General features: G+C 46.4%; 2 protein-coding genes, 1 long non-coding RNA gene, 1 other non-coding gene and 1 pseudogene across 5 annotated transcripts; 2 read left to right on the plus strand and 3 right to left on the minus strand.

The window, feature by feature from the left end:
- Positions 1-21,568: 21,568 nt before the first annotated feature.
- LOC109775044 (uncharacterized) lies at positions 21,569-28,803 on the plus strand. Its single transcript, XR_012201758.1, has 3 exons — positions 21,569-21,975; positions 24,136-24,320; positions 28,540-28,803. It is a non-coding gene; the product is annotated as an uncharacterized lncRNA (long non-coding RNA).
- A 1,497-nt stretch (positions 28,804-30,300) lies between these two features.
- Positions 30,301-36,940, minus strand: LOC109775042 (uncharacterized; annotated as a pseudogene).
- Positions 36,941-45,336: 8,396 nt separating this feature from the next.
- Positions 45,337-52,088, minus strand: LOC109775041 (transcription factor TGA2.1). Of its 2 annotated transcripts, none has more exons than XM_020333797.4 (10): positions 51,759-52,088; positions 51,281-51,334; positions 51,022-51,169; positions 48,842-48,928; positions 48,694-48,753; positions 46,864-46,941; positions 46,722-46,773; positions 46,317-46,588; positions 45,975-46,223; positions 45,337-45,847 (listed from the first exon to the last, which is right to left on the minus strand). In XM_020333797.4, the coding sequence occupies exons 3-10, from the start codon at positions 51,085-51,087 to the stop codon at positions 45,701-45,703; spliced, it is 1,011 nt and encodes a 336-aa protein (XP_020189386.1). In that variant the 5' UTR covers positions 51,088-51,169; positions 51,281-51,334; positions 51,759-52,088; the 3' UTR covers positions 45,337-45,700. The 2 variants fall into 2 exon arrangements, with proteins under 2 accessions (XP_020189386.1, XP_020189387.1); XM_020333798.4 differs by having other exon boundaries at positions 51,267-51,334; positions 51,759-52,057.
- Positions 52,089-53,654: 1,566 nt separating this feature from the next.
- TRNAA-CGC (transfer RNA alanine (anticodon CGC)) lies at positions 53,655-53,727 on the plus strand. Its single transcript has one exon. It is a non-coding gene; the product is annotated as a tRNA-Ala (tRNA).
- Positions 53,728-53,973: 246 nt separating this feature from the next.
- Positions 53,974-57,498, minus strand: LOC109775577 (rhodanese-like/PpiC domain-containing protein 12, chloroplastic). The gene is made up of 8 exons (XM_020334306.4): positions 57,141-57,498; positions 56,841-56,963; positions 56,342-56,433; positions 55,596-55,696; positions 55,405-55,515; positions 54,622-54,730; positions 54,412-54,462; positions 53,974-54,315 (listed from the first exon to the last, which is right to left on the minus strand). Exons 1-8 carry the CDS (start codon positions 57,370-57,372, stop codon positions 54,235-54,237), a joined length of 900 nt encoding a protein of 299 aa, XP_020189895.1. The 5' UTR covers positions 57,373-57,498; the 3' UTR covers positions 53,974-54,234.
- Between the last annotated feature and the right edge of the window lie 14,591 nt (positions 57,499-72,089).

Here is a 72,089-nt window from a genome sequence, read left to right on the forward strand (position 1 = left end):
AGAAGAGGGCAGCCAACATGCATGCTCAGCACCGCTCTGCATGACTGAGTGGCACACCGCCGATCCCCCGGCGGTCTGCCCGACTGAACTAAAGAAGTTCAGTCGGTTTACTGAAGAAAAATGCAGTTAGACGTAGCACTTTGAACTAGTAGTTAAATTATATTTTTATGTAATTTTGGACTACCGGTGATGTTAGCTATATGATATTTAGTATGTAAGTTTGAACTACCTATGAATCTATGATGCAACTTGTCTTATTTAAACTGTTTTAACAACCAGTTACCACATATGAATCTACACATCACCTATTTTTGGCAACCTGTGGAAGCTAGGACCCATTTTTGGACACATTTTGTCTTTGTCTGAATATTGGCAACATCTATGTGTGTAAATGAAGAGCACACTACTAGGGAAAACCCTAGTAGTAGCGCGGGTTTTGAGGCTATCAGTAGGGTGGGTAGCCGCGCTACCAGTACGGCGCTACAGCTAATTGTTAGTAGTAGCGTGGTATGTACCCGTGCTACCTCTTGAGCATGAGTTGGTTTTCCCTTGAAGAGGAAAGGGTGATGCAGCAAAGTATCGTAAGTATTTCCCTCAGTTTTTGAGAACCAAGGTATCAATTTAGTAGGAGACTACATGCAAGTCCCTCGTACCTACACAAACAATCAAGAACCTTGCAACCAACGCGATAAAGGGGTTGTCAATCCCTTCACGGCCACTTGCAAAAGTGAGATCTGATAAAGATAATAAGATAAATATTTTTGGTATTTTTGTTGTATAGATTGGAAAATAAAGATTGCAAAAATAAATGGCGGCAGAAATAACAAGTTGACGGGAGATTAATATGATGGAAAATAGACCCGGGGGCCATAGGTTGCACTAGTGGCTTCTCTCAGGATAGCAAATTCTACGGTGGGTGAACAAATTATGGTCGAGCAATTGATAGAAAAGCAGATAGTTTTTTTTGACTGGGCAGATAGTTATGAGAATATCTAGGCATGATCATGTATATAGGCATCACGTCCGCGACAAGTATACCGAAACGATTCTGCATCTACTACCATTACTCCACACATCGACCGCTATCCAGCATGCATCTAGAGTATTAAGTTCATAAGAACAGAGTAACGCATTAAGCAAGATGACATGATGTAGAAGGATAAACTCAAGCAATATGATATAAACCCCATCTTTTTATCCTCGATGGCAACGATACAATACGTGCCTTGCTACCCCTGCTGTCACTGGGAAAGGACACCGCAAGATTGAACCCAAAGCTAAGCACTTCTCCCATTGCAAGAAAGATCAATCTAGTAGGCCAAATGTGGCACCCCGGCTCAGAGAAACCGGAACGCCCCATATTCCAGCCCAGAGATCGAGGAAAAGTCTCTGGAATACAGCACTGTTTGACATAGAACAAATCAACTCCTATTACAAGAATAATAATACAAGGGTCTGATGTTACAAAGAAGCACATTAGCACGGCGACACTATGCCTGCGATACTACACTTGCTCTATGCTAGCAGCGAAACAACTCATAGCAGCGGAACAACGACGAAGGTGGTGAACTCCACGCCGCAGGGACTCTGGCTGGGACACGATCTAGCTCGCACGAACGGACACCTCGACAAACAATCAAGCAATCATGGCATCACCTGCAATCTGGCATGACACGCCAGGTCAGTACATTGAATGTACTTGCATGCTCACAACAACCATAAACATCAAGGCAAGACAATAACATAGCATTAAGCAGGTTAATTAAATTAACATCTACCATGATACGACAGCAACTACTAAGCATGGTATGAAACTGATACAATACTGATAAATCACCATCTCAGATCTCCATAACCATATCTCTCTTGGCTAACCGGCCAAGTAATATACCATCTCGATCACCTCGTGATCAAAACCAAACGGTGATCATTCCGGCGATCACAACCATGACCAACACTTGGTCTCAAACGGTGATCTTTCCGGCGATCACTACCATGAACAACACTTGGTCTCCAACATCATCATCAACATCCTGCCAATCGGTACTGCTCAAAATATATAAATTACCTATAAATCATTCCGTCATGTGAGTGTTGATCGAACGGTGTGACCTAGTACGAACTTATGCCCATGACCGAGGACGCGGCTATCGATAGGTTAAACAAACACACTCTGCAGAGGTAGCGCACTTTACCCACACCACGGAACCCATGGCCTCGCACTCCCATTTGAGTGGACCAACGGCGTTCCAACAAAACCGATCTACTGCCATGACACTCTCCCGGCCACTCCGACTCACTCCCGCCGGGCTAGTCCTGGGTGGCCCCGTGTCTACCAAAGACACCAACGGCCACCGTCGTGGCCAAAACAATCAACCATCCCAAACAGGGACAAAAGCGCTTATCATCCAACTACAGGCACACAAGGTTATGTCTGCTTACCGGGCCAGGCTACCGCACACCCATAACCTTCCCTCGTTAGAGGCACCGGCGAGAGGCATGACAATAGCATCGCATTAGGGCCTTCCCATAAAGGCAAATGTGGTTGCACTGGAGAAAGCCCAGTTCGGTGGCACCTGACCAACTTAATGAAGGAATTTATCCCCAAAAATATAACTGTGATACTAATACTCCGATATCAACTATCAAACTATAATCCAAGTCATAGAAATATCCAACAAATAATCCAAAGCTTAATATCGTCATATCAAAATACTCCGAGGACAGTATAACACTACTATCATGATGAATCCAAGAACGATAATACTACTACTCAAATATCAAGAACTAACTATCCAGCTATGATCCACATGCAAGCATCATCTCCATCATCATACTCCAAAACATAATATCAACTAGCATCATGATGAAACTAACACTAGCCACTAATAATCCAAAGGCAACATGATATCCAAAGTAATACTCCAAAATAATACCAGATACCACCATGAAAATAATCATAATAGCCACTAAGAATCCAAAGGCACAATTCATCCACATAATCATCAAAACATAAGTCCTAGAACTCCAAGCAATTTCATGGCAATATCAAGATCAAAACAATACTCCGGGAAATGCCATGAACAGATCACACATAGCTAATGCAATATTTTAAACAAGTTCAAGTAAATAAACCATGACTGCATTGCAATCATGCAAATGGAGGGTGTGGCTTGCCTGGGGTGGAAGAATACACCGGGGAGAAGCGCAGAAAGATCGCGGAAAGAATCGCCGGAAAACACTTCTCTCTCGAAAGGGGCTAGTTTAGTGCAAGGGCAGAATGGTCATTTCAGAATGTTGTCACATGGTGAAAATGATACCAATAGAACGGGCTTGACGAAATGAAGAAGTGGGCTTTGGAATCACCTCATTTGGAGTTAGGAGCAAAAAGATATGATAGTTTTTCTGCCAAGGACCTATTTGTAATAAAATCCTCATAGATAGGCCCTTGACAGAAAAACTGAAAGCGCCTTTCACTGGAATACGCCTTCTACAAGCAGAAAACGTATTCTTAGCCGAAATAGAGGCAAACTGCTCTTTCGAATCAGGAAAACGTATTTTGTTCTAAGGAAGCATGAGAATACGCCTTCTAACCTGGAAAACGTATTCTGGCGGGTACGTGACCACTTATCCACGTCGGCGTCGCGTGGGTCAACCCCCAGAGCGGCTGACGGGTGGGTCGGGGCGACGCGGGGCTCGCCTGGTAGGTTCTTCTTCTTCAGCCTCCCCTGATCCCACGCGGCAGAGAGCGGTGCCGGCCCCGACGGCAATAGCCGGCGACTCCGGCCACCGTTCGGGCCGTGCCACCTACCGGCGTGATCAGCAGGCCGAGCCGCGCCACCCTGGACCATCCAGACATCCAGGGAAGGTCGGCGTCGAGGAGAACCGCGGCTGCAGCGGACGGGGCTTCGGCCGGAATTGGAGGACGAGGTCATGGTGACTCCGGCGACGAACGGAGAGCCGAGGGAGAGACTCTGGTGGCTGGGTGATCTACTAGAGGTGGTGGGAGAGAGAATGGGACTTTGGGTCACCGGAATCGGGGCGGAGCAGAAGCGGCGGCCATGGTGGCGATGGCGAGGCACGAGAGCTCCTCGAGCTCGTTTGGGTGGTCGGGGAGGCAGGTAGGAGTGCGTGAGGTCGAGTGGTGAAGAGAAACGCGCTCAGGGTGGCCTTATATAGGCAAGGGGAGGGGGAGCCGCGCTGTCGGCGCCGCGGACGCGTGTGCGCACGCATGAGCTCGGAGGCAGGCGACGAGGCAGGCACAAGGAGAGCTCACGGGGAGGAGGAGGCCAAAGGAGCGCAGGGAGGAAGAAGACGGCGAGCTCCTAGCCAAAACCGCCACTGTTCGTCCGTGGGCGCGCGGCGGCTTGCGTCGGTGAGGAAGCGGTCGGAGGGGGAGAGGGGTCCAGGAGAACGGCGACGACAAGAGGAAGCTAGGGGACATGCCCGTGCTCGCTGAGACGCCGAGCAGAGGAGGGGCCCGAGCAAGAAGATGCCCTGGACGCGGCCACTGCACACAGGGCGCGTGCACAGGCTTGCCATCGTCGCGCTCACCGCGTGCACTCGCATGTAGTGGGGGAGAGGGGCTTGAACATGTTGTCTAGTGGTAACTCCTTCCAGGGTAGGTCTCAACTACGGTGGTAGATCGATTAAAACTGCTCTGGTTAAATGGTAATTAACCTCTAAAGTTTACTGCAGTAAACTTGATCGTGTACTATTGATTTACAGGGACTTGGTTGGGTCCAAAAGGTTTGTCTGGGGTGATTAGATTAGGAAGGACTATAATCCTGGAGGTTTTAGAGCATAATAGAGCACAAACTAATATAGTTGCTTTGTAACTCACATTATGGTCCAGAAACTAGATTAGGATGATGCACTCACATGGAGTGTCAAATTGAGCTGAAATTTGGCAAGGCTTGGTGATTTGATCATATAAAGATGTTGTATAAGTTTCATACCAATTGGATTCACCAAAATGGTACTTGCTTCACAAACATCCTTGCTGACCAGAAACTTGCAATAATTCTAGAGAAATATTGGCTCAATGAAATGGTGCCAAATTTGGTGGAGAGAGGTTATTTGGGTAGGAGAACAATCTGGTATTTTCTCAGAATTAATGAAGCAATATAAAATGCACTTGCTTCACAACCTGAAAATATTGCCACAATGAAAGATTTGGTCCTGTGCTCACATAGATCAAGGGATGGAGCTAAAATTTGGAGGAGGTTAATTATATGAGCACATGAAGAGGCATGCAAAATTTCAACTCATTTGGGTACTCCTAGCTAGCACTTCCTTCACACTGGCTTCTGTCTGACAGAAACTTTGAAAAATCACTGAGGAAGATTGGCTAGGCACATAAAGTTGAATTTTGGCATGAGGCAATTATTTGGACATAAAAGAATGCCCAACAAGTTTGGGAGCAAACAAGATGACACTTCCTTCACAAAGTGCCACTCTGGACAGAAATGAAGAATAATTATTGGGGAATTATTCTTGGGATAGGACAGGAAAGTTTGGGCATATTTGAGCAACATATGACCCAAAGGAATTATGAGAGTTATTGAGGATTTTTTTGATGGATAGAAATATAGGTTGCTTCACAACCTAGCGCAGATAGGATTGTTCCTTTAATAGAAAAAGGAGATGCCTAATCGACGGGCTAGGGAGAAGACAACCTCCATCATCATATTCTATTCCACCCATAGGGTTGTGTGGAGAAGACAAAAAGGGAGAAAGTCTCACATTGACGCGGCTAATCGACGGGCTAGGGAGATGCCCATCAATTGATGTCAATGCAAGGAGTAGGGATTACCATGCAGCGGATGCACTAGAGCTATAAATATATGAAAGCTCAACAAAAGAAACTAAGTGGGTGTGCATCCAACTTGCTTGCTCACGAAGACCTAGGGCATTTGAGGAAGCCCATTGTTGGAATATACAAGCCAAGTTCTATAATGAAAAATTCCCACTAGTATATGAAAGTGACGAAACAAGAGACTCTCTATCATAAAGATCATGGTGCTACTTTGAAGCACAAGTGTGGAAAAAGGATAGTAGCATTGTCCCTTTTATTTCTTTTTCTTTTTTTGGCCTTTCTCTTCTTCTTTTTTATTTGGCCTTTCTTTTTTTTATTTGGGACAATGCTCTATTAATGATGATCATCACACTTCTATTTATTTACAACTCAATGATTACAATTCGATACTAGAACAAAATATGACTCTATATGAGTGCCTCCGGCGGTGTACCGGGAAGGACAATGAATCAAGAGTGACATGTATGAAAAATTATGCATGGTGGCTTTGCCACAAATACGTCAACTACATGATCATGCAAGGCAATATGACAATGATGAAGCGTGTCATAATAAATGAAACGGTGGAAAGTTGCATGGCAATATATCTCAGAATGGCTATGGAAATGCCATAATAGGTAGGTATGGTGGCTGTTTTGAGGAAGATATAAGGAGGTTTATGTGTGGTAGAGCATATCATATCACGGGGTTTGGATGCACCGGCGAAGTTTGCACCAACTCTCAAGGTGAGAAAGGGCAATGCACGGTACCGAAGAGGCTAGCAATGATGGAAAGGTGAGAGTGTGTATAATCCATGGACTCAACATTAGTCATAAAGAACTCACATACTTATTGCAAAAATCTACAAGTCATCAAAACAAAGTACTACACGCATGCCCCTAGAGGAAGGGTTGGTAGGAGTTAACCATCGCGCGATCCTGACCTCCACACAAAGGAAGACAATCAAAGAAATACCTCATGCTTCAAATTTGTCACACAACGGTTACCATACGTGCATGCTACGGGACTTGCAAACCTCAACACAAGTATTTCTCAAATTCACAACTACTCTACTGGCATGACTATAATATCACCATCTTCATATCTCAAAACAATCATCAAGTATCAAACTTCTCATAGTATTCAATGCACTTTTATGAAAGTTTTTATTATACCTGTAACACCCCAAGAATCATGCTACAGTAACTCTCTGTGATTAAGCTAATCATGTTGCTAAACAGGGTTGATCACATTTGAATCACATTTCTTTTCAAACTCCTAATTCAAACTTCAATTAAATTTAAAGTGGAAAATAAAAGTTTTCAAAAATTTAAACAAAAATGTTCGGGCCATGCCAGAAATTGCACTGATAATTATTGTGGAGAAAACACATTTTTATAAAATGCCTAAATACTTTTAAATGAAATAAAACAGAAAAGAAAATAAACAAATAAAAAGAAAATACAAAAGAGCACAGAACAAACAAACAAAAAAAAAAGAAGGAGAAGCCCCCCCCCCACTGGACCCCTGGCCCAACTGGGCCGACCCTCGGCCCAGCCGGCCTAGCCCACCTCTCCCACTCGCCCTCCCCTTCCCTGTTCCCCCGACCGGGGTCGGAACAGGGGCCGGTCCCCGCCGCACCCCCTCGCCGGCGACGGGGGAGGATAAGGACGCCAGCGCCCCCCCGCCTCCTCGGGCCCCTCTCCCACTCGCCCCGCTCACCTCTCGGCCTCTGCGCCTCTCCCTTCCCCCCCCCCAGATCCACGCCGCTCCCTCCTTCCCCACGCCCGACGCGGTCGCCGCCGTTCTCCGTCGTTCACGCGGCCACCGAGCCCCGTTCTCCTCCCCGACGTGTCCCCGAGCTTCGCCGCGTCGAGCCCGTCCTCCCCGACCACCTGCTCGAGCCGGGACCCCCTACATCGCCCCCCAACGCCGTCGCCTTCTTCCTCGGGTCGCCGCCGTCTTCTTCAACTTCGGCGACTGCTGCTGCTACTAAGCCACCCACGGGCCTTTCTTGCGCCGCACGGTGAGCACCTCTACCTCCTCCCCCTCTCCATTAGCTAGCTAGCGTGCCGTAGCCACCGCGCCGCGTTAGGCCGCACCCTCCGCCGCCTAGCACGTCGCCGGCGTCGTTCCGGCGACCGTTTGGTCTTTAGCTAGCGCCCATCTTGCTCGCGCGTGCACGTAGGCCTCGCCCCGCCCTCTGGATTGCCCGATCTCGCGCCGTTCCACCGTTCCCGTTGCTTGCCCGAAGCACCTCGCCGCCGGCGAGCTCGAAGCACTCGCCCCCGTCCGTTCCAGCCACTCCGGCCACCACCGTTGGACGCGCGGCGCCGAGCCGCGTCAAACGCGCCCAGCCACAACCCCGCAGACCCCCTGTGCGCGAAACCCGCGCCCCTCCCGAGCCGCGCCGCCGCGTTTGGCTCGTCGGAGTCAACTCCGGCGCGTCTCCGGCCAGTGGCCGACGTGGCGCCGCGTGGCCTCCCCTGTGAGGCTGACGTGTGGGCCCTTGGGCCCTGTTGACTGGGTTGACCCCAGTCAACTGCTGACTGGGCAGGCCCAGCCACTGACATGCGGGCCCCGCCGCATAATTAACAAAAAAATGTTTTTATAATTAAAACTAATTAATTAATCTAATTAGGCACTGACAGGTGGGGTCCAGTAGTTAATTAACTAAAATTAGTTAGTTTAATCTTCTGTTAGCCCACTGTCTATGACAGGTGGGGCCCACTGGTCAGTTTGACCTGGTCAGCCGCTCTGTTGACCTGCTGGCGTCAGCATTGCCTCATGCTGACGTCATAATTCATTTTTGCTTAATTCAAATAATTCCAGAAATTTAAATAAACTTTGAAAATTCATATCTTTTAAACCGTAACTCGGATGAAAATGTTTTCTATATGAAAGTTGCTCAGAACGACGAGACGAATCCGAATACGCAGTCTATTCGTCCACCACACCTCCCTAACCTATCGAACTAGCAACTTTCCCCCTCCGGTCCGTCTGTCCGAAAACGCGAAACATCAGGAATACCTCCCGGATGTTCCCCCCCTTCGCCGGTACCACCTACTGTCGCGTTAGGACACACCTAGCACCGCTCATTGTCATGTCACGCATCGTCATGCTTATGTTTGCATTGTATTTACTGTTTCTTCCCCCTCTTCTCTCCGGTAGACTACGAGACCGACCCTGCCGCTGCCCAGTTCGACTACGGAGTCGACGACCCCTCCTACTTGCCAGAGCAACCAGGTAAGCCCCCCCCTTGATCACCAGATATCGCCTATTCTTCTCTATACTGCTTGCATTAGAGTAGTGTAGCATGTTACTGCTTTTCGATATCCTATCCTGATGCATAGCCTATCCTTGCTACTACTGTTGATACCTTTACCTGCAATCCTACATGCTTAGTATAGGATGCTAGATTTCCATCAGTGGCCCTACATTCTTGTCCGTCTGCTGTGCTATACTATCGAGCCGTGATCACCTGGGCGGTGATCACGGGTATATACTTATATACTATATACATGATACATGTGGTGACTAAAGTCGGGTCGGCTCGTAGGAGTACCCGCAAGTGGATCTTTGTGGCGGAGCGACAGGGCAGGTTGAGACCACCTAGGCGAGAGGTGGGCCTGGCCCTGAACGGCGTCCGCGGTTACTTCGACATAACATGCTTAATGAGTTCTTGGTATTTGATCTGAGTCTGGCCATTTGGTCTATACGCACTAACCATCTACGCGGGAGTAGTTATGGGTATCCCGGCGTCGTGGTATCAGCCGAAGCCTTCGTGACGTCAGCGACTGAGTGGCACGCGCCGGATTGGACTGGAACGCCACTAGGCTAGGTCTGCTTCCGGCCGCGTACGCAACGTGCAGGTGTGCATAGGGCGATGGGCCCAGACCCCTGCGCGCATAGGGTTAGACCGGCGTGCTGACCTCTCTGTTGTGCTTAGGTGGGGCTGCGACGCGTTGATCTTACGAGGCCGGGCATGACCCAGAAAAGTGTGTCCGGCCAAATGGGATCGAGCGTGTTGGGTTATGTGGTGCACCCCTGCAGGGAAGTTTATCTATTCGAATAGCCGTGTCCCTCGGTAAAAGGACGACCCGGAGTTGTACCTTGACCTTATGACAACTAGAACTGGATACTGAATAAAATACACCCTTCCAAGTGCCAGATACAACCCGGTGATCGCTCTCTAACAGGGCGACGAGGAGGGGATCGCCGGGTAGGATTATGCTATGCGATACTACTTGGAGGACTTCAATCTACTCTCTTCTACATGCTGCAAGATGGAGATGGCCAGAAGCATAGTCTTCGACAGGACTAGCTATCCCCCTTTTATTCTGGCATTCTGCAGTTCAGTCCACTGATATGCCCCTTTACACATATACCATGCATATGTAGTGTAGCTCCTTGCTTGCGAGTACTTTGGATGAGTACTCACGGTTGCTTCTCTCCCTCTTTTCCCCCTTCCCTTTCTATCTGGTTGTCGCAATCAGATGTTGGAGTCCAGGAGCCAGACGCCTCCGCCGACGACGACACCTACGACGCTGGAGGTGCCTACTACTACGTGCAGGCCGCTGACGACGACCAGGAGTAGTTAGGAGGATCCCAGGCAGGAGGCCTGAGCCTCGTTCGATCTGTATCCCAGTTTGTGTTAGCCTTCTTAAGGCAAACTTGTTTAACTTATGTCTGTACTCAGATATTGTTGCTTCCGCTGACTCGTCTGTGATCGAGCACTTGTATTCGAGCCCTCGAGGCCCCTGGCTTGTATTATGATGCTTGTATGACTTATTTATGTTTTAGAGTTGTGTTGTGATATCTTCCCGTGAGTCCCTGATCTTGATTGTACACATTTGCGTGCATGATTAGTGTACGATCAAATCGGGGGCGTCACAATACCCATCTTGGATGCCTATCATATTAAGACTAATTTTATAGCCAAAGCAAACTACCATGTTGTTCTAAAGGACTCTCAAAATAATATAAGTGAATCGTGAGAGATCAATAATTTCTACAAAATAAAACCACCACCGTGCTCTAAAAGATATAAGTGAAGCACTAGAGCCAAATTGTCTAGCTCAAAAGATATAAGTGAAGCACATAGAGTATTCTAATAAATTCCGATTCATGTGTGTCTCTCCAAAAGGTGTGTACAGCAAGGATGATTGTGGTAAACTAATAAGCAAAGACTCAAATCATACAAGACGCTCCAAGCAAAACACATATCATGTGGTGAATAAAAATATAGCATCGAGTAAAGTTACCAATAGACGAAGACGAAAGAGGGGATGCCTTCCGGGGCATCCCCAAGCTTAGGATTTTGGTTGTCCTTGAATTTTACCTTGGGGTGCCTTGGGCATCCCCAAGCTTAGGCTCTTGCCACTCCTTGTTCCAAAATCCATCAAATCTTTACCCAAAAACTAGAAAACTTCACAACACAAAACTCAACAGAAAATCCCATGAGCTCCGTTAGCGAAATAAAACAAACTACCACTTTAAGGTACTGTAATAAACTCATTCTTTATTTATATTGGTGTTAAACCTACTGTATTCCAACTTCTCTATGGTTCAACCCCCGATACTAGCCATAGATTCATCAAAATAAGCAAACAACACACGAAAAATAGAATCTGTCAAAAACAGAACAGTCTGTAGCAATATGTAACTTTCGAATACTTCTGGAACTCCAAAAATTCTACCAAATTAGGAAGTCCTAAGAAATTTGTTTATTAATCTTCTTCAAAAAGAATCAACTGAAAAGCACGTTCCTGTGATTTATGAAAAATAATCTCGTGCGTGCAAAAGTTTCTGTTTTTCAGCAAGATCAAATTAACTATCACCGTAGGTTATCCTAAAGGTATTACTTGGCACAAACACTAATTAAAACACAAAACCACATTTAACCAGAGGCTAGATGAATTATTTATTACTAAACAGAAACAAAAAGCAAGGAACAAAAATAAAATTGGGTTGCCTCCCAACAAGCTCTATCGTTTAACGCCCCTAGCTAGGCATAAAAACAAGAATAGATCTAGGTATTATCATCTTTGGTTGGCAATTCTTCAATTGAGCACTTGTAACCCTTAGGAGTTTCCTTCTTTTTATTAATGATCAAACTCCTAGGCAAGAAATCAAGAAATTCATTTGTAGCAAAAGGTTCCTTAATGATAGCGAAAAAGTTAGGGTGAACACTTATTGATTTGAGATCCACAGTTTCCTTACTAGAAGATTCACCTTTATTTTTAGGCACATACATAAACTTGGCAACTTTAGTAGTAGGAGGATTTGGAGTATTTTTCACAGAAGAAAAGGCAGACCCTAAGTTGGTAATAATATCCTCAAGTTTATCAATTCTTGTGCAATCTGGATCTATCTTGTCGTTAACTATGGGTTCCTTTTCTTTAAAAAAATTTAGAGTAACTCCTACCTTAGATCCATATTGGGTAATTTGGTTGTGGATCTTTTTATCCAAATTCTCAATCAACTCTACAGTGGCAACTTTATTTTCAATAATTTCAAGCCTTTGCATCACATGTTCCAAAGTTAAAATAGTTCCATTAACCAAAGAGTTGGTGGCCCAAACAAATCTAACATAGCACTATAAGAATCAAAAGTATGATTACCCAAGAAATTCCCTCCGGTAATGGTATCAAGAATATATCTGTTCCAAGGAATGATGCCTACATAAAAATTGCGAAGAAGAACGGAAGTAGATTGCTTCCTAGTAGATCTATTCTGAGCATTGCAAATTCTATGCCAAGCATCTTTTAGATTTTCTCCCTCCCTTTGTTTAAAATTAAGCACTTCATGATCGGGAGTACTAACAATGATAGAAGGACTAGCCATAATGACGAAACAAATGATCTAACACACGGAGACACCAGAGGCAAATGAAAAGAGGCGAACGGAAAAGGGCGAATAAAACGACAAGGGTGAAGTGGGGGAGAGGAAAACGAGAGGCAAATGGCAAATAATGTAATGCGAGGGAGAAGAGTTTGTGATGGGTACTTGGTATGTCTTTACTTGTGCGTAGATCTCCCCGGCAACGGCGCCAGAAATCCTTCTTGCTACCTCTTGAGCATGTGTTGGTTTTCCCTTGAAGAGGAAAGGGTGATGCAGCAAAGTAGTGTAAGTATTTCCCTCAGTTTTTGAGAACCAAGGTATCAATCCAGTAGGAGACTACACGCAAGTCCCTCGTACCTGCACAAACAATCAAGAACCTTGCAACCAACGCGATAAAGGGGTTGTCAATCCCTTCACGGCCACTTGCAAAAGTGAGATCTGATAAAGATAATAAGATAAATATTTTTGGTATTTTTGTTGTATAGATTGGAAAATAAAGATTGCAAAAATAAACGGCGGCAGAAATAACAAGTTGACGGGAGATTAATATGATGGAAAATAGACACGGGGGCCATAGGTTTCACTAGTGGCTTCTCTCAAGATAGCAAATTCTACGGTGGGTGAACAAATTACTGTCGAGCAATTGATAGAAAAGCGCATAGTTATGAGAATATCTAGGCATGATCATATTTATAGGCATCACGTCCGCGACAAGTAGACCGAAACAATTTTGCATCTACTACTATTACTCCACACATCGACCGCTATCCAGCATGCATCTAGAGTATTAAGTTCATAAGAACAGAGTAACGCATTAAGCAAGATGACATGATGTAGAAGGGTAAACTCAAGCAACATGATATAAACCCCATCTTTTTATCCTCGATGGCAACAATACAATATGTGCCTTGCTACCCCTGCTGTCACTGGGAAAGGACACCGCAAGATTGAACCCAAAGCTAAGCACTTCTCCCATTGCAAGAAAGATCAATCTAGTAGGCCAAACCAAACTGATAATTCGAAGAGACTTGCAAAGATATCAAATCATGCATATAAGATTTTAGAGAAGAACCAAATATTGTTCATAGATAATCTTGATCATAAACCCACAATTCATCGAATCTCGACAAACACACCACAAAAAGTATTACATCGAATAGATCTCCAAGAAGATCGAGGAGAACTTTGTATTGAGATCCAAAGAGAGAGAAGAAGCCATCTAGCTAATAACTATGGACCCGAAGGATTCTGGTAAACTACTCACACATCATCGGAGAGGCTATGGTGTTGATGTAGAAGCCCTCCGTGATCGATTCCCCCTCCGGCAGAGCGCCGGAAAAGGCCGCAAGATGGGATCTCACGGGTACAGAAGGTTGCGGCGGTGGAAATAGGGTTTCGTGGTGCTCCTGGTTGTTCTCAGGGTATATGAGTATATATAGGCGAAAGAAGTAGGTCGGTGGAGCCACGAGGGGCCCATGAGGGTGGGGGCGCGCCCTCCTACCTCGTGGCCGCCTCGTTTCTTTCTTGACGTCCACTCCAAGTCTCTTGGATTGTGTTTGTTCTGAAAACGATCCTTGAGAAGGTTTCATTCCGTTTGGATTCTGTTTGATATTCCTTTTCTACGAAACACTGAAATAGGCAAAAAAAACAGCAATTTGCACTGGTCCTTCGGTTAATAGGTTAGTCCCGAAAATAATATAAAAGTGCATAATAAAGGTCATTAAACATCCAAAACAGATAATATAATAGCATGGAACAATCAAAAATTATAGATACGTTGGAGACGTATCAACCCGCGCTACTAATATTGACTACATCAGCAGCGCTTTTTTGGACTGCGTTACTATTAATTAGCTGTAGCGCTTTCCTAGCCCCACGCTATTGCTATATCTTTCATCATCCCCCCCCCCCGCTTCCTACCCCATTTCAGTTTCAATAAACTGCAATTTCCAGATACTAGGTACTACTAGATATCAATTTCATAAAGCATTATAGGTACTAGGTAGTACTAGATAACAATTTCATATATAGTCAACATGCATCCTCAGCAGTACTAGGTAGTCTTACAGCCACACATATATAACAGTTCTACTAGGTATATATAGTCATACAGCCACACACACATATGTAGTTCTAGATGATATCGACGACGATCATCATCCTCAAGCCTGGGCGGTGGGTGTTCCTGATAGTAATTAGGATGGCATGTCCAACACGAAGATTCTTGCCAACGAGGAATCTCTTCCACCCAACCGAGTTTAAGTGTGTGTGACCATCCGTGTCCATGCGGTAATTACAGGTGGTGACGAAGCCCCTTGCGGTAAGGCGTAGTCCAGTTGAGCCTTCCTCATCAGGCTCGATACCACAACTCACAGATAGGCTCTTTGGCAATTCCTGAATAAGAAAAACATATCAATTAATAAATAGTCTCGCAAATACTCTTGCAAATATATTTCTATTAAGTATAGATTTCTGCACTATCAAAAGACACAGTACTACACATTTGTACTAAGCATGAATTCTACTAATAAGTATATATGGATTATCTACACTATTAATAGTTCCTTGGATTCTACACTAATAAGCATGTGATCGGACTCTACACTAAAGCATATCATCGACTAGATTCCACACAACATATCATTGGACTCTACACTAAGCATATCATCGGATAATTTGCATTTGTAAGTATAACATACCATATCATGCCGATCGACCATGGTACTTGTCAGGCGGGTCACGAATGGCACCCCAACAAAGTCATCACGTGACGGAATTATGTCCCATAGGTTGCACACCTCCTCCTCGCTCAGCCTCATTCTTTGAGCTACGATGGCTTCATGAAGTGGGTCCTCATCATCTTCATCGAGTGGGTCCTCATTATCTTCATCATCTTCCACCAGGTTGACATAAATGACAGCCAGCTTGGGTCTTTCTGCTCTGAAGGAGAAGCTGATCAACTCACCACCAGTAAGACGCATGCGGGCGAGGAAACGGGCCCATCCATCTCCTCCAATCTGCAACATATTGCGTCCTTTCTCGACCTCCATAGTGTATGGCCCCCTAGGAGCCTCAAATGTCACTGTGTCTCCTGTCAGCTTGTTGAATTTCAACCTCACATTGCATGGGACGATCTGTGTAAAAAAAGCAAAATGACACAATGCAGTAATGCCAACACTAAAAATAAAATAGTTGTTACACATTTCACAAAAATTTCTTACCGCCGCATGATGAAAACTCGGCCGGAAGTAGATGCCGAACAACTTGCCAGTTGCAAGGCTGCTGGCGCACCTTGACTTGCACAGTCGACATGGTGGTGGTGGTGGCGCCATTTTCCTAAAGCAATATGAGCAAAGGATTAACGATCGACTTCACAGGAAAGAAAAACAGTAGCATGTGATATTTTTTGTTCTTCTTCACTTATATTTTCATAGCTTACTAACACCTTCTAGAATAGAACCAACAGCTAGCAGGCAAATGCCAAATCTTGTGTATATATCACTGATATCTCTAGATGAAGAGATTCTTCCGCGAGAAGCAATTTGATGGACAATTATAATCCTAAGATCTAGTACCATATAAGATGACAAGGTACCACCTACCAAAGCATTTCAGTGGCACCTATTGCCGAAAAAACTTTTCACAAATATCTACCAAATCAGGGTACCACCTACCAAGACATTTCATCTAACTTGGCCCTATTGCATAAGATAACTGATTAAAAAAACAAGTGGCAAACTTAACTAAATTGGCACCTACATTTTGCCAAAAAATAACAATAAAATGGTGCATTTCTTTCCAAGCATCTAGCTAGGTCGTGCCAAATCTTCAGAGCTATCAACTAGCGTACTAAATCAACTAAATCAAAAAAGTTCTATAAATCAACTAAATCAACTAGCCTAATAAATCAACTAGCCTACTAAATCAACTAGCCTACTAAATCAACTAAATCAAATTGTTCTAAATCAACTAAATCAACTAAATCATATCAAATAAACCAAAATGTTGCATATGAACTAGCCTACTAAATCAAAATGTAGCAGGGAGGAGGGGTTGTGGATGGAGGAGGGAGGAGGGGCGACTGGAGGAGGGAGGAGAGAGTAGGACGGAGGAGGAAGGCGGAGCGAGGAGGGGCCGGCCGGCGGTGAACGGAGGAGTGGAGGGAGGAGGGCGGTACCGAGTCCAGCGAGGAGGAGGAGGTGACAGCGGTGCAAAGGGAGGAGGGGTAGGCGGCCGGCGGGGGAGGACCGGCGCGGGGGGGGTGAGGGGGGAGATCAAGTGAGTGTGAGTGTGAGTGGATCGGAGAGAGGAGAGTGAGGGGTGGAAGATAGAATGGCTTAGCAGTAGCGCGCTATAGGGAAATGCGCTACTGCTAAACGACCTAGCAGTAGCACCTTTCACTCAGAACGCGCTACTGCTATGTGTCAGCATGTAAAAATAAACATCAAAAATACATTGATCATCAATGATCTTTTTGTGTATAATCTGATTTGTCAATATGAGTCCTCACCGGTTTAGGAACCGGTGAAGACTCATATTTCGGCCACAAATTCTACACATAGAGTTCAATGAAGAACAAGTGCTTGTGATAGTTTGAGAAGTAACATATTTAAGGTGGTAGAAACCCTATTCGCGGAGCGAGGTGGGACTAAATTTTTGTAGTAAACTTAGTAGTAGCGGGTCTTAGAGCAAGGCGCTACTACTATGATCTGTAGCAGTAGCGCTCTTCGTACTAACGCGCTGCTGCTAGAACTAGCTTCGCGGTAGGGTCGTGGCAATTATAGCAGTAGCGCGGCTTACAGGAGGTGCGCTACATATACTTTTATTTAGCAGCGGGTTCTTCTGGAGCGCGCTACTGCTATATAGCAGCAGCGCCTTATTTTAAAACGCGCTGCTGGTAAGATTCTGTGTATAGGCTTTTCCCTAGTAGTGGCAACACATTCAGATCCATTTTTTGGCAAGACTTTTTGGGCAATGTTGGCAGCACATTCAGATCCATATTTGGCAACATTTATGTTGGTAAAAATGCATTGAGATGCTGCAACATTCAGATCCATTTTTGGCAGAAGATAACTTCATCAGGTGAATTTAAACATAAGATAAATGAAGAGGGGATGAATTTAAACAGAAGATAAAGGAAGAGGGAATAAATTTAAACAGAAGATAAAGGAAGAGGAAACGAATTTAAACAGAAGATAAAGGAAGAGGAAATGAATTTAAATAGAAGATAAAGAAAGAGGAAATGAATTTAAACAGAAGATAAAGGAAGAGGAAATAAATTTAAACAGAACACTAGTAGTTCTTCACGTGCATTACATAACCTAACATAATGATACGTCTCCAACGTATCTATAATTTTTTATTGTTTCATAATATTATATTATCAATCTTGTATGCTTTATAAGTCATTTTATATCATTTTTTAGAACTAACCTATTAACTCAGTGTCCAGTGCCAGTTCCTGTTTTTTTGCCTATTTCTTTGTTTCACAGAAAAAAACATACCAAACGTTATCCAAACATGATGAAATTTTACGGTGATTTTTATGGACCAGAAGAGACCATAGAAGCTTTAGGGGAAGGCCAAAAGACCTGCAGGTGGGCCACATGCTCAAGGGGCGCGCCCCCGGGGGGGTGCCACCTGAGCTTGTGGGACCCACATGCCTCCGTTTAACCTAATTCCAGCGCTGTAAATTCCATAAATTCCAAAACCCCCCAAAGCGAGACCCGAAACAATTGTGTCGTCGCTGCAAGCCTATGTTCTTCCGCGTTCCCATTTGGAGGCCTCCGTCAATACTCTGGCGGGGGGGGGGGGGGGAATCGATCACGGAGGCCATCTTCATCAACCTTGATGCCTCCATGATGATGTGTGAGTAGTTCCCACAGGACCTACGGGTCCATAGCAGTAGCTAGATCTCTCTCTCTCTCTCTCTTTCTCTCTCTCTCTCTCTCTCCGATCTTCAATACAATGATCTCTTCGGAGATCTATTCGATGTAATTCTTGCAGTGTGTTTGTTGGGATTCGATGAATTGTGGGTTTATGATCAGATCACTCATTGAAAGTAGTAGAGTCTTTTCTGAGATTTATTATGTGCGATTTTATAGCCTTGTATTATCTCCAATCTATCTATATATTTTGGCCAATTAGATTGATTTATCTTCAGTGGGAGAGGTACTTGGTAGTAGGTTCAATCTTGCGGTGTCCTTAGTCTTTGACATGAGGAGCTGCAAGGCACACATTTGTATTGTTGCTATTAAGGGTAAAACAATGGGGCTTGAACATATTATTTAGTCTTGCTTTGTCTACATTATGTCATCATGCTTCAAGCATTACTCTGTTTGCTATGAACTTAATACCTTAAGATGCATGTTGGATATCGGTCGAGGAGTGGAGTAATAGTAGTAGATGCAGATGGGTGTCGGTCTACTGGTCTCGAACGTAATGCCTATATATTGATCATGCCATGAAAATTCATCATAATTATGCGCCATTCTATCAATTGCCAACAGTAATTTGTCTACCCACCATACTATGCTCAAAAGAGAGATGCCTCTAGTGAACACTATGCCCTTGGGTCCATTCACTTTATATTTACTAAAACCCTAAATATATTTTCTGCAATTATTTACTTTTATTTTATCTATCTATCACTACCAGAGTTAATCCTTACAATTAACGAATACAAGGGGATTGACAACCCTCTTGCCCGTGTTGGGTGCAAGTATTTGCTTTGCGTCTGTGTGCGTGCAAGTACTACTTAAATGTGTGGTGTCTCCTACTGGTTCGATAAACCTTCGTTCTTAATTGAGATAAATACTATTTGCTACTATACTACATCACACCTCCTCTTCGGGGAAATCCCAACGCCTATCACAAGTAGCACATAACACTAACCGTTATTCAAGTGCAATACATCACATTAGCATGCAGTTTTAACTTACATAGCATCGTTACTGTCACCAAAATATGCACCCATCCCCATTCTTCCAAGGCCTGTTATATATAGAGGCCTTATATTTACTTTTCCAACTTAGTCTTCATCATCTTCATGACTCCAGGATTGCCTTGATCTGCCCTAGCTTCTCCTTGCTCTCATGCCCAACATTCAGCAGGTCAGCAACAACCTTCTCAAGCTCCCTCTTCTCTTCTGCAAGTTGGTCCCTGTCCACCTTGATCTCATGCATGGACTTCGTTGTGTTCTGAATGATAGCTGCATTAGTTTTCGGGATACACCTTTACTCCTTTGCAAGCCTAAGCTTCTCCATCTTGAGCTCCATCTCTACCTCTTCCTTGTTCTTCTTCTTTATCTCCATCTGGTAGTCCACCTTGTCAACACCATCCTGCCAATCAAACATCTTGCTTACATCACCCACCATTTTTTGGTACTCATCGCACACATGATCATAATGCTTCTTCATCTTTGCCATGTTTTTGTCATAGGCCACTTTATCTGTCACCCTGCCATAGTTTGCCAATGAAACATGCCCATAACTTGTTCAAGCAGTTATGTAGTGTGATAGGCCAAGAAGTATCAACCCACTGCACTACTCCAGAGTTTACCCCTCGCCAAAGTTAACTAAATTTAAGACATGCTGACATTGCAAAAATAAATTCACTACTACATATGAAATGCTATGTCACTACTAATTGACCTTAATGATCAGTGAGCAAATGTGCAATTCTCTACTGCATATGAAATGGTTGTCACTACTAATTGACGTTAATGATTAGTAAGCAAATGTGCAATTCACTACTGCATGTGAAATGGTTTGTCACTACTAATTGACCTTAATGATCAATGAACAAATGTGCAATTCACTACTACATATGAAATGCTTTGTCACTATAAAATTATGCAATTTACACCTAATTCACTAAAATAGATTGTGAATTACCAACTTAATGTCAATCAACAAATGTGTTGTCAACTAAATTTAGCAAGATAAACAAATTAGTGTCCATTCTACTCTCACATTGACCAACTAAGTAGCAAGATAAACAAATTAACAGAGTGCCCATTCTGTCTCCTACCCTAGTATCACATTTGGGCACATTTTGGCGTATCGCAGCAAATAAAGTACACACCTTCATAGGGCAACCAATGAACCTTCTTCCAGTGTATGTTCCTTCAAAAGTACGAATTTCTCCGGTCTAAGCTTGTGCAACATACACTTGGGCACATCATCCAGTCCAGATCCACAGTACAAGGCCTCGGGAATGGTCTCGGGGGTCTCCTACATGCACAATCCCTTAGATCAACGAAATATTTTGCAAATCGGTGTAGAAAAGCTCAAAACCAAAAAATTCCCCAAATGCAAGAACCCTAACCCTAACTAAACAGACGAGAGAGGGGAACTTACAAAGTACTCAATTCCATGACGACGCCGCCCATGCTGATGTCGTCGTCACTACTCATTTTGCCATTCCTTCATGACGGCATGGTCACCCGCGAGGAGTACGATGGCATCGGTACAGTATTAGGAGAGAGTAAGCTCGGGTAGAGAGTGGGCGAGGGAGAGAGTGAGCGAGTGAGGAGAGAGAGTGAGCTCGTTTCGACCCGGTTGGAACGAACGCCTGACGTGTGGTGCCAAAGGGGAGCACATGTTGTTTCCGCCAAAAATGAGGGGATTTTCTACAAAAGCGCGGCGCCAAGCGGCGGCACCAGGGCGCTCTACCGTCGAGGGGACCGTAAGAGTACCGCAGAGTGTTATGTATTCCTGTGTATAAGGATTTTTTTTTTTGAAAAGCTGTGTATAAGGATTGTATTGTAGTGTTTCCCGAAACATGTAATTTTCTCCCCGTTTGGCCACCCGGACCCACGCCTTAGAAACGGACGGCAAGAACCAGGCCGGGCCAGACCGTGTGGCGTCCGATTTGGCCGCGTCCAGCGAAGACCAAGTGGATGGATGACAGTAGGCATCTTGTCTGAACTCCCAAGCTTTCCCCACCGCTCGCTCCCCAGCTCCCAGTCCACACGAACTCACAGGCTGCTGCATCTAGGCCGCCTGTCCTTGCCGCCGCGGCGGATCTCGTCTCCTGGGCGCGCCGGGGGTTCCTGTGCAACGGCCGCCGACGATGAATCCGTCTCCCGCGCCGGCGTGCTGCTGGATTCAGCCTACTCGCGCAGGGTGGCTTCGCCGAGACTCGGCCTCAGCTCAGGGGGGAGATGTAGCCGCCCGCCGCGTGCGTTGACTACTGCGGGAGAAGGGGGGAACGCGGGCGACGCCTCCGTGGCCCCGTGGATCGGAGGAGCACGGCCGGATGCACCATGTCCGCAGTCACCACTCCCCGGTTACTGCCTGCATGCAGTTCGTCGAGCTAGTAAGGCCCATCAGGTACCCGATCCATCCCACCCTTGTCGTACTCCCTTTTGGAAAATCTAGCTTCAAGACAACCCCATGATGTTTCTGGTTTTAATAAAAAAACATTCTGATGCATCCTAAAGAGCTTCTCAGCATAGGGGCATAACCTAATGTCCATAACTTTGGTGATTTACTTGTATATACATCTATCAGAAGACAAATAGGGCATATTATTGAAATTTATTTGACCAGCAATCTTAGGCTAAAGAGTGACGACCCCATAGTTTAATCGCTGTACGTCCCCTTAAAGAAACAAGAGAACTGGAGGAGGATGTCCATTTTCACAGACTCCCAACAATGTTGACAAAATCCAATAGGGACATTATCTGGTCCAGGGGCTTTATTTGCTTTTCATGGAAAATAGGGATTTTTTTATTTCCTCAACTGAAAACGATCGTGTAAGATCAAGGTTATCACCCACATTTAAGATCTCATTAGGACCCCACAAGGTAGACGACATTTGAAACAAGTTACCAGGGGCTGGCCCAAAATGTTATTTGTAATATTCTGTTGCATGTTTCAATAGGTTGTTGGTACCTTCTATGAGCCACTCACCCTCTTCCAGCGAAGGAATAGTGTTTTTCGGATTCCTACCATTAGCCACCTTATGGAAAGAGGCCGTGTTTTGATCACCTTGTGATAACCATTTCTCATGAGCTCCTCTGTACCCATAGAAGCTCCTCTTCAGCATAAATGTCATGCAACTCTATCTGGATATAAACTCTCGTTCGATGGGCTTCAGGAGATAAGGGTGCATTTTCCTCTAGGGATTCTAGTTCTTGCAATTCTAATTGCTGCTCCACCTTTTTTTCTTCCTATTATGACCATGTAACTTAGATCCCCAACCTTTTAGGTATTTTTAACCCTCTTCAGTTTGACATTCAAAATATCAATAGGATCCACACCAGTAACATGTTTAAACCAAAATTTTGCGACCAAGGGAAGGAAAAATTCATGTTTGAGCCAGTCCAGATCAAATTCAAAACCTCTGCTCCCAGTCCTAACAGGTTGCACATCACCACTGTTATGGAGGAGTGCATTATGGTCAGAGAGCTCTCGAACCAGTTTTTTGACATGTACCATAGGAAACACATCTTCCCAAGAAGTTGGCATTAGGACTCTATCTAATTTCTCAAGCGTAGGGCAAGATTGCTTATTAGACCAGATAAAATTACCCCCAACCATAAAAATCTCGCTCAGGTTGAGAGTGTGAATGATGGAATTAAACAAACCAGAAGCATGAGAGTTCTTTTCATAGCAATGTCTCAAAATATTAAAGTCAACATGATAGAATACTGTCCTCTTTTCACATCTAAAACCTCCACAGTATCTTGTCTCACACCACACAAAGTACCCCCTGATTTACCAATAGATGGGATTCAATCCCAAGAAAAGGCACTCCCAGGATCATATTTTCTTAAAAAAACTTTATTTATAATCTCCCCTCATAGTTTCTTGTAGCCCTAGGAAATCCAAGGAATGGGTATTAATAAGATCCACAATACAGGAAAACATACCTTTCTTCTATCCCCCTACAATTACAGAATAGTCATATCATTGATATCTATCGGGGTATTTCTTAAGCCTGCCAGATCTGCTAGGAGGAAGAGTGGACCTGACAGTAGCTTTTTGGCTCCTAGTAACAGGTTTGTCAAGGGATGGGGCAAGGAAATAGCTACATTCTTTGAGAGGTTTTCCCCCCTTTTTCCTAGATTGCACAATAGTGAAAGAATCATCATCCCTTATTGCTATTATCTGATTAATCGACAAATATCCATCTTCCCTCTGCTTGTGTTCTTCTGTAAAGTGATAGGTAAGAGGGAAGACATCCAAGTCATCTGCCTGTGCTTGGTTGATAATCTGTATTGATATTCTTGGTATTGGATAGCTTTACATCGAGTATCTTGATGTATTACTGCATTTGCTAGGTGTACTTGTTATCTGCTGCAGCAGGCATTTATGTTTATGAAGCTGCACAAATGATTAGATGTACATAAGCATATATGTGGTACTGGTCAAGTGGATGGTGCATGATAATTTGCTCAGTCATAGAGTAGAGGTTCTGCATATGTATGCACAGGTTGATTGGAGTAGCTCGGCATGCTACTAAGCTGATTTTCTTTTCCTTTACAGGTTTCAGTTTGTAATTGGATAGTCTGAGATGATGAGTGCTGAAGCAATGGGCCCGCATTATTGGAAGCAAGGTTGCCTCCTAATGTCGAGACCTTCCAGAGCGTATCTTTTTGAAACCACTGTTGCAAAATCAAGACTTGCCAGAGCATGTCTTTCGCTGAAACTACTGTTGCAAAAATTTGGGCGTAAGCATCCCTGCCCCCCTTACTTGATCCTGGTAAATCATATATGTAGTTCTTACTATCAATTTCATGCTAGGCTTCAGCTAGCAAATGCTAGGCTTCAGTCACATGCTTATGTTGGGTGGATCTTAAGATTCGTAGTTAGCTAAGTAATCACACGCTGAATATGGTTTTGACACTCAATTGATTTGTGTAGCTAAACAACCAAAACTTCCAATAATTACAAAATGCAGAGAAACTAAGCAGAGAAAAGGAAAACAAGGCCAACGGCAAAAACCAAAAAACTAGCAGAAACTAAGGCGCAGCTGCGCGGCCGGATCAGGCGGGCGTGGGTGCACCCCATGTTGCGATCTGATCTCGTGCGTACTTCATATAGAGTGTGCCCAAGGTCTTTTGTACACATGATTCTACACCAGATCATGTGGAGTCATAGTTCTGGCGAGGGATTGAATTTGAATAGTTTTGTGATGTTAATTTTACACCTTTGTCAAAATCCATACGTGGAAGGCCTAAAAGTGTTGTGTTTGATGAGTCCTAGGAGTATTAACTGAAGTTGGTTCCAGTTGTATCGGGTTTTAGATGGGTGGGTGGTTCTCCTGTTCTGTCCGTGTACTTAAGATGATATGTGACGCTGTGACACCAGATTAACGAAAGAAGAAGAGCTTGATCATCATATTTTTCTTTTGAGCATGGCGGACTAACCTAGTGGTTTATTTGTTGAAACCAAAGACATATTAGTACACGAGGCTTCATCTGATTTCTGTTTTGAGCATGGATAATTAATCCCCCAGTTCATTTGTTGAAACCCTAGTCCAGGTACCAAGCCCATCCGTACTCCATTTCTTCCTTGATGGGGAGTGCAAGGATATGGGTAGCGTCCGTAGCCCAAAAGATGGATTTCACCAGCTGTTCATCCCAAGTCGCTGTGTATGGGTCCTTGAGCTCCGTTGTCGTTTAGATGATGGTGTTTCCCCGTGGTGTGAAAGGCTTTCTATCCCAGTTTCTTGGGAGCCAGGGGTCCTCACAGATTTTTACCGCCGTGCCATCGCCCACTCGGTTGATGATTATTCCTTGGTTGAGTACCTCAACACCTTGCAAAATGCCTCGCCATGCATAGGACATCCCATCTTTTGCTTCCGCATGAAGAATGTCCATATCTGGGTATTACCTCGCCCGGGTTGTCGAACAGTCTCCAGCCCTGCTCATGGCTAGGTTGAACGTATGGAATGGAGATCCTTAAACCCTAATCCTCCTCCCTTCTTGAACCTTGTAAGTTTTTCCGCGGACAGCCAATGGATCTTCTGGTCTTCATCCTGTTGCGCTCAGAAAAACCTCGAGATCATGGCTGTCATTTGCTCGCATAACCCTTTTGTAAGGTCAAATACCGACTGCAAAAATCGGTATAGCTTGGGCACATGCTTCTATGAGGATCTCTTTTTCAGCCTTGGTTCTGGATTGGCCAACTATTTGTCCTTGGAGTATATAGCTACTTAAGGAAATGATGGTTCAGTGTTGACAAGTCATAGGAGGATGTGGAGGATGGCTGTGATTGCCGAGGCAAACGTGTGGGGGATGTTGGTTGCTGTGTTCGATTCACTCCGGCGTATCTGCATCGAGTTCTGTGGACCTAAGCGCTATTAAGGACTCATCGGGGGGCTACTTGCGAAATTAGGCAAGCCCCTCTCTGGCCGTTGGATCTACCATCCAACGGTCCGTATGCGCGCTCTGTAGCATAAGAAAGACGAGTTCCGAGCCGACCCCCCGCCGCCACCATCAGATCTCGATCCATTCGGCCCATTCCCCTCCCGCCCGGCAAAACCCTAGCCCTCGTCGCCTCCTCTCCTCGCCACCTCCCCGCCGCTCTCCATGGAAGGTCTTCTACCTCTCCGGCCCGTGCTCTTCCGCCGCTCCAGCCGGCAGAGAGGTTCTGCCCGGTCGTCCGCGACATCCGTCTTCTCCGACTGAAATCCACATCAACCGCTCGCTCTTTCTTCTATCCTCAAGATCCGGAGGGGAAGAAGATGGAAGATCCGATGGAACAGGAGAGTGAAGATCTGAAGGCGGGGGAAAAGAAGACGAAAGATCCGGTGGAGAAGGAGATCGAAGATCTGAAGGCAAAGAAGGTGCGCCTGACACCGCAACTGGTTCACTCCATGTCTAACTACTGTTGGATGTTGGGCGGGCTCGGCACTTTTTACGGGGCATTAGATGATTTGCCCCAGTTTACTTGGGCATTAGATGATTTGCCCCAGTTTACTTGGGCATTAGATGATTTGCCCCAGTTTACATGGGATTAGATCATTGCTCCCCACTTTTTACCTCTTCGTCTTCACCGTCACAAACTTTGCACCTCTGGCCGCCCAATTCATGTCTCCTCCTCCTGCTTCCCCTAGCTCAAAGTTGCTGATGCCTGCTCCACATACCACACTGCCCCATGTGGGTTGTAATCCGATGCTTGCACAGTACATTGCTGCCATGTACCCCCCTAGTCAGGTCTGCGCCCTGCTCTCCACAACTGCCTACGACTGTACTCCAATGCTTGTGCAATACATCGCCAGTATTGCTCCTGGTCGAATTTGTGCTATGCTGCCCACAACTGCCACTGATCATCCTGCCTCGGGTGCCTCCCCATCTTCCTTGGCTTCAGACTCATCCCAGTCAAACAAGCTCAAATCTTATATATCTTTCTGGGATAGGTTGACTGTGGCATTCTTGTTGGGAGCAATGTTCCTCATTGCTACGGTGAAGCCACGAGTTGATGCAGCGGCAAAGGCTGAGGACCGTGCTGCCAGCAAGGATGACAAGGTGTATGAGGCTGTGCTTGATGAGCTGTGCAAGGACCATAGATATGCCGCAAGAGCCCAAGCAGAAGTCCATGAGGCCACCCGCTGTACCTTTCCTGCATCACATGCCCTGCGTCCCGATGTTGCTCGCCGCATGCGCACCCGTGATGACGCTGTCAAAGCGAGAGAAGAGGCTTGCAAGAAGGTTGACGACCTAAGGGCAGTGGTTGGTGTGGCCAGAATGGGGAAGGTTGAAAGGTTCATGGTCCGCTGTTTTTTTGTCCTCTCGATCTTGTTCTCCTTGAGTGCAGGGATCTGCAGTGCAGCTGCTTTCTTCAGATCTGCTCAACTAGAGAAGGGGGGTTCGATGAGCCTTGCTGCTGTTATTGGCACTATTGCTGTTGCAGGAGTACCGATGGTCTTGGCGCATGCCCATTTCTTATATGTTGCTTTGTACGAGAACTAGTTTTTGCAGCGCCAATACATTGTGTTACTTATGGTTTGAGAACTTATGTGGAAAAGTGAACTGTAGGCTGATTTATTGTAATTCTGCATGTTATCCCTGTATTCAGTCCACTCCTCATCTTTTAATTAAGAACCAAATGATCACTGCTGCATCTCAAATAAGAGACATAGTGGTGTTGTGCTGTAACTGCACATGACAAAAGCTATTGTTCAAGTTCTTGACATTATTTTGAATGCATTTAATCCTGTTTTTGAATTAAATGCTATAGACTGGATCCTCTTTTTATTCCCCTGTTATGTTGAATGAACTTTTGAATATTGGGCCTGTGCTTGCATTCAAGTTGATTTGTTTTTTTCAGATGTGAGTGTGTATGGGAAGTTTATAGTTTGGGTGTATGAGAGTTTGTGCATTTTAGTGCAGGTTTTGGGGACTGTTTGCAATTTAGCTTCAGACAACAATGATCCACATCCTCTGTTGGTAGTTGCAATCCCTACGGTAGTTCCTTAGCCTCCTATAAATTAGCACATCCTCAAGAGTATGACAGTTGAGATATTTATAGTAGAACTGATGATGCTGTATCACCTTTTCCTACTAAGTCATTGAAGCTTCTTGCTCCCAGCTTATGACTGTACAGAACTACATCTTCAGAATTTATTGGATATTCTGACCATGTCTTTTTCCTGAGCAAAATCAGAGTACTTAACTGTACAATAATCATGTTTTTCTCTTGGGTTAGTAAAAGAAGGAATTGGATATAATAACTGCACAATGTGTTTTCTGTGGTTGGCCACTTCCAGTTGAAAAGCTCAATAAATATAGGCCTGGGACTGGATTATAAGACGATAAAACTAGATAGTAGTCATAGCATGTGTGATTTGTTAAAGTAGCTTTTAGAGATTTATCTTGGCCACACTACTCAAGGTCTCAGAAGCTCATCTGTCCAAGTTCATAGCTGGTTTTTGCTTTGCAACAGTCCATATCATCTAAAGGATTATTTGGCGCATTCTGGGGAATGAGGGAGACTATACCTATTGGTAGACTCATTGGATTTTGGCAACATGTACAGTGAGGTACAACTGCAACTTGATGTGTGGATATTGAGAGTAAGTTAGTAGGCATATTGTTTATCCTCAGGTTCAGCACTTCTAGTTAGGTTTGTTAATTATCTCACACTACATGATATATATTACAAGTGTAACGTATTTATCTGAAAAGTGATGACTGAGATGTGTTACTATATGATCTTCTCTGAAAAGTAGTGCCTATTTTGGCCTTCTTACTGCTGTTTGGATGAGGGTTTTACCTACATGCCCATCTTACAGTTTCTCAGTATAAAAAATCCTAGCCTGTTTGTGTCGCGCTGCTACTTTTGTATTCAAGAACATTTGGATGTTTTATGACTCTGTAATGGTAATGCTTGTTAATCCTGCTACAGTCATATTGTTGTTCTTTCTTCCAACGCACTTATGTAATTATGTATGTGTGGTATTGTGACACGATGTTCAGCCTATGATACGAAGCACAACAGTAAGTATACCAGTCCAAGAGCAACCGGCACATTTGTTTATGTTTCACACTTGTCCAAACATTTAATGAGTTGGATGATTTTTTTTATGAAATAAATCTGCAATTTGCAGTATGCCTGGCTAGTAACAGTGCAAAATATTGAACAGAAACATGTACATATATTCCTAACCATTAAGATACGAAGCTTTCAGATACCAAGGCACGAGGAGCGGTCGCCCTCGGGGACGGCTCTCCTGCTGGCCTGGAGCGAGTCGCCACAGCCTTTGATGCAGGAGAGGAAGGATATGCATACCCTTATGCGGCTGGTGTGCTGGGAAGTGTGGAAACATTGAAACGCTGTTGTCTTCGGCAATGCACTACTGGTCTTGAGTGTGGTGCTGAAGCGGATTCATGAGGAGGGTAGGGCTTGGCAGAAAGCCGGGTTATTTCGGAGTGACATGGCTTTATTCTTTCATAAGTTGTTTAGGTGAGGAGTAGTTGCCTTGTATTCAGCCTAAGGCCAAATTTGTAACTTGGTGGACGAGATATTCTAGAAGAAGAAAAAAGATATCAAGGTTGCAACATAGGGGAACATTTCTGGATGTATAACTTTTGTATGAAGCAGCATGCAGATATCACCTTTTTGTTACCCAGGAATTTTCTCCAACTATATTTGACTATAACAAAAGGAAATCTTTCAAGTTTGGGTCGTGGAGACTATTCTCTGACTTTGCTCTTTTTAATGAAAAGTTGATGTACAAGCCAACTAGGCCTTACATGACTCACTGTCTCGAAGATGAAAACAAACCTTTTGGAGCCGCATGGCAGCACAGTTGTATACATTTGATATTGAAATAATTGGTTATAATTTTACAGCAATATATTATTTTTTACATAGAATTATAAACATGGAAAAATAAATAAACAGGGGAATGCACGGTACATGTCATTGAAGATGAAAATACGTGTTGATGCAACTCCGGAAGATGTCGTTTATCTTGGCCAGAAGAGGCACAACTTGACTCAATAAGCTTAAGGAAACACAAACGACTAGTGCTAATTTATATCATCCTTCCAACTCAAAAAATAATAATAATTTAAATCATCCTTGTGTAGCCTTGTGCAGGATTGATACCGGTGATTTATAGTTTCCCCATCCAAAAATCCATTGGCTTACTTCTTCTTTTTTTGCGGAAGATCCATTGGTTTACCATGAATGAAACAATCAGAAGGAAAAAGGGCCAGAGGATTAAAAATTCAAATCCAAAGGCTCACCCGCTGGCTTCATGTGATGGTGTTCATCATCAGATCTATTCAACAGATTCACACATAGATTGCAACTTGGGAAAAAAGGAAGTTGCATCCTCAGAATTGTGTAGAACTTAAGGAATTCAAGAACTGCTCCGTGCTACCTGGGGCCTGGCCACCTCAGGTTTATGTACACTCCCCCACAAATGGAGATGAAAAGCACCTACAATCCTATCAAGGCTGCTACTGCCGAGTGCGGGGCCCAGGGATCGCAGTGAAGCTTCCGGTGTCAGACATGTAATAGTGGTTGTAGTTGATCCTCGTGACCAAATCCGCGAGATGGGGAAAGTGGCCCACGTTGAGCTTGAAAGATAGGATCTGCAGAGGGATTTCAGCAATAAATCTACTGACACGTACATTTTGGGCAACATAAGAGATCATCAAATTTTGCCAAAGTAGGTAGGAGCATACCCTCAAGAGGAACACGACGCACTCGTCGAATTGCTTCTCGATCCCATCCAACTCCATCTCGCATCTTGCCCTAACAGATGCGGCAGTCCCTCCGGTGCCAAGAGTTTGCTCCACATTGTGGAAGTCTAGCGCCAATCCTAGTATGGTCTTGACTCGACTGGCGATCAGAGCCCACTGAAAACACACGGAAAATGAACACTCTTAGCAATAGTTCAGAACTTCGAGACTGCATTTGCATTTTATAAGAATGACATGTTCTCACCAACTTATCCGAGGCCACAAAGCATTGTCTCTGAATAGAAGAAAGATATGCCTCATGAACTTCCATGACTTCGTCCAATGTAGTAGCGGATGCCATGCCATCACAAAACTTAGTCCAGGCACTATGATACACCTGCTCAAAAAGAAACGAGTTCAACTCGAGACAGTCACAGTTTCTTATAATGAAATGAGTCAACCCGTCTCAAACTCACTCGATCCATGACATACTGATGAAATGCATCGACAAAATGCAGGAGCTTCTGCCCTACTATCAAGTGTTGTTTAAAATTATGTGCTGTGCTGCCTCTGCCCTGCCAAAGGAAAAGGGTTGATACATCAGAATGAAGCTTGCAAGATAGAGCAGACCCAACTATCCAACACTATACACTACAGGAATTACAAAAAATAAGTAGCACAGCATGATTTGATGCCAGCATACCTTCCACATCCACTTTCGGGTTTCGTCCAAAACAAACTTTGCACGCTTGACTTTCAGTAAGAATCCCATGACCTGGTCCAGCAAATGACCAAAGCCAATCATGTACATGCCGCCCTGTTAAATACCCCCTCCATTCCACAACAAGAATTGTGGAACGGAAGGAGTACTTAAGTGTTCAAGCAATTACCTTATTATACTTCTTCAGAGCCTCCGTATTGGCAATTAGATCAAGAGGCCAAGACACCTGCCACCACCAAAATACATGAAAACTGTCACACACAGCAAATAACACAGATCATCCTTGTAGTTATTTGGGAAATACCTTATACGTGAAGTTAAGCGCATCAAGTGCATCGATGCCAAAACCCTGTGCACGACCTTTTCTGGAAGTTGGTGCACTTTCCTCATCATATCGTGTGTCATGCTTTGCTAATGAAACAACCAATGAATCTGGAGCAGTTAGGAGCACTTTATCAGCTGAATATCTTATGGATTCCTGCAAGTCAAGGATTCATGTATGAGTAATGATGGACATAGATATCAAACACAAAGTAGATTTGAAAAGTAATCACCTGCAACAAAGTATTCAGCTCAAAATCATCATCCCAGGAATTTCCTTTATCGAGCTTATAAAAAATTGTTATCAGAAACTGCTGCAGCATGTCACCTGAAAACTCAAGTTGGATTATTTGAAACATATTTATATCCTTACTCATTGTCAAAAGAATATTTATTTCTCAAGTGAAAGCTACTCTTCTGTGCAATGGAAAGTTTGTGTCGGGGAAAACACAGCAAAAGGTTAAATCCACTGGATAGCACACCTGATCCTAGCAAATAGATACTTCGTAATACAAGTAGTTCATCCATTAATCTCCATTCACCCATTAGCTTGCACAGGATTTGCTTGCCAGTGTGATCCACCTAATGAAGAGGAAGAAAGCACAAAACAATTATACAGATGGACTAACAAGAAATGGCATGTGAGTCTAACTATAGATCAGACCTGTTTCTTTATACATTTAGAAAGGCATTCTTGGATAATACCCACTGGATGAAGAGGGTCTTTCAAACTCATGCTCTGAATAAACTTCAGAACTCTTGATGCAAGTGTACTATCTTTCTGCAAAGGTAAAATCCCCGACAATGGGGCATTTTCCTGAAGGGCAATGGGGTTATAGGCTTATAGCTAATGAGAAAACATGAAGAACAAAAAGAATACTTCAGAAGCAACTCTTACATTTGCACAAGGAAGAAGAGTCGGAAATGCATAAAGTTCCTCGAGGGTCCTTCTATCATCCTCTTGGCGAACATATTCCAAATCATCAACCGAAAACCAAATTTAAAATCAGTACCATCTAGTCTGGGAAAAGATGGTGTAGGTTGTGTATCGCCACAGGTGCTAGTTCCAGCAGATTGGCGGTCACCAAATATAGTTCTCCGCATGTTATCATCATTCAATGGAGGAAGGGCAAAACGTGTAGAGATATTCAAATCACTCCAAGAATTTGGATTCCTCCGCAGTACATCTCCGCAAGCAGTGATAGCTGGGTTTTCATAGCAACATGGACTGAAAGGCGTTTCTACTGCATTGGAAGATACATCTTGCAGGTATCCATGAACAAATATTGGATCCCTCGTAACAGCATCTTCGGACAAGTTTTTCTCCATACCATCATATTTTGTTCCTGAGATAGCATCTCTTAGGAGCTTTAACCAAGTCTTCTCGGAGCAATTTTCTGCACATGCCTCCTCCATTCCTTGTGCATCCCTCTTATATTCCAAAAAAGCTTGGATATCTGGAGCACCACCAGCACGCAGCCTTCTTAAGTATTCAGAAACATGGTCACCATTCTCTAACAGACCAGATAGGCATATCAAGAAAATCTCAGACAAAGTTAAGAGGCCCATTTCGCGAGCATCATGTCCAAACTGACCTGCAGATTTTGTAAGAGCATCTTCACATCTTAAATGCACATTTTGGATATCAGAGCTTAATACGCCTGGCCAATTCTGTCGACTACTGTGATTGAAACATTGATCAACGTCAAAACCATTTGTGCCATCATTAGTTCGATTATGGTGTGTGCTTTGAGCATGCTGAACAAGCTGAAATGATTTTCCAGCAGATACAATGGCCCTTGAGATATCCTTCAAGAACACCGGGCATAGTATATCCACGTAACCTTGATTACTGGTTTTCAAGCAAGCTCCTGCATTACTTGGTTCCTGTTTGCTTGATTCCTTTGTCCTGATAGACTCACTATCAGTTAGAGTTGATGAATTGTCAGATCGTGATCCTCTTACTCTGAGCATATAGCTCATTTCCCAGAAGGCCGGTTGATCTATCGTAACTGCATTATTTGCATAAAAGAACATCTACATCACAAATGAAAACAGAAAACGTTTAAAGTTCAACCAGCAATGCAAAAACGGAAAATCCTTACCGATTTCCTACAGGATTATAATAAACTGGTGCAATCAAATGTAATGTTTACTGTGTGAAATCATAAAGTAAGTTAGAACCCTCCAGCAGTCATTTTAAAAAGGGTTATAAGACTTACAAAACTAAAGCATTAGCCCAAGAAAAAGTAACATTTCAGACAACAAAGAATAATAACCTCATACCACAAAGGGCTATGCAATACAGATAAGTTGCTCCTTTGACATGGTATCAGATCCCAGGTCTAGAGTTTTTTTTTTCAACACCGAAACTCTTCTCTTCCCGATCTAATTCGTCTCGGTCTCGATTTCCTCTCTCTCGTTCGATTCTCGATCTCTTCTCCACACAACCAGCATAGATCGAACTATTCTCTTGATCCTCAAACAAGAATGTGCACAAGTATGCATGTTCACAAATGGTTTGAGTTCAAGCCGTGAAAACTGTTCTAGCTCGGTTTACAATCAAAGAAGGAAACTGACCTAGGCTAGTTGTTTCTATGGTTTCACCTGAAACTTTTTTTGAACAGGCCTATGCATAAGCATATATAAAGCCATAAAGGTAATATTTATATGGGACTATCAATTACAGGAGACCCACAGTATGGGGTCAGGAACCTAGACAGTTGACCAGAACATATGAGGAAACAAATAATTATTTACGTCTTTGCAGAAGTCTAAAAGGTTTACAGCATATAACAAATTAAGAATGATACTCTCCGGTTAAAGTTCTAGATTGAGGAATGCAAGTACCTTATGGTAGTGTTTAAGTGTTTTACAAACAGATATATTTGAGTAATTTTTTATGCTATAAATCAGTTACAAGAGATGTTACTTCAATACCTCTTCATAAGGGTCATCAAGAATACCATCATAAAGCCAGGAATCAAGGCACTGAAGATAAGGTAACAAGGTTCCAGCAAATATCACTAACAGCATATGATATGGCTCACCCTACAATTTAGATTTAAAATCAAGGTTAGTGAACTTTGTGAAGAGAAGCATAAACAGATAGATTTTGGACAATTAGACCCTGCTGCAACCTCGCCATCTTCCACAAGACAGACTTCATTTAACTTTTTAAAAATATGGTTCACAACATGGACTGCCACTTCACTAGATGCAATGTTTGCTCCAGAACCCCAAAAACTGTCTGGCACAGCTCCATGCACAACTTGGTACAGATGTTCTGCTCCCGAACATAAACTTCAAGGAATTTTACAGCAATGGTGAGTAATGGCTACACATTGAGTTTAGAATGTAAAATGCTAAATTAACATGAAAACACCAGCACTGCTACTCAAAATATGAGTTGTCACATCTATTCCTTTTTGCCCTTGAAGAACTAACAAAAAGGAAACAGAGAAAAGGTAGGAAGCTCCTTGCCATCACATTTTAGACACGTCGCTAATTTCCCTAAAATATTTTTTGCAGTTTAAACTGCAAAAACATCTTATATTTAGTTACAGAGGTAGTATTAACCTTCACTACCAAAGGTGAACATATACATTAGTAGAACACAAAACATCGAGATCCTTGACAAGACATAATAAGCACAAGCCTGCACCGCACATATACAAATGAACTGCAAATTGGAGGAAGAAAACATCAAGGTATCATACTGAAGTACACCTTGACATAGAATCAGTTAAAGCCAGAAGAGTCACAGTCCGATCAACTGAAACAAACGACTTCTCTTCCTCCTTCAGAGTTGCTTCCCAGAGCCTCTGGCGTCAAAATGAAGACGGACATTAGAATATGCGAATCGGCAAAAAATCATCTGCCCACACTACATGAGAAATACACACAAGGCCTGAACTGCGATCTCACCATAAGCCATGAATCGACTGCACTAGCAAACACACTCAATGTCGGAGTCCCGTGACCGCACGACCTAACCTTCCCAACAAAGAGCTCCACTCGCTTCAAGCATGTCGCGGCGAACAGAAAGGGCTTCAGCACGGAGCCGAGGCTCGCCCGGGACAGATGCGACACATATGTCCCGGGTTTCTCGCAGTACGCCGGCACATTCTTGTCCCAGTAGAGCAAGGGTGTGTTGAAACCCTGAAGCACTTGGAAGACACTTTTAACCTGCAAACCCGCGACGGCAGTACAGACATCAGACTCCAGTACAGCACACGAGCGTGAATCTGAAGAAATAGGGCACCAACCCGCACGAGGAAACCCTTACCAGCTCATGCTCGTCCGTCCTCGAGGCCGGCGCCGGCGCCGAGTGAGGAAGGCCCTTGGAGACGCTGAGCTGAAGCTTCTGTATGAAGCTTTCGGTGGCAGGGGTCTCCAGGTACCCTGCGGGTTGCTGAGGAAGAACCATGGATGCAGGGAGCATGAGGGTTCAGTTTAATTGAACCCCCAAAATTCTTTTGGGAAATGAACTGCTTTGGGTATAACTACTCCAAATTCACTCTTCCCCCTTCCTCTCCAATTCCACCCATTTCCTGTGATGAAATACATGCACAAATCAGAGGACAATTATATCCTTACACCTGTTTGACTGAAACATAGGTCAGCCTCAAGCCAAATGAGCACGAGCAGCAGCAGTGACCACGCACGGCCACGAGCAACAGCAGCCACAGTACGGGCCCGAGCAGCAGCAGAGGCCGCGCATGCCCACGAGCAGCTGCTGCTGCCCCCGCACCCTTGCTGCTCCCCAGTGGCCCTGCTCCCACGCACGGCATAAGCGGCGGCGGCGGAGGACAAGTGCGTGGAGCGGCGGCCACACACGGCCACGAGCAGCAGATGCGGCGGCGGCGCACGGGTACGTGGTGGCCGGCGGCGGAGCAAGAGCGCGAGGAGCGGCGGCGGCGACTCGTAACCCTAACCCTAGTTGGTCGGGGGCCGGCGGGAGAGAGACGACTCACCTTCGCCATCGTGGAGCACCAGTGGCCGTCGCCGTCGCCGTCGTGCCGTCGTGGACCACCGGGAGCTCCTGGGAGTTGGCCGCCGCCCCGCCGTCTCTGTGTGAAAACTGAGGATGTTTGTCATTTTACGTGGGACCCACCTGACAGAGGGCAAAAGATCAAAGTGCAAAGTAAATGGTGGCAGTGGCAAAATATCAAAGTCCAAAGTAAGTGATGGCAAAATATCAAATCCCCAGTTCTGGCTTCAGGTTCAGTTAGAGCATCGGCGATTTTTTCGCGCCGGCGCCGAAAAAACGGCCCAGTCGTGTTCCAGGAGCCCGATTTGCGCCGGCCTGGGCCGAAATCAGCGCCGACGGACCCAAGCCGAACCCGGCGCGCTGGGGGGAGCCCGGGGGCGCCGGGGCGAGCGGTTTTGGCGCGAAAAAGCCGCGGGCCAGCCGCGTTAGCGACACCGCGCCTCGTCTTCCCCAACACCTCGGTTTCCCGCAGGGAATCAATGGCAAGGCTGCCGCCGGTCAGCCTTGCCATTGATTCCTCACGGGCGGCGCGTCACGGGCGGCGCGTCACGGGACGGCGCGCCGACGCCTCCCCTCCCTCGCACGCGTACACACGGGGCGCGGCGCGGCTATATAAGCCGGTGGCCTCGCTCGCTTGTGGCCACACCAGCCCCGCCCTCGCCGCCGAGCTTTACCTCTCCCGAGCGCCGCCGCCGAGCCCTCCCTCTCCCTCTCCCTCTCCCGTGAGCCGCTGCCCAGCCCCTCCCTCTCCCTCCCCCTCTCTCGATGGCCAAGCGTTTCCCCGGAGACGAGGCGGCGGCCAACGGCTTCGGCCGCCGCATGCTCCGCGAACAGGAGTCGTGGCTCCTGTTCCAGGCGAACATCCCGGCGCCGCCGGACATGCGCGCCGCGCCGACGGGCTGGAAGCTCAGCAACGGGGGAGTGCCCATTCCCCCGTTGCCCGACGCCGTGGCTAAACCATCCTACTTCGCCGACGAGGTCGAGGTCGTGCGCGCCTCCCTCACCGACGCCCAGCTCTCCCTCCCCCAGTACGCCGCCGACAACCACGCGGCTTGGGCGGCGTACTTCGAGCGCCGACAGCAGCAGCGGCTGGCGTCCACCAACGGCGCGGCGGTAGTCGGCGGCCTGAAGAACAGCGAGGAGCGCCACCTGTGTTGGGGCGTCCCCGGCCGCACACTTGAGGGCGTGCTGACGTACCTCGAGGGCGGCAACAACCCGCCGTTGGCGTACCCCCCGGCGAGGGCGGCCGCCCCGGCGCACCGCCGACGCGACGGGCCATGGGCGCCAAGGAGGTTGGGCTCCTCCTCTTCTTCCTCCTCGCGCTCTTCCTCGCACTCCTCCGGCACTCCGGCGCTGCTCGGCGTCAAGGCCGAGCCCGCGGCGGAGACGCCGCTCGGCCGGCGCACTCGTAGCGCCGGCATCGTCATCAACGAGGGCGGTCGGCGCACCTCCTCGTCGGCTCCTCCTCCGCGCTTCGTCAAGCCAAAGACAGAGCCGGGGCTCGCGCCGGTGAAGGCGAAGCCGGGTCTCCCCACCGTGAAGACGGAGCACGGCGAGGTCGAGCTCGACGACGACGCGACCCTTGAATGGGCACGCCAGGACTCCCTGAAGATGGCGAGGGAGCGCCAGTGCGCCGCCCTGCGGCGCTTCGCGGAGCGCCGCCGGGGCCGCGACGAAGGAGGAGTCGTCGTCATCGACGACAGCGACAACGACGACGCGCCGCGCCGCCACCAGTCCGCCATGGCGACGCCGGGTCCAGTAGGGGCGCCCGCGCCAAGGAGGAGAAGGCCGACAATGACGACGGCGGTGAGGATGGCGGCGACGACGGCGACTACTCGGTGTTCAGCCAGTTTCTTTTTTAGATTAGTTTATATATTTGCTATGTAATGAAAATCCGCGAACTTTGTTGAAATATATTCCCAAGTTGGCCGAAATTTGTCGTGTTTAGCCAAACTTCGCCGAAATTTGTTATATACTTTTATTTTTTGAACGCGCCTGGGGGCGGTCCTGGGGCCGGTGGCTGGGGACCAACTTGCCCCCAGGCCGATTGCGCCGGCTCACCCCCAGGCGATGATTTTAGGCGCCTCCTGAGGGGCCAACGGCTGGAGATGCTCTTAGATCCTACGGCCGTCTCATTCATGGCTACAATTTGCCTTCAGTTAACGTTTCACAATATAACATACAGCGGCGGAAAAGAAAGACATATAGGGGCATCAGCTTTCGAGTTTCGACAAAACTAAATAGTTGGACGCGCTTTCCTCCCTTGTTGATGTTCTTTGGTTTCAAAAAAAAAATACTCACTGTAATTCAAAATATTAGATGTATTACTTTTTTAAAAAGTCAAACATTTTTAAGTTTGACCATATTAGTAGAGAAATATATCAAAATCAACAATATCAAATCGGTATAATTAGATTCGTCATGAAATGAATTTTCATATTTTTTTTGTTTAATATTGTGGATGTCGGTAATTTTGGCTCTGAACTTGGTCAAAGTTAAAGGATTTTGACTTTTCAAAAAACTAATACCCTTAATATTTTGGAATTGATGAATATTTAGTGTGGGGGCAGTGAGATGATGGAGTGTGTTTTGTTTTTTTATAATACGATATTTGGTGGGTCTTTTTGGGTGTGATTTTGTGTTATCCGTTAATAAACACCTATTTATGTGGGGAAATTTCTGCATCGGATATTGTAGCACCAATATAATGGTCGCTGAAGAGATCCCACTGAGAGTCCCAAAGCAAGTTCAACTCCCCCGAGCATCTCTCGTTTCACTTTTTCTGCGGTGGCATTTGGAATATTTTCCTATAGTTCAATGGTTAAATACATTAGAGAATTCAACTAAAAATGATGGAAAATTTCGGAAATTTCACCTTGGCTTAATTCATCGTAACAGGGAGTAGTGCAATTAAATGATATACAACCAAAAAGTATCAAGCTTCATTAAGAAAAAGCCACCTGTGGAACTTTGTTTTTCTTTCCATAAGAAGCAGTGCTGGAAAAATGTCCAGCACTCGAGTCTGTTTGTCTCTAAAGGGAAAAGTTTCTGGGTATTGTTGGCCATCCAAGAGAGAGAATCAATATCTCTCACAAATGCTCCCTCAAATGTGCCATAAGAGTTATCTTGTGGGATTGGAAGAGGATCATCAAATGCCGCAAGTAGTGCCCAGACAGAACTCAACTCTAGTCTCTGAATGTAGAGGGCATAAAATTCAGTAAGGATTTGGAAGAGAGGATAGATCTCATCATATCACGACTTCAAATTTTGGTTCAATTTAAACCTTCATTTGCCTTGTCAGTTGCGGTAGACCTGACGCAGAAAGCAGACGGTTCGCACTTTTCCTTGATCAATGAGTTATAAAAAGGATCAAACAGAGCACACATAAATATGGTTGTCTTGGAGAAAAGTCAGAACATGATGTGCTTCTTGTACGAAGAAACTAAGCGAGATCCATGAATTGCAAGGAGGGTATTGCGTAAAAGAATCCGTCTATTGTCTATGATTCATAACCATGACCTACATAAATCTAGTGCTCTTGGTAAATTTATCTTATCACATGTTTATATTTCTATTTTGGTTCATACACCAATGGAGCAATAAAATGTGCCAAAACCATCCAAGCTCAATACCAGAAGGAAATATGTACATTAATCTCTCAATGGAATTCCATTGAACCACAATTTGGTTTCAGAATTTCCGTTTCTAGTATATAAAATGGTACCTAAACCATATCACTATGATATCTAGGCAGTAATTTTTGGACTTTTGTGTAACTTTACTTCATAATGTGGCACACTTGAGAAATTACTAGGGTGCACCGAGGTACATGTGCCCCTGGCTGGGTTTTCTCATTTTCAGCTTTGAATTTTTTTGAAATAATTTGTGAATGTGAATTGTCCAATGACTTGTGAACCAGAAGATTTTTGAACAATAATATTTTTATTTGTGTGCTCCATGAAACAAAATGGTACATTTACGCACTCTGTTTTAGACACTCTTCCCTTCTTTTGTTCTTACACTAACAAACATATATATATGCACAACTTTTTAAGAAATTTTAAAACTTACGCATGTGTGGTTTTATTATTCCAAGAAACAGGGTGCAAGTGTAACCAGGTGGACAAAATCCTCTCTCGGAACACTTGGGTTTAAGTATTTTTTTTAGAGCTGGCAGCCTATCACTTTTTTTAAAAAATGGAGGAGGACCCCCGGCCTCTGCATCGGGACGATGCATGCAGCCATTTTATTAATTATTCACACAAGACCTAACAAAGTCATACAACAGTAAGACTGAAGCCACCGTCTAGGCAACAAACTATCGCTACTCATATCCAATTGATGAAGGGATGCTGATAGTCTGGGCCTAATACCAAACAGACCTCGCAGCCAAACCTAACATCTAAGACCTGAGATCCCAACCAGGACGCATGTCGGGTATGGGGCACCCACCAGTCCGGTGCACTCCTCAACCAGGACGCCTACCGGGTATGAGGCCGCCGCAGCCACCTGCCACTAATCCGTGTTGTAGTGTTGCATCTACCTTGCCCGGTCTAGCTGCCGTCGACGCCAGACAACGCCACCATCCTGCGTGAGTCCATCTCCGCGCATCGGGCGCCGAGTCTCCACTGCACCACGCCGCCGAGATCCGCCGCCATAAATGGGCAAGATGAAACACCGCTCTTCCTCTTGTCCCCTCCAGCCAGCACTTGCTCCAAAACGATGCCCCCAGGAGGGAGAACGACACCGAAAGCGCCGTCATCGTCCGATCCGGTAGACCCAGATGTAGGGTTTCCTCCGGAACATCCGGATCAGGTTGACGCGACCTGCAACGACGATGCCTCGAAAAGGGAACGACGTCCGAGACGTCGCCATCGTCCGCCAAGACCGCAGTCAGGCGAGATTTTCACCGGAAGCCACGTTGTCCTGATCTCTCGGCTGGCTGGAACCGAGCGCGGAGCCTCGCCACGAAGACGTAGGCCGCCGTCGGTACTCCGGCAAAGATCCGTCATCTCCTCACCGGTCCCTTCACGCGCCGCCGGTCGGCGCAAGGCCACCCCGCGGTGGATCCGATCGGGACGTTGGATCCACAGCCATCGTCGTCACCATCTCCGCACAGATTAGCCAACCCCGCCAGATGGGGCGCTGCCACTGCCGCCGGCCATGGAACTGCGGCCACTGCCGCGCGGCATAGGGTTGGTGCCCTAGCTGCCGCCGTCGGACTCCCACGAGAGGTGCCGCCCCTGGCGCCTCAGATGGGATCCCGCAGCCTCCGCCCGCCTAGGTGCCTTCGGCGCCGGGCCCGCCGCCACCGCGGCCCACGCCGGCGGCAGGAGGAGGCGCGAGGGGTGGCCTACGGCGCTAGGGTTGAGGGGCCCCTGGCGTCGCCCAGGGGAGGCGACGCAAGGGGAGGGGACCTGGACCAGAGAAATGGAAGAGACTTTCACTTCCCAGCCTCTGCACCAACTAAAGGATGCCTGCAGCCTGTCACATATGAAGCAGATTACTTAAAGAAACTAGCAAATTTAATTACACAAGCATCTTTTGCTCCCAAAAGAGCTTAAAAGAAACAATATTGAAAAAAATTGTGTGCTATTACAACGGCATCATATTGACCTTGGGGCTTCTCACTCTCAAACAAGCGCCACAGGCCGTTGAACGGTTCAAGCTTGCTTATCCAGGAAGGCCTTACAACTTTAACCAGGTCACTCTGCACGGCCGGGCTGATATGCGACTCAGCAACGAAATGAACAGCCATGAAAGTGGTCAGAAGTTGAGTAAGTGACTGATCGATGGACTAAACTCCAAGAAGCTACACTCTACAGTAGGATATGATAATGAGATGGTGTAGTGAAGTAAGCTACATATAGCTAACTTGGTATGTACTACGCGGAGCATGCATCCACAAGATGTCAACCTGATATACTACAGGCCACTGCTAGCCGTAAACCGGCTGATGGTAGGGATTTTTTAAACCGCCTCGACAGCCGTTGGTTTGCGTTGTTTGGGCCGCTTGATCTCTCGAGTCTGGACCATAATATTACTTCCATCCCAGTACGCTTATTTCTCTCGCACAGCGACTCCAGCCAGCCATCGACATGTGATAAACATCCTCGTTTCCCAGGTTGCAGCAGCCCCGTCACTGATCATCTCAGAGCAAAACGCGGACGAGCTCGCCGGCCACGTCTGCATCGCCGGGTTGCAGCAACGACGCCGTTGCGACCATCCTGTTCGTTGCAGCACGGAGTCACGAACGATGCTCCGGCGGCCCGACAATGCTCCAACACAACACCAGTGATGCTTCGTTGCAGCACGGACGATGCTCCGGCGGCCCGGCAATGACCCAACACAACACCGGTGATGCTTCGTTGCAGCACGGACGATGCTCCGGCGGCCCGGCAATGACCCAACGCAACACCGGTGATGCTTCGTTGTAGCACGGATGATGCTCCGGCGGCCGGCAATGATCCAACACAACACAGGTGATGCTTCCTTGCAGCACGAACGATGCTCCAGCGGCCCGGCAATGCTCCAACACAACACCGATGATGCTTCATCGCAGCACCGGCGATGCTCCGGCGCCCCGACAATGCTCCAACACAACACCGATGATGCTTCGTCGCAGCACTGGCGATGCACCAGTGGCCCGGCAATGCTCCAACACAATATCGATGATGCTTCGTCGCAGCACCGGCGATGCACCGGTGGCCCGGCAAATGCTCCAACACAACACCGGTTATTCTTCGTTGCAGCACTGGCGATGCTCCATTGCATTACCACGTGAGGTTTCGCCAGCCCGACGAAGCTTCATCGCCGCACTGGTGATGCTCCGGCGGCCGCTGGCGATGCTTTGTTGCAACACCGACAGGCGCCAATGGGTGGTGTGTCGCAGCACTGGGTACGCCAGCGATTGATGGAGCAAGGCACGTCGCTGGTGGGTTCGCAGCAGAGGCACTTCCCACCCTTCGCACCGCTCGGAGCGAACGACGGTGACCTCGATGCATCACTTGCGGGAAGCTGCATGCAGCGCCGCGAGCACCTGACCTTGCACACCCGCTCGTATTAGGCACCCACCAGCCTTTCAGCTATGCATCACCGAGCATGGCCAGGCTGCCCCGCACCGACCAGACCTTGCAGCGGCTTCGTCCGGGAGAGCTCACAGCAGCTACGCCAGAGGAAAGCTCGCAGCAGCTCGTGGCCAACGTTGAAGACCGAGAGCACGAAGCGTCCCACATGAGGGAAAAAGAGGTAGATGCTCCCAGGGGAGTTGTAGTAGAAGGAGTTGCTGAGCCCGTGGGAGGAGGGGGTGAGAGAGAGAGGAGAGAGTCGGCCGCGCTGGGGAAGAAGACGAATCACGTGCGATCCCAAGGGAGGGGATAAGGACGAGGGCGGAAGCAGCGCTTGGGTCCACAGGACACGTGTCAGGCCAACGACACGGCTTACGCAACAGGATATCAATCGGTTGAAACTAAGACTTTTCCTTTATCTACGGGGAGTTGCTCGCCGAAATATAAATAGAGCACGGTTTTAAATTTTCGAAAAATATATTTTGGACTTTTTTTTTTTACATCATGGGCATTTTTGTACTGTAGTATTTTTTAGGGGAAATGAGTTGTTCTGTATTAGCTGCGAACTTAGCTGTGGGAATATGTTTGTACTTATCCGCTCCTTGAACCAGGGCTACCTTAACCTTACTATCCAATACACCGATGATACACTGGTTATCTTAGAGCATGCATGTTCAACGCGGCGCTGGGGTTGATTTCCCTACCGACGGGCGGTTGCAGCAATGAATCCTGACGTCAAGAATGGCTTGTTTGTGCTTGAAGGTTCATGTAGTTTGTGACAACATTAGACGTGCTGGAGATGGCGAATATATTCGAAGCTAAAATGTTTCGTCTAGATGGGGCTAACGAACGGCAAACCTAACTCCTGCCTATGTATATCCCATATAGTCAACTTCATTCCTTGCAATACTTTTGTGTCCGATATCCCATGTAGTGAACTTCAGGCCTTCGAATGCTTTTGTGTCACATATAATTTCTCCATGTTAGCTTTACTTCCTTTGGAGAGGGGAGCCTTGGCGTGGTAAAGTTGATGTCTTATGATCATGAGGTCACGGATTCAAGTCCTGAAAACAGCCTCTTACAAAAATATTCCCGGACCCTGCGCAAGCGGAACATAGTAGCATAGAGGACTGCGTCAAGAGGAGTGCAAAGGCATGTTAAACAAGTAATGAACTATGCTGCTGTGTAAAATGAACGCACAGGACGAGCCAAGACACTCAAACAAGAGAAGCGCGCACATGACTGCCTCAAGAGGTGCGCCCGGGGCGCACCACAGCCACTAGTCACTGACATGCGTCCTACATACTCCCTCTGTAAACAACAAGTATTGATCACTGTAGAGTGAGTAGTATGGAATTTACCTACTGCTTCGTCTTCAGACGCTCTGCAGACCGCAACAAGTAGCATGTGTGGATACAGTATAGTCGTTTCACTCCAAGCACAGGATTGAGCAACCAAATGGAACAAGTTCATATGTATTCACCATGTTCAACCACCACAAGGGACAACAGCTAAAATACACGGAGCGCCGATTCTCCAGCCACTACAGTTCTGTGACACAACTTAATTAGGACTCGTCCTGGCTTACCTAATTTTTATTCCCAACACAGTTCTACAACCATTGTAACTTACAGGCTCCCCCCACCTACTTGTATACCACCTGAGTACAAACCCTGGACCCAAAAAGCAGCTACACATAATTATACAAGAAGAAAAACTCGAATACCCAAATTATCTGCAGCAATATGAAGAGCACCCCCGGCGTTGTACACATCAGCTTGGGGGAAATCCAGCGCGCGATGATCCTTGGTTATTCCCTGGGCCTAGCAAGCCACAGAGAGCTCAGCGCGCGCAAACGCGAGAAGTAGTCATGTATAGCCAAAAGGGCGCGGGAGGCCTGACGGATCGTCAGGATCCGCTGCATCTGATGCAAGGTCTGCTGTCGCAGGTTGTCGGCCTGGTAGATACAAATGAAAGAAAATTATCAAATGAACCAGACTGATGAAAGTGAGCAGCTAATTTCATGCCAGCAAATATGCTGAAATATCACAGGTTCAAGACTGGAAGAAAGGAAAGAGGCCTGCCTGGCGAAGAAAGTTCTCGAGCGTTCCAAGCTTGCCCATGGCCATGGCCATCTGACCCATGTAGTTTGCAACATTCCCTGAAGAGCCAGCAGAGGAACCCAGAGATCCAGCCAAAGTCTCTGCCAGTGATTGCTGCAATGCTTCCATTCCTTGTGACAGTGCATCCTCTGCCTGCTGGGAAGATTGCTGGAGGTTGGTCAATCCCAACATCTGCTGCTCGGTTAGCGGCTCCAGATGATTCACCAGGAGCTGAAATTTCATACCGCATTGAACAATCAGCTTACAGGACCAGCAAGGGAAATTGGACTAATAGCAAACTCTGAGATTTAATACTTCACTCACCTTTAAGAGTTCGGATGGACGGAAACCCCCAAGCCACAGGAAGCACCTTTCGGCAGGCGTCTTCCACATGCCTGACAGTATATGGAACACATCAGCCTTGGCAGCGACACCTTTGACCTTAAATATTTCATCATAATGTGCCATTATCCCATCTACGATAAGGCGCAGGTCACTGTCACTTGCATGAGCATTAACGGCAGTCCTCAACTCGTTGATTTGCTTGTTTTGGTCCTCAAGCCATCTAGTGTATTCTAGATCGAAAGTCATTGCTCCTGCAAAGATAAGTTTACTATTCAGATGAAAATCTAACACAGATTGATAACACGATACAATTGAACATTATGTAAAAAAAGGATGATGCTGCCAAAATGTATGGCATACACAGAAATTTGGAGAAGAAAATACCATTTCCACTCATGGCATGGGTTTGGTCTCCGGAGCTAGAAATGAAGATTCCCTGCAAATAAATATCCAGCACGAGCATTAGCAAAAGCATACTCTACTGCAACAAGATATCACAACCAACATTCAGCCAATAAAGATTTACCTGCTGGCGAGCTTTCTGGAGCTCCTGCTCTAGTTGTGCAAGCTTCAGCTTGCTGCTTTCTAGCTGTTGCACATATGACTTCAAACAAACAGAAAAACATTATCAGTGATTCCGAACAAATGAACAATCCAGTATTCACTATTCAGTGGAAACGATAAATACTAGTATCACACAAAGGCTCGTGCATGGAGAATTCAGTTAGTTGATATAATTCAACTGCCTCTATGCACAGATAACTAAGAATCTATTTAAGTCTTGTATACTGAAACACATGAAGAAAATTCTGACCAAACAAATAAAACGGAGCCATTATGCATATAGAACTACAGTAAAGAAACATGCTGTTGAGTTCATCAACACAACTACAGACAGCTCTGTTTCAACACAACCGGAAAAGGCTCTCGCCCCGCTTTATATGTAAAGCAACGACCATACAAGACCAACACGTAAAACTCCAAACCACACACAACACACACACCCAAGGCTGGATACATCAGGCAAGCGGACAGCCACACCACCCGAACCAACGCCAAGCCAACGACAAATGTGCAATAAGAGCCCTGCTTGAGGTCATTGGAGATCTCCAAGACGGCACGGCGCCTTCTGGAAGGGAACGGCGCTGGAATGCCGCCACGGCCCATTCCAAATGATCATGGTTTTCACCCGGAGCGATCTGAAGGCGCCTTAAGGAGGCGACGCCCATGGACACCACCGTCAACGGCCCGACCAAAGGCAGACAAGGATTATTACCACCCCACCCCCCCCCCCCCCCACTCACGCTCCACCTCCGAAACAGCGCTGATTGCCGAAACACCGGTCACCAGCCCGCACCTGAGACGCGAGCCCCGCCCACGAGCACCGCAACTCCCACCACCAAGACCGCCGCCCCGGGAACCCAGACCACCCCTCGACCGCCACCACGGCATAAGGACACCGACGACCGGTCCAGTCAGCACCAGGCAGGGGAGGGTCGTCAACAGCCGCCGGCCTTGCCGCAGCCACCCTGCCGCTCCACCGGGGACACGACCCATCTGGCTTCTCTAGATCTTGGCATTGGCATGGCCAAGAGGCCCCCTGCCTCCCTCCCCGGGTCGCCCCTGCCACCACCGGCCTGCTGTCAACAACAGCCAACAAGGTCGCCACCGGCCGCCGCTCCAGCCGAACGAGCAGAGGAAGGAGAGGTCGCCACCACTGTCGCGCCGCCACCCCCACCAGCAGATAGCCACGGCAGAGGCGGACGCCCGCAACCCGCGCCGCCCACGGCCCGCACCACTTGAGGCCGGATCTGGACTCGTCAGTGCATCCGCTGCCACCGCCATCTCAGGCCCCAAGGAGGCACCACCTCTGCGTCGCCCGTCACACCACCACTCCGGCACCGGCGCCAACCCACACCGGCACGCCGCCGTGCTGCCACACCCAACGCGAAGCTCCGCATCCAGGCTTTGATGACCCGGAACGCGCTGAATCCTCCGCGCAAGGAGACAAGAACTCCCCGCCACCGACGACGACGGGGCTTCACCCGGCCACGCCCTCTGGCGGCGGCGAGGGAGGAGGGAAGGGCGGAAGGGGAACCCCCGCAGCTGCGCTAGGGTTTGCCGAGGGGAGTTTCCTTTCCTTTTCCTGTTTCAACACAACTACAAACAACTCTGCCCAGTAACTCTGAACTCCTTAATTCTTTAAGCAGAACTTCTACCTTTCCTTTACAAGCATACTCTCAAATTACAGATCTAGCGTGAATCAGGTTAAATTACTAAATTAGGTTGAGTAGAAAAAGAAAATTCTGAACATAAGAGAGCAATGAAAAATATGGGCAAGATTTATAGTGATTACCTTCTTCCTCAGTCGACTTTTCCTTGCAGCCTCACGATTTTGAGCAAGACGGCGCAATGTCTATTGTATGGAAAATATCACAAGATATTAATAACATAAAAAGGCAAGAAACACAACAATATACAAGAAAAAGGAAAAGAAAAAATACCTTTTGGTCCAAGGGTTTGTCGGACCTGTCAGACCTATCCGAAGAATTAGAAGCCATGATTGCCCCACCACTTTGTCCTTGTTCTAACTGCAAACAGTAGATAACAATGAGTAAGGAAAAATAAACTTATTAATTCCCTTTTTTTGACAAACACAAAATGGTATGCACAAGCTGGCATTCCATACCGGACAAGATTCCAGCGGCTCAGGCTGAAACATAAAGTTCAGGTTAAACATTTCCATTCCAGTCGTACCAGTACCGGTTGACACAACCAACACTACCACCCTCTACGCCACTCTAGTTGCTTATAAAGGCGTCAGCCGCACCGCATCTTGGTTTCCTCAGCGAGGCGGTACTATCCCACATGGTAGCGACAGCGAGGAGGAGGTAGGGAATGGGCCCATACTTCATTGCAGAGATTTGACCGGTGGGCTTCTTGCTCTTACAATGGGTCGGCATGCACTAGGTTAATACAAAGGCCAGGCCTAGTCCATTTTGTCGCCATATTTTATTTATTTTCCTCTTCCTTTTATATTGTGTGCATCATGTATGTGTATACAGATGGGATGCATATGAATTATGAAAAACCAGAACGGAACACCGGAATGCTCCGGTTCCAAGTAACAGAACAGAATTAACAAGTATTGAGTAAAACAGACTAAAAACTGCAAGTTTTAGTTGATAACTTTGGCATATTTGGAGTATTAGTTGGCAGCTGATCCACTCTGAAGCACCAACCCACCCAGATTTGCCGTGTCAGCGTCCTGCACGCGGCCTTTACGCAGGATACGGCTCTGTATGGACACAGCTTGATACGGCGAGGACGTTAAGCGCAGCCCCGAGCCCAATAGAAGCCCAGGAGCCACGAATAACCCTAACATTTTCTCTCTCGCTCTCTGTTCGATCGCACGAGGAAGCTTTGGATCGACCCACCGCCGCCTGGAGTCACCTGACCAACCTATCGACTCGCCTTGCCGCCGCCTGGAGTCGCCTCAACCGACCTGTCGACTTGCCTCGCTGCCGCCTCGAGTGAGGTAATTGATTCCACCACCGCTGCCGCCAACTGGAGTGGCTCGGCGCCACCGCCTAGAATCACCTCACCAACCTGTCGACTCGCCTTGCCGCCGCCTCGAGCGAGATAATTGATTCCGCCGCTGCTGCCGCCTGGAGTGGCTGGCTGGCTGCTTGCTGACGCGTATGTGTGTGCGCGTGCTTGCCGCTGGCGTATGCGTATGTGCTTGGTACTTGGCTACTTGCTAAGTTGCTATTGTTCGCTAATGTTGCTGCTTTGCTGCTACTGCTAAGGAGATGCCATCTGCGGAGAGTGGCATGGAAGCAAGCCAACTTCTTTACTGGTTCAACTTTTCACGCTTGTCTATCTTAGATCGACAAATCCTAATGCTATCATATGATGTACTCACTCCGTAAAGAAATATAAGAGCGTTTAGATCACTAAAGTAGTGATCCAAATGCTCTTATATTTCTTTACAGAGGGAGTATTTTGCATACACCATGAGGATTGAAGACATTGATGATCATTCAGGACTTGAAAAGAGGCATGGAGGCAACCAATGGGGCAGTATTTTGATCTCATCTCATGCATTCTATTATGTTTTGTCTTTATTACATGTCATTTTACTAATTATTTACATATATACTCGCCGTATTGCTGTTTCTAGATTGCCGTGTCCCCATACTCGTATCTGTGTATAGGTAAGGGCATATTGGTGCTTCACAGCTGATCCATATGAGCAAGCGAAATAGCATGTGAATCGTAGGGTAAAAATGGTTGGTTTTAACTAACAATTCATTACTGCTGTTATAAAACATGAAGATGCCCCCGGCAGTATATTTGTCAAGTTCTTATCGCTCCAGAATCCAAGTCCTAGTAATTAGCAAATCCAAAAACAGCAGTGCTAGAATTTTTTTGCGGGAACAGCAGTGCTCTATAACTTAAGATTATCAACTCCGCTGTTAAGCTATAACAATTAATTCCAAACACGGCGGGATTCACAGTTCAAATGCTAACATGGTATTGAGCATAACAATTATCTATTTTACCTCTAGAAAATGGTGCAGGTAAAGACATAGGTGCTTACATAGTTGAGTTCAACTTAAAGCCTCTTTAGGTAAAAAAGAGGGGGAAACAGTTAAAACCCAAAATTAAGAAGCATGATTACCCTATAGATCTTGCCGTCGTTGTCTAGAACAGTTGAGTTGTCAGTCCTTGAGCTAGCATCTGCCATCACTCAGCGGACCGCAATCACAAGGAGACAGCAAATCACTTTGCTCCCCCCTTTCTAACAGCAAAGTGGTGAGCCCAGCCCTCTGTTGAGCGCGATCAAAACAATGAAGAAAAGTAAGCAACTCTGATAGATAAGCAACTCAAAAAACAGTAATTGCAACATGTAACGAAATACAGTACATGGTTGTACGTACTTCTCTCCAAGAGTCCAAATCAGTAGCTGCTCGGGGTTACTACAACCGTATGGTCTGCAAAAAAGTGTGGCTTCCCTTATTAGTACACAAGTAGTACTATGAAGATACAAAGCACAATCCAAATAATTAGCATGTCGGAACAAGGGTATGAACATTTATGAATTTGTGCCGATCTGAGACCCTACTACAGGCTGGTGGGGGTCAATCTCCCCGAATGGCCACAGAAGTAGCTTCGCACAGTGCCACAGCTGCCCCCCTCTGTGCCACTGGAGTAAGCACGCGAATCCAGCCATTCAGAACCCATCGGCATACAGAGCTGTTCTTCACTGCTCAGCCTGTCAGCCATGATCCACCCACCATATCCCATACAGATACAGTAGGTACAGCACCTACCCTGATCCGGAACAGAGAACCAACCGAAACAAGCAACGGGAAGGGGGGTGGATGGGGGAGACGAGCTCAGAGCGGGGGCGCATACGGTGTGCGGTCGGCGATGCTGCCCGGAGCGGAGCTCGGCGTGGCGCCGGCGGGCCGCGGCCATGGTTGGTGGTCAGCCCACGGGCCCCCGCCCGGGATGGATGGGGGAGAGCTTCAGAGCCGCGGCACCGAATCCGGTACGGCCTGGCCTCACGCGCGCCTTCTACCCGGAGGCCGGCGACTCCTCCTCCTGTAGCAGCTCCGGCTCGCGGCGTCGGGGATTTGGTGGGGGAGCGGCGGCGAATCGGGGAAGCTTCGAGAAGCTCTTTCGGGTGGTGGTGGTGGTGGTGGTGGAGGACTAGTGGGAGGGAGGCCTGGCCGCCTGGGGGGCAGGGGAAGGCGCCAAAGCGGCGGGGCGCGGCCTGGACCCGGCGCACGGGCCGGCGTGCGGGTGACGCGCGGGCCCCAGGGGACGCGTGGGCGCGGCTCGCTGGACTGATTAGGCGCGGGTGGCGTCAGGGCGTGGGGCCCGCGCGCCTTGCTCGCCTCACCAACTCCTCACTCCGTGACGACGCGGGTGGCGTCTTTGACTTGCCCACCGGAGAGCGCGCGGCCGGCGTTATCCGCTGCGCCGAGGCCGCTGCCTGCCAGCGGTCCAGGGCTCGATGCTGTGCACGTGGTCGCGACGGTGAAACGACGCTGCCAGGCTTAGTTTAGTTTAATTTTTTCTGTGGTTGTAGTTTAGTTTAATTTAACAGCATTGTTCCATTCCAAGGGGTTCTTGGTGCCATCGTAATTTGCTGTGGATCGTTGTGTTGTGGCCTTCGGGTTCCTTGCTTTTCTTCTGAGGGGTGGCTTTCTTGCATTTTCTGATTCGTTTGTTTACCTCTACTGTGCAGCTACATCCAAAGAGACAATACACACAATTTTTTACTCCCTCCATATCTAAATATATGTCGTTGGGTGTAAACTGAACTCTTCCAGCGACTTATATTTCGGAACAGAAGTAATACATAGGAAGGGCCAAAACAGGACGAAAGTGCATCATTGGTCAGTCATCTGAGAACACTACGCTTTTACCTTTTTTTTCGAAAAAACTTCTGATCTATTCATCAATTATTAAGGTAGTACAAAGAACACTAAAAGTAAATTTACATCTAGATCCGTAGACCACCTAGCGACGATTACAAGCACTGGAGCGAGCCAAAGGCACGCCGCCGTCATCGCCCCTTCCTCGTCAGAGCCGGGCAAACATTGTTGTAGTAGACAGTCGGGAAGTCGTCGTGCTAAAGCCCCATAGGACCAGCGCAGCAGAACAGCAACCGCCGATGAAGAGAAGCATAGATCGGAAGGATCCAACATACAGACGCATAGACATAGACGAACGAAAACCGGATCCAGACAGATCCACCGAAGACAAATGCCGACCAGATCCCACGAGATCCGCCGGAAACGCACCTCCACACGCCCTCCGACGATGCTTGAAGCATCACCGGGACGAGGGCTAGGCAGGTAGAACCTTATTCCATCTTCAAGAAGCTGCCGCCACCTCATCTTCTTGATCATGGCACAAGCCTTAACAAAACTTAAAAAAAAAAACATCTAAAAACGAAGCCCTTCCACTGTCAAGGATCGGGATCCACAGTAGAAGACGAGGCAGACCGACGACGGCGCCGGCAAAAGGCAGGAAAACCCTAGATGAGAGTCGCACGAGGGCAGGAGCGAAGGGGTGTCAGAGTCAAGGCGGTTTCGTAGCGGTCACTCGGTGAGACGCGAGCAAATTCCGGGAAACGTGCGTAGCCTTACGCGAATAAAGTGCAGCAAATGGAAGACAAAATTGATACAGCAGCTATGTGTTCTTTTTTTCTCAACAACACAAAATACGGTTGGGTATTCACTTCTTTCTCACCCCAAGTGCTTACTAGATAAGTCTTTCATGGAACTAACAATCACAAAAGGGGGTGTAGCTCATATGGTAGAGCGCTCGCTTCGCATGCGAGAGGCACGGGGTTCGATTCCCCGCACCTCCAAAATCTTTTTTCCCTCTCAGCGCATGATGTATACTGCCTTTTGTTTTTGTCAACTGTCAAACTGCAGAGAAGAGAAGATCTTCTCCGTTCTAGCAGATAAGATTGCAGCAGAAGAATTTCCCTGCTTGAATGCTTTCCTAAAGCAGCCTAAACAGGATCGATAGAATATCACATGCGATGGCTTTTGAAAAACAACCGCACTGATATGATACCAAATTCAGGAGCGCCGCAGGAGGAATTCGATGATTATTCTTCCAATGATCATCTCTCGAATATTTCATTTATATTCATATTGATACGATCCGTACTAGTTCCGTTGACAACTTCTGAAAAAAATTACATGATAGTACAAGATACCGCGTGAGAAGAAAATTTTAGCTCTGAATCCCGGCATCGACACAAAACCAATGCCAAGTTCTACCAACAGGCACCGGGCTATGATTTTAGTTCAGCATGGTAAAGCACGCAGAGAAGCCTCTGGGGTTGGAACGCTGATCGGTATGACGGCTAGTAAGTCGGGATGGAAGAATCAGCTTTCACCGAGTACGCGTGGATTCCGCCCGCAACGTTGTAAATCTTTTGGAATCCCTGCAAAGCGATGGCTCATCTTGTCAGAGGATGCTACACAATTACTCTACACGCACTGGTAAGGAGTCTAAAGTTTTCTGTGGGTGCTTCAGTTACCTGTGACTGCAGCCACTTGGCTACCTGCATCGAGCGCATGCCATGGTGACACTGAAACGAAGTACAGAAGGCAAAGTTAGAAAGTGGCATAGCACACTGAAGCAGTTTCTATCAACTCATCAATCTTTACGTGTGGGAGTATAATATATACTTCAGTCTTTTAGGTCACTGGCATTTATGCAGCAATTTTCGTCGTAGTAACGGACTTACCAGAACATAAGTGTCCTTTTGAGGATTGAATTCATCTGTCATCACTGGTCCCCAGGTTCCAAATTGGCGGAGAGGTAGAACCTTGAAGCCTGGAAGGAATGCTCTCTCCCTGCCAAGCAACAAGTATAAAATCAGCATCAGCTCCATCATGATGGCCCACTGTGTGAAGATTTAGGATAATTAAACACAACGAACAGGACCATCACAATAATATGTCCGCAAAGCAAAAGCCTAGTCCAGTATCTGACTTTAAATGATGAATCGTGGAATTCTGCAACCCAATTTGGTCTCTCGAATGTAAGGGGAATAACAGACTCTATATAAGCCTGTAAAAGGATTTACACACTGCAAGTCTATACAACGCTGCAGACTATCTCATTGTTCCAACAGTTTAATCCCGAGACAATATACAAAAGTGTTTTCGAACAACAACAAAGATGCCGTAACTGGTAACACCTGTACGCTTTAATTGTTCAGAAGGGACAAAATGAAATTCATTATATCTACCAAAATCTCAAAAGATGTGGACAAGTCCCACATTAACGTTCTGGTTCACCACATAAACCTCTATCATCTTCTCATTAAAGTCAAGATTAAGACTGTTGCAAGAATTTTTGTGCTATTAAGCAAAATGCAAAATACTGGAGATGTATCTTGCATCCCAGTTATGTGTGCCTTTCATACAGGCATCTATCATGAGTTAGTGAATGACTTATTATTTGGAATGTTGGATCAGTGTATTAACAATAACTGGGACATTGGTGCAATAGTGAAGAATCTTACACTTCATCAGGCTCCCGAACATCAATCAATTGAGCTTCTTCAATAAAACTAGGATCTTGCATTTTTGCGTGAAGCTCTTCTGGTTGAATATCTTGCAGCAAGCATTGGTCCCTGCCAATTGGTGGCACAAGATATGAATACCTATTCATGTGTACCAAGAGACAACATCCTGTGTTGTTAGAATCATCTACCTCTCAGAGAGCACCTGCACTAAATGCCATCCAAATTTTGTCTTACACCGCACAACTTTATTCAAAGGTGCACTAAATGCTGCTTCTTCAAACTCTGGTACCTGCTCAAGTCAAGCAATAACGTTCAAAGTACTGTTGAGACAGAAACTGAAATATCAGTGGACAGACCCACTGGTAGAAACTCAGATATCAGTGTCCAACGAAAAAAACATTTATATGGTGGCAACAGATGAAAGGATGGGAGTTTCAGGAAATAAACTAGCTAGTTCTTGGTTCTAACCAGACACTTAGATGGCTGAGAGCAGCAAGTCAGTCAAGAACAGTGAAATCGTTGGCAGATGGATTTAGAAGTGTATAGCAACATATAGAAGTGTTCAACAAGATGGAATAAACTTGTTGTAAGGCTACCAGCTCCCCGCGAATATGCAAACAAGCAAGAAACAGCACCAACATAATAGGAGTATTTTACATGGTCTTGTTTGCCAGTTAACAATGTTGGTAGCTCTTGATAATTTATAAGTCAGAAAGAAGTAAATTCCACCACAGAATCAAACAAAATCAATGCTAAATAACAAAAATGTACTATGAAACATGGCATTTCTAGTTGAAAAATAGTTAGATAATCAGTGCAATTCCACTGTGCAGTTTAAGTACATAGGTGTCCCGGCTGAACAATTATAATATGTGAAGTCCTACCACAATACTCTTCTACTATTGTATACTAGAAAAGCAAGTTGATGTTGTACCATCTGTCCCCTCCGAACCCATCCAAGCATACCGCCATCTTCTTTTGATGGACATAAGGAGTGCTCCACGGCTAAGTCACTCAGGTCTGCCCCTGAAATTTAAAAATAAACAATAGTAAAAATCATGATTTCTCAACAACAAAAACAAGCCAGCTATTTTGAGCACTTCAAATGTCTTCTACTCTTCAGGGTCATTTCCCCCCATAAATATCCAAAAGATGGATCATATATATACAGCATCCACATCAATGATGCAGCTCAGTCAGCATGTATGCTTAGCAATCAGCATTTCTTATTTCGCAACGCAGCCTTGAATGTAGACACGGAACATAGACAACAGCATGGATTGGGTGCATTCAAGCAGACAGGGTTTCGTAGAGCATAACTTGAGGACACCCATTTTGCAAGGGCCACATACTGCGTCACACTGGATCATATGATTCTAGAATCTAAACCATATCAGATACTACAAAACAAACAGAGCTAGGAAGCTAGTCACCTGATGCGATGCTCTTCTCCAGATCGACGAGAAGCCTGGCGTCCTTTTCGCCGACAAGCAGATGCTGGACCAGCACCTCCTTCCCCTCTCTCGGAACACTACCACTGGCAGCGGTGCAGAGAACTATCCAACAGAGATTCATGTCAGCTGGTCAGTAATCAATTCCGTGCACCCTCAAATCGATGCAAACACCTTTTAAAAAAAAATCGATGCAAACAATACTATCAAACATGTCTTAAGATAAGAAAATGCCCCCCAATCTCAGGAGCCAAGTGACAGGCACGGGAACCCCTCACTCACCCCTGGTGCTGGGCCGGGGTTGTTCGCCGGCGGGCCGCATGGCCGAGCCCCACGCCGCGGAGATGGGCCGCGCGGACGCGAGGAGCGAGAGGGCGGCGGGCGGCGACGGCGCGGGGCTGGCGACGGCGAGGAGCGGGGCGCGGCGCGCGAGCCCGGAGAGGGAGGCGGGGGAGCAGGGGGAGGGGTAGGGGCACGGGAGGCGCGCGGCCCTGGTGGCTCTGAGACCGAGCATGGCTGGCCGGCTGGCTAACTGTCGCGTCGCCGTCCGTCTTCACTGCGACGGGAGAGGAAGGGGGATGGGGAATATGCTGTTGCGCGCAGGAGGCCGGGCCTTGTTTGCGCTGTTTCTGGACCGGGCGGCGCGGAAACACGACGAACGTGTGCCTGGTTCTAGTTGGGCTTTGAAGAAATATCACGCCCGTGCGTTTCAAAAAAAAAACGGAGCATGGACTTCCCTAAAAAAATTGAAGCATGGGGCAGGTGTCGATGACACAATGCACATTCTGTGTTTGCGGTCTAAGAACATCTACAACCGGACGTCCATATCCGCCTCAAACACCCGAGCTGGCTGGTCAGTAACTGATCAGACACAAAATAGCCATCCAAAGGACCTGCCAAATCCAGTCCAAATGGCCAAACTGATCGGCACTCCTCGTATCAGGCTCATATCTGGGGCAAATATGAGGATGCCTTGACACGTCCATCACGTAGGATCCGACTCACTGTGGCTCATCCTATTCCACATAAATTGGACTTTATCCACATTTAGGATGAAACCCTAACCGCATTCCACTCCACTCCACTCCAACCCACACCCCTCCGCCCACAAGCTTCCGTCCGGTGATCTCATACCTTCTCCGGCTTGGCAGGCAACGGATCCGAGTCCTACACCTCCCAATCTGTTGACCCGGAGCTCGTCCCACGCGGCCCCAAGGAGGAAATGGTCGTCTGAGTCCACCAAAGTCCACATTTTGTTCTCATACATGGATCTCATCTCAGATTTCATGACCTCAAGCCATTTCGCGGAATCTGGGCTCATCATCGCTTCCTCATAGTTTGTAGGTTCGTCATGGTCAAGTAATATGACCTCCAAAACAGGATTACCGTACCACTTTGATGCGGATCTTACTCTGGTTGACCTACGAGGTTCGGTATTAACTTGATCCGAAGTTTCAAGATCATCATCATTAGCTTCCTCACTAATTGGTGTAGGAATCACTGTAACTGATTTCTATGATGAACTACTTTCCATTTAGGGAGAAGGTATAATTACCTTATCAAGTTCTACTTTCCTCCCACTCACTTCTTTCGAGGGAAACTCCTTCTCTAGAAAGGATCCATTCTTAGCAACAAAGATCTTGCCTTCGGATCTGTGATAGAAGGTGTACCCAACATTTTGGGTATCCTATGAAGACGCACTTCTCCGATTTGGGTTCGAGCTTATCAGGTTGAAACTTTTTCACATAAGCATCGCAACCCCAAACTTTAAGAAACGACAGCTTAGGTTTCTTGCCAAACCACAGTTCATATGGTGTCGTCTCAACGGATTTAGATGGTTCCCTTTTTAACGTGAATGCTGATGTCTCTAATGCATAACCCCAAAACGATAGTGGTAAGTCGGTAAGAGACATCATAGATCGCACCATATCTAATAAAGTACGGTTATGACGTTCGGACACACCATTACGCTGTGGTGTTTCAGGTGGCGTGAGTTGTGAAACTACTCCACATTGTTTCAAATGAAGACCAAACTCGTAACTCAAATATTCATCTCCGTGATCAGATCGTAGAAACTTTATTTTCTTGTTACGATGATTTCCCACTTCACTCTGAAATTCTTTGACTTTTCAAATGTTTCAGACTTATGTTTCATCAAGTAGATATACCCATATCTGCTCAAATCATCTGTGAAGGTCACAAAATAACGATACCCATCGCGATCCTCAACACTCATCGAACCGCATACATCAGTATGTATTATTTCCAATAAGTCAGTTGCTCGCTCCATTGTTCCGGAGAACGGAGTCTTAGTCATCTTGCCCATGAGGCATGTTTCACAAGCATCAAGTGATTCTAAAAGCCCATCAGCATGGAGTTCCTTCATGCGCTTTACACCAATATGACCTAAACGGCAGTGCCACAAATAAGTTGCACTATCATTATTAACTTTGCATCTTTTGGATTCAATATTATGAATATGTGTATCACTACGATCGAGATTCAATAAACCATTTATATTGAGTGTATGACCATAGAAGGTTTTATTCATGTAAATAGAACAACAATTATTTTTTGACTTAAATGAATAACCGTATTGCAATAAACATGATCCAATCTTATTCATGCTCAACGCAAACACCAAATAACATTTATTTTAGATTCAACACTAATCCCGAAGGTAAAGGGAGTGTGCGATGGTGATCTTACCAGCCTTGGAATCACTTCCAACACACATCATCACCTCGCCCTTAACTAGCCTCTGTTTATTTTGCAACTCCCGTTTCGAGTTACTACTCTTAGCAACTGAACCAGTATCAAATACCGAGGGGTTGCTAAAAACACTAGTAAAGTATACATCAATAACATGTATATTAAATATACCTTTGTTCACTTTGCCATCCTTCTTATCCACTAAGTGTCTAGGGCAGTTCCACTTCCAGTGACCATCTCCTTTGCAGTAGAAGCACTCAGTTTTAGGCTTGGGTCTAGCTTTGGGCTTCTTCATGGGAGTGGCAGCTTGCTTGCCATTCTTCTTGAAGTTCCCTTTCTTTCCCTTTGCCCCTTTTCTTGAAACTAGTGGTTTTGTAAACCATCAACACTTGATGCTCTTTCTTGATTTCTACCTTCGCTGATTTCAGCATCGTGAAGAGCTCGGGAATCGTTTTCGTCATCCCTTGCATATTATAGTTCATCACGAAGTTCCAGTAACTTGGTGATAGTGACTAGAGAACTCTGTCAATCACTATCTTATCTGGAAGATTAACTCCCACTTGATTAGTACTCAGACATTCTGAGCACATGCTCATTAGTTCAGCTATCCTCCTCCATCTTGTAGGCTAAGTACTTTGTCAGATGTCTCATACCTCTCGACTCGGGCATGAGTCTGAAATACCAATTCCAGCTCTTGGAACATCTCATATGCTCCGTGGTATTCAAAACGTTTTTGAAATCCCGATTCTAAGCCGTAAAGCATGGTGCACTAAACTATCAAGTAGTCATCATACCAAGCTTTGTCAAACGTTCATAATGTCTGTATCTACTCCTGCAATAGGTCTGTCACCTAGCGGTGCATCAAGGACATAATTCTTCTGTGCAGCAATGAGGATAATCCTCAGATCACGGACCAAGTCCGCATCATTGCTACTATCATCTTTCAACATAGTTTTTCTCTAGGAACATATCAAAAATAAACGGGGAGCTACATCGTGAGCTATTGATCTACAACATAGTTATGCAAATACTATCAGGACTAAGTTCATGATAAATTAAAGTTCAATTAATCATATTACTTAAGAACTCCCACTTAGATAGACATCCTCTAGTCGTCTAAATGATCACGTGATCCATATCAACTAAACCATGTCCGATCATCACGTGAGATGGAGAAGTTTTCAATGGTGAACATCACTATGTTGATCATATCTACTATATGATTCACGCTCGACCTTTCGGTCTCAGTGTTCCGAGGCCATATCTGCATATGCTAGGCTCGTCAAGTTTAACCCAAGTATTTTGCGTGTGCAAAACAGGCTTGCACCCGTTGTATGTGAATGTAGAGCTTATCACACCCGATCATCACGTGGTGTCTCAGCACGAAGAACTGTCGCAATGGTGCATACTCAGGGAGAACACTTATACCTTGAAATTTTAGTAAGGGATCATCTTATAAAGCTACCGTCGTAATGAGCAAAATAAGATGCATAAAAGATAAACATCATATGCAATCAAAATATGTTACATGATATGGCCATCATCATCTTGTGCCTTTGATCTCCATCTCCATAGTACCGTCATGATCTCCATTGTCACCGGCATGACACCATGATCTCCATCATCTTGATCTCTATCAACGTGTCGTCACATGGTCGTCTCGCCAACTATTGCTTTTTGCAACTATTGCTATCGCATAGTGATAAAGTAAAGCAATTACATGGCGCTTGCATCTTTATGCAAATAAAGAGACAACCATAAGGCTCCTGTCAGTTGCTGATGACTTTATAAAACATGATCATCTCATATAACAATTTATATCTCATCACGTCTTGACCATATCACATCACAGCAAGCCCTGCAAAAACAAGTTAGACGTCCTCTACTTTGTTGTTGCAAGTTTTACGTGGCTGCTTGTGACGCCCGGATAAACAAGCTACAGTAAAACTCTGCTAATGGTGCCACGTTACCCCCGTTACTGTTGCTAATCTATCGTTAGATCAAAACCGGTCCAAAATTCAAAGTTCAAAATCAAGCAAACAATAAAAGTTTTCAAATATTAAAACTAAAATGTTCGGAGTGAACCAAATATTGCATAGATAATAATGGTGGAGAAACCTAACTTTAATAAAATGTTTAAGTGTTCAAAATAATTAAGATAGAGGTTTAAATATTAAAATAAATGCCTTGTGAATTTTATAAAATATTAAACTATTTTAATTTGGGTTGGGAATTAATGTGGCAATAGTATATTTAAAAGTATTAATTTAAGTGCTAGTGATAATTTTTATAGAACTAAAATAAAAGAGGAACTAAAAGAAAACAAAAAAGAAAAATAAGAAAAAGTAAAACCAAAAACAAAACAAAGCAAAAAATAATAATACGAAGCAAGACCCCCCCTCCCCTGGGCCGTTCGGCCCAGCAGGGCACCAGGCCAATGGGCTGGCCCAGCCGCGCCCCTGCATAACCCCCCCACCCCCGAAACCCTAGGCCTCACCCACTCTCTCCCCGATCCCCTTCTCCTCCCCGTCTGGATCGGGCGCACGCCCCGCCCCCGACGCGGTCGCCCCCTCCCTCGCCCGGAGCCTCCGCCGGCGCACACCGTCGCCACCCCGATGCCGCGCCCCATGCTCACCGTCGCCCACTCCCCCTCGATCTGGATCGAGATCGAGGGCTCGACCCGCCTTGTCGACGCGCCGACGCCGTCCGGAGCCCGCGCCGCCGCCTGGACCTCGCCGGACGCCATCGCCGGCCTGCCTCTTCTCCATCACGCCGTCGCCGTCCTCCTCCCCACGGGTCGCCCCCGAGCCCGCTGCCATGCCCCTCCAGCTCCCCTGTGAGCGCCTCCCTCTCCTCCTCTCTCCCCCACCGCGTCGTGCCCGCGCCCGTCGGCGCTCTCGCGCTCCCCTGTGGTCGAGCCCCTCGCTCGCGCTCGTCCCCACCCGTCGCTGGCCGCGCCCAGTGCCCCGCAGTGCTCTCCGCCCCGCCTCCGCCCGCCGTGGCCCTCGTGCCCCGCTGCGGCAACCCCCCCGCCATGGTCACGACCCCGCCCTGCCCCGGGCAGGCTACGGGCGCCCGTCGCCCACACCCCGCCGCGGCGCGCTCTGCCTCGCCGGCGCCGTGCCGCTGGCCGCGCCCGGGCTCGCCCCCGTCGGGCGCCTGCAACCGCGCCCGAGTCCCGTGCCCGATCGCCCGCTGGGGCTCTCCCTGGGCCACTGCCAGGTGGGGCCCCACGCCCCTAAGCCGCTGACCCCTGGGGCCGAAACCCCCCTGGCCCGCTGACAAATGGGGCCCAGCCCCAGAACAAATAAAAAGTATATATAAAATAATATAAATAATAATAATAATAAATTAATTAATAAAAATAAATAAATAAATAGATAAAGAAAATAAAAATAAATTTAATTAATTAATTAATTAATTAACTTAATTAATTAAGTTAATTAATCCTGTTTAAATTAATCTAATTAGTTAGTTAATTTAATTAAACAGTAATTAATTAGATAAACCCTAATTAACCTAAACAGAGAATGACAGGTGGGTCCCATTGGACCCACATGTCAGTTTGACTTAGTCAACCCCTGTTGACTGCTGATGTCAGCATGACATCATGCTGATGTCATAAATCCAATTTTGAATTAAATTAAATGATTAATTAAATTCCAGAAATTAGTAAATCTCTAGAAAATCATATCTTTTAAACCGTAGCTCAGATGAAAATACTTTCTACATGAAAGTTGCTCAGAACGACGAGACGAATCCGGATACGCAGTCCGTTCGTCCACCACACCTCCCTAACCTATCGAACTCGCAACTTTCCCCCTCCGGTCCATCCGTCCGAAAAAGCAAAACATCGGGAATACTTTCCCGGATGTTCCCCCCTTCGCCGGTACCACCTACTGTCGCGTTAGGACACACCTCGCACTGCTCATTGTCATGTCACGCATCGTCATGTTTATGTTTGCATTGTATTTACTGTTTCTTCCCCTCTTCTCTCCGGTAGACTACGAGACCGACACAGCTGCTGCCCAGTTCGACTACGGAGTTGACGACCCCTCTCTCTTGCCAGAGCAACCAGGCAAGCCCCCCCTTGATCACCAGATATCGCCTATTCTTCTCTATATTGCTTGCATTAGAGTAGTGTAGCATGTTACTGCTTTCCGTTAATCCTATCCTGATGCATAGCCTGTCATTGTTGCTACAGTTGTTACCCTTACCTGCTATCCTACTGCTTAGTATAGGATGCTAGTGAACCATCAGTGGCCCTACACTCTTGTCCGCCTGCCATGCTATACTACTGGGTCGTGATCACTTCGGGAGGTGATCACGGGTATATTCAATATACATTATATACATGACACATGTGGTGACTAAAGTCGGGTCGGCTCGTTGAGTACCCGCAAGTGATTCTGATGAGGGGGTTGAAAGGACAGGTGGCTCCACCCCGGTAGAGGTGGGCCTGGGTTCCTGACGGCCCCCGACTGTTACTTTGTGGCGGAGCGACAGGGCAGGTTGAGACCACCTAGGAGAGAGGTGGGCCTGGCCCTGGTCGGCGTTCGCGGATACATAACACGCTTAACGAGTTCTTGGTATTTGATCTGAGTCTGGCCATTTGGTCTATACGCACTAACCATCTACGCGGGAGTAGTTATGGGTATCCCGGCGTCGTGGTATCAGCCGAAGCTCTTCTTGACGTCAGCGACGGAGTGGCGCGCGCCGGATTGGACTGGAACGCCTGCTAGGCTAGGTCTGCTTCCAGCCGCCCTCGCAACGTGCAGGTGTGCATAGGGCGATGGGCCCAGACCCCTGCGCGCATAGGGTTAGACCGGCGTGTTGACCTCTCGGTTGAGCCTGGGTGGGGCTGCGACGCGTTGATCTTACGAGGCCGGGCATGACCCAGAAAAGTGTGTCCGGCCAAATGGGATCGAGCGTGTTGGGTTATCTGGTGCACCCCTGCAGGGAAGTTTATCTATTCGAATAGTCGTGTCCCTCGGTAAAAGGACGACCCGGAGTTGTACCTTGACCTTATGACAACTAGAACCGGATACTGAATAAAATACACCCTTCCAAGTGCCAGATACAACCCGGTGATCGCTCTCGAACAGGGCGACGAGGAGGGGATCGCCGGGTAGGATTATGCTATGCGATGCTACTTGGAGGACTTCAATCTACTCGCTTCTACATGCTGCAAGATGGAGATGGCCAGAAGCGTAGTCTTCGACAGGACTAGCTATCCCCCTTTTATTCTGGCATTCTACAGTTCAGTCCACTGATATGCCCCTTTACACATATACCCATGCATATGTAGTGTAGCTCCTTGCTTGCGAGTACTTTGGATGAGTACTCACGGTTGCTTTTCTCCCTCTTTTCCCCTTTCTGTACCTGGTTGTCGCAACCAGATGCTGGAGTCCAGGAGCTAGAGATCCCGAGGATGATTCTACATGGAGTTCGGTTTCGAGGAGTAGTTAGGAGGTCCCAGGCAGGAGGCCTTGCCTTTTCGATCGTTGCTACTTTTGTGCTAGCCTTCTTAAGGCAAACTTGTTTAACTTATGTCTGTACTCAGATATTGTTGCTTCCGCTGACTCGTCTGTGATCGAGCACTTGTAATTGAGCCCTCGAGGCCCCTGGCTTGTATTATGATGCTTGTATGACTTATTTATGTTTTAGAGTTGTGTTGTGATATCTTCCCGTGAGTCCCTGATCTTGATCGTACACATTTGCGTGCATGATTAGTGTACGGTCAAATCGGGGGCGTCACAAGTTGGTATCAGAGCCATCTGCCTGTAGGAATCCCCCTTTCCAACTCCTTGGCCGAAGTTGAGTCTAGCCTTTACAAAACTTTTACTAACATGGCTGTGTGGCTTACGGGCCCACGTCGCCATTGGGTGGTATTAGGATCTTTTACTCCTTGTCTATACTCTGGGACTCTGAACTCTCCCCTATTCGGGTTAAATGATTTTGCTAAAAGGACTAACTGTAGGTTCTCGTAAATACTTTCTCCCGGAGAGCCCTTTTTCACAGATGGTCGCCGACTGCACCAGAAGATGTTGAAGATACTCTTCGATCATTCCCGAGACCCTTGTGCCCTCTGCCTTTTCAATTCCCTACTACCGATATATCCATATGGATAACAACATACACTTGTTGTTCATACAATTACTCTGAGTTTCTCGTGTTATTACCAGATACATCGAATTGCTCTCCGGCTTTTTAAGAATCCCTTGTACCACTACCTTGCAGTTCTTTTCCACCTGGATACCCCTACGAATAATTCCTCGCACTTATCGAGTATCCGCTCATCCCCCAAATGATTCATGTATTTCACAAAGTCTTCGAAATACCATTCGATCTTCCGAAAATCCTCAGCAACCTATTGCTCTTGAAATTCTTGTTTGCTTGCATTGTGGTTAATCCCATAAGTCTCGTAATCTTATTGGCATCTCTTGTCATTATCATTTTGAGTCCGTTGATTCAATTTGTTGCGAATGCTCGCAATCCTCAATCATATCCTAGAATTCATTCTTTCGGCTCAGACGTCATTTTAAACGTGAGCTGGATCTCGGCCTATCAAATTGCCATCGATTGTACCCCTAAGCCTACTCAACTTATCCATCCTTGATCAGAGCGTTGCTTCTGACCCCCTGATTTGGAAATCATAATTCTTTTGCATTTGAACTTTGAGTTAGTCAGTTGTTTCTATAATCAGATCTCCTTGCATTCTTCTTCCTCTGGTTGAGTACCGATGCTCACATCAGATCCCTTGTGGACCATCGGTTCCTTTGTTGGATTTTATCCGACAGTGTCCTTCCTATTGAATAACCTTGTGAGTCTTTCCATGGGTATATAATGCCTTTGGTAAATTGTATCATCTGCTTTTGAACAATGCTCTTCTTTCGAGCTTGTAATATTTACTCCGAAGTTTGTGGTATATGTTCCTAAGATGCCCTGATGGGTTGAACCTATGCCTTCCTTAATCTGTGTGAACCCGCAAGTTTTCCAAGGTTCATACTCCTCTGGTAATTCACCAGGTAGGTCTTCGCACTCAAATTATTTTTAATAGAGCAGTGAATGAAAGGTTATGCATTGCAGAAGTGGGAGTCGACCTTGAACTTTGTGTTCATGCCCATGGACACGATGTAGATCTTATCATTAAAAGCTTCTCTTAAATTAATTATTACCTTGGTATAAGTTCATCTTATATCTGGGATCTGGCCTTTTGCAATCGTGGTTCCGACGATGTTCTCCTTTAAACACCATTTCTCGTGCAAGTTTAAGCACTTGACTTCTGTAGAGCAATACCCAATCCAACCTCTATTTTAATCTGTCGTCGAGTATTACCCCCCTGGTATCTCGAGATTATCACGGAACTGCATAACTTCTTATGAGTTCTCCATCAAGTATTACATTCTCATTGATTCCAATTGTCCACGGGCTCCGAGTTATTAAACACTCAAGGACATCGATAACTGAATCGAGTCCGCATCACGATTAAACAACTCTTAGTAATCTCCTTTACTTACGAGTTCGTACTCGATCACGTCATCCCTAGCCTGCTCAGCTATGTCATTATCGTGCCGATTTTAACTGTGCTACCTGGTCCTTCCCAGCGCACAAATTTCGACAGTGAGCTAATCTTACGTCGATTTTCCTTGCCATATCATTTAGCCTTGAACAACAAACTTGATTTCGAGTTTGTGTCGTACCCCTGGTTCCAATAACTTTTTGCTTCATCATTCCCTTGACTTGATGTCATCGCCAATCGATTACATCTTCATGAAATCTCTCGACAAATGTGTCGTGATCATCATCAACCTTATGCGCTCTTCCAGGATATCGATTGAGTTCATGATGAGAAAGACCATCCTTGCCCTCGATGATTAGTATTATCATCGACCACTCTACTACCTTTCCTCCAACACAAACTTGTTCTTGTTTTGTGTTATACCTTGAGTTCCTTGCAATCCAACAATTGTTCTTCTTTACACTGGAGTATTACCATCTTTTATGTCAAGAATGTCGTGAGAGTTTCACCACCTCTTAGGAAATTCTTGATATAGTGATGCTTCTCACCATCATCATTCTTCTCTTGGTCCCCGTGTTGAGTGAACTCTGTTATGAGAATTTAATATCTCTAGCAACCTTGTTACTTCACAGTTAATGGACAATAATTCCAATGTAGTGTGTTGGTTGCTAAATTTCCATTCCGACGTTGGTCGTGCAACCCAGCCCATATTTCGGGTGCCCCTTTCAACCAATGTTTAATTGTGTATGTTTTCCTCGAGCATACATCATTATACCATTTGATCTGACAAATATTATCTCCTTGTTCACATAGTTGTGGAAATCCATCTTTTGTTAATCTCGATGAATTGTCGCTGATTCCATCAGCCACCTCCTCATCCTCTCGTTGGTTTACTGAGGGACTCTTGCTACGGAACTCGCTTCCATAGTTCATTTAACGAGAATCTTACAATGTCATCTCGTCAAATTGTGCCGCACCTTTTCTTCTCAGGCATCCTAAGTCTGAGGTATCGTGACACCAATCAGATCTGAATCTCGGTCAGATATGATGGTTGGAACATATTTCCAAGAGTTATAACATTGGTCTCTACATAACCCGGTAAGGTGGTGTCTTTGCTTAGCACCCCTAGCCAGAGGACCTTTTGATATAATTTCCTTTTTAGCAAGGTTAACTATTCTTCCATGAGGAAATTGTAAGACTTACTCTATAAGTTGTTCCTGATGGATCCTTTGTGTATCCATAGCCTGATCCTTACCTGATGACAATGTCAATGCTATCTCGAAGCATGTCTGTGGTACTCCGATCTTCGATAAAAACATTTGAAGACCAAAGCTAATTGTTTCCTGCTCAATTATCCAAACACCGTTGTATGGGTAATGGCATGAAATTTCTCTCCTATTTCCTAAAGGGTTTTCTACGTTATATCCCGACATGGATATCATGCTCTGCTTACCCTTGGGAAGAATATACCCTTGAAATATGTGTTTAAACACATTTTCCTTTCCATTGTTCTGTTTAATCTGATAATGATATTTTCCTTTCTGTTCTTTTGTTTAACCCTTCTTGAGTTCTATATGATCTAAGCAGTAATATTCTCCTGCTTATGTAAACACCTCGGTGTACAATTCTGTCAGCAAGACCCTGTTACTATTGTTGATGACATCCCGGTAGCCACCGATGGACGAGAACTTTGCCTAATGGTCCGCCTCGTTTCAACGAGCAGGAAAATGGTTCTCTTCGTCCCTCGCCCTTGGTACCAACGTGTTGCCGACATAACTGACAGGGTATTCTCTGACATGCCTTGCTGTCATGACCAAGCAAGATGTCACCGCTCCTTCTACTTTTAACCCACATGGTGGGCCCATAACCCACAGTTCCACAGGATCGAAACCTGACTCTCCTATACAACCCTGTTTCTAACGGTTATTCCCCACGCTTGGCGTCGTATTTAATTCATGGGCCACCTTCCTAGTCATCTATTCTGGTATCGGACACAATACTTATTCCCGTTGCTCTGAACCCCTTTCACACTCTGTTTCAGGCAATGAACGATTGCCTATCCGCTCGAAACTTCTTATTGCACTGTCCTAGTTTGCTCTCGATGTGTTTCCTTTGTTCAACTCGAGAGATACTCATATGTTCATTCTTGGGATACCCCCAGATGATTTTCCCTTATAACATCCTATCGTTGTAGAGCTGCCCCTTACCTATTCGTAAGTACGATGGAGTTCCCCGAAGAAAGGACGACAACTTCATCATGATGCATTGGAATAAAGAGTTGGAGACATCAACGAAAGGGATTAACTTCTTCGAGAAGATCCGTTGGAATATCGTAACCAGAACTTCCCCCCTTACTCCCCTCTTAAATCTCGGGACGAGATTTCTTGTAGTGGAGGAGAATTGTGACGCCCGGATAATCAAGCTACAGTAAAACTCTGCTAATGGTGCCACGTTACCCCCGTTACTGTTGCTAATCTATCGTTAGATCAAAACCGGTCCAAAATTCAAAGTTCAAAATCAAGCAAACAATAAAAGTTTTCAAATATTAAAACTAAAATGTTCGGAGTGAACCAAATATTGCATAGATAATAATGGTGGAGAAACCTAACTTTAATAAAATGTTTAAGTGTTCAAAATAATTAAGATAGAGGTTTAAATATTAAAATAAATGCCTTGTGAATTTTATAAAATATTAAACTATTTTAATTTGGGTTGGGAATTAATGTGGCAATAGTATATTTAAAAGTATTAATTTAAGTGCTAGTGATAATTTTTATAAAACTAAAATAAAAGAGGAACTAAAAGAAAACAAAAAAGAAAAATAAGAAAAAGTAAAACCAAAAACAAAACAAAGCAATAAAAAAACGAAGCAAGACCCCCCCCCTCCCCTGGGCCGTTCGGCCTAGCAGGGCACCAGGCCAATGGGCTGGCCCAGCCGCGCCCCTGCATAACCCCCCCACCCCCGAAACCCTAGGCCTCACCCACTCTCTCCCCGATCCCCTTCTCGTCCCCGTCTGGATCGGGCGCACGCCCCGCCCCCGACGCGGTCGCCCCCTCCCTCGCCCGGAGCCTCCGCTGGCGCACACCGTCGCCACCCCCGATGCCGCGCCCCATGCTCGCCGTCGCCCACTCCCCCCTCGATCTGGATCGAGATCGAGGGCTCGACCCGCCTCGTCGACGCCGTCCGGAGCCCGCGCCGCCGGCTGGACCTCGCCGGACGCCATCGCCGGCCCGCCTCTTCTCCATCACGCCGTCGCCGTCCTCCTCCCCACGGGTCGCCCCCGAGCCCGCTGCCATGCCCCTCCAGCTCCCCTGTGAGCGCCTCCCTCTCCTCCTCTCTCCCCCACCGTGCCGTGCCCGCGCCCGTCGGCGCTCTCGCGCGCCCCTGTGGTCGAGCCCCTCGCTCGCGCTCGTCCCCACCCGTCGCTGGCCGCGCCCAGTGCCCTGCCGTGCTCTCCGCCCCGCCTCCGCCCGCCGTGGCCCTCGTGCCCCGCTGCGGCAACCCCCCCGCCATGGTCACGACCCCGCCCTGCCCCGGGCAGGCTACGGGCGCCCGTCGCCCACACCCCGCCGCGGCGCGCTCTGCCTCGCCGGCGCCGTGCCGCTGGCCCCGCCCGGGCTCGCCCCCGCCGGGCGCCTGCAACCGCGCCCGAGTCCCGTGCCCGATCGCCCGCTGGGGCTCTCCCTGGGCCACTGCCAGGTGGGGCCCCGCGCCCCTGAGCCGCTGACCCCTGGGCCCGAAACCCCCTGGCCCGCTGATAAATGGGGCCCAGCCCCAGAACAAATAAAAAAATAAAATATAAATAATAATAATAATATAAATAATAATAATAAATTAATTAATAAAAATAAATAAATAGATAAAGAAAATAAAAATAAATTTAATTAATTAATTAATTAATTAACTTAATTAATTAAGTTAATTAATCCTGTTTAAATTAATCTAATTAGTTAGTTAATTTAATTAAACAATAATTAATTAGATAAACCCTAATTAACCTAAACAGAGAATGACAGGTGGGTCCCATTGGACCCACATGTCAGTTTGACTTAGTCAACCCCTGTTGACTGCTGATGTCAGCATGACATCATGCTGATGTCATAAATCCAATTTCGAATTAAATTAAATGATTAATTAAATTCCAGAAATTAGTAAATCTTTAGAAAATCATATCTTTTAAACCATAGCTCACACGAAAATACTTTCTACATGAAAGTTGCTCAGAACGACGAGACGAATCCGAATACGCAGTCCGTTCGTCCACCACACCTCCCTAACCTATCGAACTCGCAACTTTCCCCCTCCGGTCCATCCGTCCGAAAACACAAAACATCAGGAATACTTTCCCGGATGTCCCCCCCCCCCTTCGCCGGTACCACCTACTGTCGCGTTAGGACACACCTCGCACTGCTCATTGTCATGTCACGCATCGTCATGTTTATGTTTGCATTGTATTTACTGTTTCTTCCCCCTCTTCTCTCCGGTAGACTACGAGACCGACACAGCTGCTGCCCAGTTCGACTACGGAGTTGACGACCCCTCTCTCTTGCCAGAGCAACCAGGCAAGCCCCCCCCCTTGATCACCAGATATCGCCTATTCTTCTTTATACTACTTGCATTAGAGTAGTGTATCATGTTACTGCTTTCCGTTAATCCTATCCTGATGCATAGCCTGTCATTGTTGCTACAGTTGTTACCCTTACCTGCTATCCTACTGCTTAGTATAGGATGCTAGTGAACCATCAGTGGCCCTACACTCTTGTCCGTCTGCCATGCTATACTACTGGGCCGTGATCACTTCGGGAGGTGATCATGGGTATATTCAATATACATTATATACATGACACATGTGGTGACTAAAGTCGGGTCGGCTCGTTGAGTACCCGCAAGTGATTCTGATGAGGGGGCTGAAAGGACAGGTGGCTCCACCCCGGTAGAGGTGGGCCTGGGTTCCTGACGGCCCCCGACTGTTACTTTGTGGCGGAGCGACAGGGCA

Source organism: Aegilops tauschii, chromosome 2 (assembly GCF_002575655.3).
Source record: "Aegilops tauschii subsp. strangulata cultivar AL8/78 chromosome 2, Aet v6.0, whole genome shotgun sequence".
In the NCBI taxonomy this organism is placed as follows: domain Eukaryota; kingdom Viridiplantae; phylum Streptophyta; class Magnoliopsida; order Poales; family Poaceae; genus Aegilops; species Aegilops tauschii.

What these genes read in the sequence shown, in the direction of transcription:
- LOC109775577 (XM_020334306.4), bottom strand. Translation starts at nt 57,372, where the DNA reads ATGCTCGGTCTCAGAGCCACCAGGGCCGCGCGCCTCCCGTGCCCCTAC. An exon ending in ACCCCGGCCCAGCACCAGGG is followed by an intron (nt 56,964 to 57,140) that starts GTGAGTGAGGGG and finishes TCTGTTGGATAG; the next exon opens with TTCTCTGCACCGCTGCCAGT. An exon ending in GGGTTCGGAGGGGACAGATG is followed by an intron (nt 55,697 to 56,341) that starts GTACAACATCAA and finishes TGACTTGAGCAG; the next exon opens with GTACCAGAGTTTGAAGAAGC.
- LOC109775041 (XM_020333797.4), bottom strand. Translation starts at nt 51,087, where the DNA reads ATGGCAGATGCTAGCTCAAGGACTGACAACTCAACTGTTCTAGACAAC. An exon ending in ACAAACCCTTGGACCAAAAG is followed by an intron (nt 48,754 to 48,841) that starts GTATTTTTTCTT and finishes TCCATACAATAG; the next exon opens with ACATTGCGCCGTCTTGCTCA. An exon ending in GTCCATCCGAACTCTTAAAG is followed by an intron (nt 46,224 to 46,316) that starts GTGAGTGAAGTA and finishes ATGAAATTTCAG; the next exon opens with CTCCTGGTGAATCATCTGGA.